The sequence below is a fragment of the Calidris pugnax genome, unplaced genomic scaffold (assembly GCF_001431845.1).
Source record: "Calidris pugnax isolate Ruff unplaced genomic scaffold, ASM143184v1 scaffold179, whole genome shotgun sequence".
In the NCBI taxonomy this organism is placed as follows: domain Eukaryota; kingdom Metazoa; phylum Chordata; class Aves; order Charadriiformes; family Scolopacidae; genus Calidris; species Calidris pugnax.
Window position 1 is genome coordinate 696680 of NW_015090948.1, and position 66180 is coordinate 762859.

General features: G+C 41.6%; 1 protein-coding gene across 2 annotated transcripts; it reads left to right on the plus strand.

Moving 5' to 3' along the window:
- The first annotated feature begins 9759 nt into the window (after nucleotides 1–9759).
- LOC106893757 (BRCA1-associated RING domain protein 1-like) lies at nucleotides 9760–60280 on the plus strand. 2 transcript variants are annotated; one of them, XM_014951957.1, is made up of 12 exons: nucleotides 9760–9915; nucleotides 10047–10103; nucleotides 14322–14467; nucleotides 21923–22920; nucleotides 31958–32038; nucleotides 32751–32923; nucleotides 41228–41336; nucleotides 42886–43021; nucleotides 44041–44133; nucleotides 57976–58073; nucleotides 58788–58990; nucleotides 59100–60280. In XM_014951957.1, exons 1-12 carry the CDS (start codon nucleotides 9761–9763, stop codon nucleotides 59110–59112), a joined length of 2262 nt encoding a protein of 753 aa, XP_014807443.1. In that variant the 5' UTR covers nucleotide 9760; the 3' UTR covers nucleotides 59113–60280. The 2 variants fall into 2 exon arrangements, with proteins under 2 accessions (XP_014807443.1, XP_014807442.1); XM_014951956.1 differs by having other exon boundaries at nucleotides 58788–60280.
- Nucleotides 60281–66180: the final 5900 nt, after the last annotated feature.

A 66180-nucleotide genomic window follows, 5' to 3' on the forward strand; every position in this document is an offset into this window, starting at 1 on the left:
GATCTAATGAAAAAGGTAAGGTTCGTGCCACTGGGCTTTCCCCGTCCCCAAGGGGCAGGTTGTGGGGTGGAGCAGGAGAAAGGAGCCTTTTGGGCTCGGATGGCAGTGGGGTGGGTGCAGGGCTGGGAATGGCGCAGGCTCTGGGAGGGGAAGTTCTCTGAGGTGGAGCTCACAAACCACCCCACTTGCCTCAGAAGCGGTGGGAGGAGGGACTGTCAGACAAAGTGCAAAAATAAGGGTTGGTGCTCAGTAGGTTCAACCTTCAGACCGCGGTAACTCGGAGGGGAGGGTGTGATGGGGTTGGCTGCCACCAGGAGTTTGGCACTCTTCCCTGCAGAGGAGCCAGCTGTGCCCCCCCAGGCCGAAGGGAAGCAGCCCCTGCGATGCTGGGGTCAGGTTGGTGTGTCTTCTGGCAGTTCATAGCGATCCTATTTGGGGATTAAAACGCAGCCGTCAAAGCTGCCCGTATAGGATTTATGACACGGCCTCAGAATACAGCAGGAAAGGAAAGCTGGACTCTCCTTTGATGTTTGCAAGTGTAAACTGCAGACCTGAGCTGAACATGCTGTAAATAAGGATCATTAATCACCAGCTAAGCGGCATGCGGTTGCTGTTATTTATTATAACAACATAAATCATCAGGAGCTGCTATTGCGTTAATTTGGATTTAGTATAGATTAGTATGGAAAAAAAAAAGACTATCCTTACCTATGTAAAAAAAAACAAACAACAAAACATTCCCTTACTTGTGAACAGGTACGGATGTGCTGGGTGTTGGGTGCAAGGAGTCCAGCCAAGCTGCAGCTGAGCACGGTCTGTTCTGCCATCACGCGCTGACTCGGCCCTGAGGGAAAAAGCAAGACCAGGAGGTCTCCGATATGTTCTGAGGGACAGGTCTCTGTGCCCCCCATTTCCCCCCCAAGCCTCTCCTCCAACCTCTGTGCAGGGCACGGGGCTGGAGTTTCCCTGGTACTGCACTGCATCCACCTACAGCTGTTGTAACTGCTTGGTTGTCCTGTTTTTTAGGTTTGTTTTTTTTTTTCATTTGCAGCTCAGCTCTAGCTTTTAAATTTAAAAAGCAGGAGGCAGAGGTTTTGTGGAATGCTGAAGTCCTCTGCTGCTGCCTTCGGAAGCAAGGCTTAGCAGGGAAGAGCACTTTAATTTAAATTAAGGGAGCAGTACCCACGCATTTCATATTCTCCAGAAATGCCAGCCGTACTCCTTGCTGCTCTATTATATTTTTTCCCCCCAATTTGATTTTATTCAAGCTAAAAGGTGCAGCAGAGATGCTCATCCCCCAAGGCAAGGCCAGCAGAGACACCACTACCCCTTTTTTTGGGTGTGGAGCTCAAGCCAAGGGCCAGAGAGGTGGCCCCATCCTTCCCCACAGGGCATTTCTGAATTCAGCAGGGATGGAGCTTCGCCCCTCAGGGATCCTCACCTTGGTGCTCAGGCACAGCATCCTGTAGCCAGGGGGACTACTCAACGCCCCCAAAAAGACTTGAATTCTGCAAAGTGAGGCCGGTTTGGGGTTAAAATGTCATGGCAAATTTCAACACAGAAGAAGGCCAGCACCCACAGTCCTGGTAATCTGTTTTATCCTGATGAAACTGGAGGTGCTGAGCCCTGACCAACGTGTGGAGAGCCCTCACCGACCTCGTGGAGCCCACGGCAACCAAAAGGTAAATTTAAAAGCAAGGACTTCAAAAGGGCACTTGACTGTATGTCTTCAAAAGGTGACGTAGAAGGGGAAAGGGGAACTAAATTTAACTAAAAGGGGAAACAAAAAGGGTTTTATGTTTTGGGGTGGCCCAAAGATTTCTCACAGGCTTGATACCGCGACGATCCATTTAACAACAGGCTAGTAAATCACAGGTAAAGAGAATGAATGCGACGGCTGTACCTACACCTTGACTCCTCTGTGTCCAAACACACAAACAATCGCCTTTAATTGCCTCCGTTGCTTTTAACCTGTGTTTCGTGCGTGCCAGATGAACAGTCATCGAACCAGGGAGAATTTTTCTGAGCCCTGAGCCAGAGCTGAGGCTTGCATTAATTAAAATTGAGTTAATTATAATAAGTCTAGTACAATAGGGATAATACAATAAGACTAATTAGAGCGGGGCTAATATTAAGAGGGTTCAAGCCACAGCAGTGCAAAACTGGGACCTGAGTTCTTCAAAGGTTTCCCTGGACTTGCATCCCACTCAACTCAAGGGCAATCCAACATCTAAAACCTGCTGCAAAGCATTGACTGTGTTTTCCCAAGCATCCAGGCTCGCGTCGCGCGGACCATATGTCTGCCTCTGCCTGCTAGCAGATTGCACCAAATATTTTCCTTTTTTTATCCCGGCTGAGCAAACAAACACCATCTGCAGGGCTCGTCGAGGGAAATCCTGGCCCCCTCCGCACTGACGGGAAGGCAGCCACGCGTGTCCGTGGGGCCTGACATTTCTACCATCCCTACCCGCAGACGAGAGCCTTCCTCTGCTCCTCATCGCTGCCCACACGCCTGAGTTGGGATCTGGCATTTTCCAAACAGATTTAAAATTCAGCCACGCTGGCTCCCGTCAAAGGGGGCTGCCTCCCCATGACCAGGCTTGTGGCGGTAGGTGGAAAAGGGTGAGGTGGCTTTGTTGTTGTTGTTGTTGCTGGCTCTATCCACACAGGTATTTCTTGGCTGTATCCTCACTGCCGGGGGCTTCGGGCTTTTTCCCACCAGGCTCAAATCCCTGGCCCGGCTCTGATGGCAATTTTTGGTCCTGCTTGACCTGCTTAGGGCCAGAGGGCTTGGTGGGTGGCTGATGGAGGACACAAATTATTCCCTGTTCAAGCCTTTATTCCTTTGGAAGGTAAAAATCCTGGGGGGGAGAAGACATGCTGTTTGATATGGAGGGTCTGTGCCATTCATTCATGCACCCCAGAACTGGCGGGGAGCTCCAGGAGCAGGGAAGCATCAGCAGCTGTCGAAGCAAAGGTGTGCGCGTGGTCCACAGCTGCATCGCTGGGCGTGGGCCTTCCTCCCGCTTCCCTTTTCTCTGTCACCTGCCCCTCTTCTCCCTCCTCTGGGTTAAGCAGAACACTAATCTCAATTTTGTAAAATCCCCCGCAGTTTTGACCCAGCCGGGAATTCACAGGAAGCCCTCGCCGAGCGAAGAGCCCAGCTGTAAATTACCTGTCACCTGGGCTGCTTTCCCGCTCCCGCCTTGGCAGCGCCTGGTCCAGAGCACGGGCTCCGACCAAATCTTTTGTACAAGTGCCCTTTGGGTTTAGCAATTCGCAGGGCGAGAGCGGAACCGATGAACCACAGGCTTCTCCGCTGCTGCCTTTTAATTAAAAATGCCACGTCTAACACCAGCAGATGTTCCTGCCATCGAGACTCGACGAATAATTTAATGCCAAGTAACGCCATGCTGGCTGTGCTGCTTACTCTGAAAGCATAATAGAATTTTTTATATTATTATTATTTCTTATTTCCTTTCGGAGATCAAATCCCTCAATAGTTGAGATCTTAAAACTTGCTAGTTTTAATGGTTTTAACCAATTACTGCCACGAATGATCTCAGCAGCCCCCTGTCTTGCAAGTCAGCGCCGCAGCCCACGATGCCTCTGAGACCATGGTGGGCTCACAGGGCTTTGGGCGTGCGGCAAAATTGGCCCCAAAGGGGCTGCCCAAGGAGCAAATTAAGCCTGTTAAAGGCTTTGATTCAGGAATTTGGGGAAAGAGGGAATTTGAAGCGTGAGGCACCTCCTCCTGCTGTTTTTTTCTGGTTTTCCGCTTAAGTAGATCCATCCTGTGACTTGCTGTGGGTGCTTGGCACCACCTCGGAGCTGAGCACCCTTTTCCTGGCAGGGTGCCGTGGTTTCGGGATGTGCCAGGAACCTCCTCCTCCTCCTCGGTGCTTTGGCTCTTTTAACCCCTGGGAAAACAACTGACTTGAGAGACACGAGGGAGCCGCCTCCCTCTGCGCGCTCCTTGCTGTTACATGATGGATCGTGTAATAATGGTGTATTTTTTGAAAAGCAGCTGGAGAGCTTCGCTAACGAATATACTATCAGGTGCCGGTGTATTTACATAAAAGGGTCTTTACCAGATGGGCAACGCTTTGAAATGAAGCAGGAGGTAGATGAGGATTTTTTCACCTTCCGTCCTTCGGCGCAGGTTTTCCTCTGAAAACCTGCATTTTTTGAAAATTACATTATCAGTTGAGGATGGTGAAGATGATCGTTGCCTCGGTGGGGTACGGAGCAGCTGATTCATGCTCATGCCAAACGCCACAGTTGCACTCTATCACGCCACTGCCCAAACCGTTTTACTGGGTTTCTGTCAAGCAACAAATTTATTTTAGAGTGTGTGGGCCTTATACGGCCTGGAATGGCTTTGCTTGCACTTTAAATACTGCATAAACCAAATTTAGGGATATTTTTTCACGTCCCCCTGTTCTCTGCATCGTTTTTTTTCCGCTTCTGACTGTCCAATTGGTTGCAGTAATTCACTGTAGGGGAAGACGTTTCTTAGATTTCCGAGAGCACCAACTCCTTAACCTTTATAAAATTAGGGAGAATGAATCACTTGTGACTTTACATCTTTCTCAAACCTAAGTATTTGTTAGATGCTGGCTGCCCAGAGCTGTGCTTTGCCTCAGTTTAACTTAGTTGTAAATGTTTGTAAATTCGCACATAATGGCTCCGCACAATGGAGGCTCCACGTGGATTTATTGAGAGGGACACTAAACATATTTCAGCCAGAGGAAAGGAAGATCAGGTACTTATCTGTTTTATTGTCCTATACAGTATATATTGGCATCTCATATTTTGTGAACATAAATGCCAGGTTGACTCAAGAGATCTATGGATCAAGTGTTGTTTGTAACCGGCGCTGAATGCCTCAAATTGCGTTAAAGTTTCATCTTGGCAGCAAAGCCTTTTGCCGTCTTCCAATAACCCTGACGCACTGGGAGACACCAGGCACTGGGTTTTTGGAGCAACTCTAATCATAGAATGGTTAGAGTTGGAAGGGAACATAAAGATCATCCAGTTCCAACCCCCCTGCCCTGGGCAGGGACACCTCCCACCAGACCAGGTTGCTCCAAGCCCCATCCAGCCTGGCCTTGAACCCCTCCAGGGATGGGGTAGCCACAGCTTCTCTGGGCAACCTGTTCCAATGCCTCACCACCCTCACAGGAAAGAATTTCTTTCTGGTATCTGATCTAAATCTCCCCTCTTCCAATTTAAACCCATTACCCCTTGTCCTGTCACTACCCTTCCTGACAAAGAGTCCCTCCCCAGCTCTCCTGGAGCTCCCTTCAGATATTGGAAGGCTGGTCTAAGGTCTCCCTGGAGTCTTCTCTTCTCCAGGCTGAACAACCCCAACTCTCTCAGCCTGTCTCCATAGGAGAGGTGCTCCAGCCCTCTCATCACCCAGTAAGAAACAGTCAAATGTTAAGGTTGCCTCTGGCAACTGTTCACGTTTGAGGGACAAATTACTGCTTTAGCTTATTTTGAGAGTTTATCCTGGCTTTCACTGAATTTCACTGAATTTTTAGAGTTGGAAGGGACCATAGAGATCATCTAGTCCAACTCCCCTGCTAAAGCAGGACCACCCAGAGCTTGTGAGAGCATGTTACTCAGGAGCATCCAGGTGGGTCTTGAAAATCTCCAAAGAAGGGGACTCCACAACCTCCCTGGGCAGCCTGTTCCAGGGCTCCGTCACCCTCACCGTGAAAAAGTTCTTCCTCATATTCAAGTGGAACCCTTTATGTCCCAACTTGTGCCCATTGCCCCTTGTCCTCTCACTGGCAACTACTGAAAAGAGTCTGGTTCCCTCCTCCCTCAGCCTGCCCTTGAGATACTTGTAGGCATTAATAAGGTCCCTGTCCCAGCTCTGTCCCCTGCAGCCCGAGGAAAGGAGCAAGGGTTCCCTGTCCAGCTGTGTCCTTTGCTGTCATCCCTCTCCTGCATCCAGATGTTTTGGCATCTGCGCCCAGGACGGGAAGAGACACCATGGGACGGGCCAGTCCTCAACCTCACGGGGCCTGGCGACAAGCTCCCTTTTGGGCAGGAAGGGGCTCATCTCCCTGCCCCCTTCCTTCCCAAAGTTAGGCAAGGAAGGAGCTGGAAGCTCACCACAGTCAGCTCCTGCCAGAAACAGGCCTGAGCCTGCCTGCCACCCAGGAGCACCTGCCAGCTACGCACGTCTCTTAACGAGGTGTGGTTTGCTTTGGGTTTTATTTCCAGGCTCACCTCTGGGGCTGTTGTTTCTTTCCCCAGAGCTGCTTCCTGCCGTGGCACAGGGCCTGCCGCTCTCCACCACTGGGGACGACAGGTTGTTAGCAAAGGGGACACCGCTCCGTGTTATTAATGCAGCGGGAGGCTTCCTGAGCACCAGAAAACAACAGGCTGTTACAGAGATACAACTGCACTTTTCCCAGCTGGATCCAAGTGCACAGATGCAGCTGCTGTGCTGTCAGTGACAACAAACAGCTCTCCTCCCTGTGCTGGTAAATCTCAGACATGTGTGGATGGGGTGTGTGGATGGGGTATGTCCATCCCGCCCCCATTCTGCAAGGACAGTCACCTGCAAAGGACAGGCTGTTGTTTAACCCTTCAGACCCTCCACAGCTTCCTTCCTCATGGATAAAGATCAAGATTTATCTATCTCAGGAGGACAGAGAAAGCCAAGATGACGTTTGCTGGAGTCGAGCAGGTTAGGAGATACGATGACGTTGGTTTGTTATCTCAGGAGGACAGAGAAAGCCAAGACGACGTTTGCTGGAGTCAAGCAGGTTAGGAGATACGATGACGTTGGTTTAATAAAGGCTGAACATGCCACTATTCAAATCACCGTGATGGTGCTTCACCCTGTGACACATCAGCTTGCCCCAGATGACAGGCAGCAAATATTTGGACCAACAGAGCTGAGAGATTTCACAATTCACCATCCGGTGTGGTGCTGACCTCTTTGTACCTCTGGTACAAATTACAAAAAACATTAGTAGCAAAGATAAAGATTTAACCCTCCATAAATAAAGCAGAAAAAAAAAATAGAAAAAAATCCCAATTTAAAACATCCTGTGTGTCCAGGAGCTACAGAGGGAATGAACCACCGAAGCAGAGATGTGTGAAACCTGAAAACTGAAGAAACTCCTTGGGAGACAGGGATAACTTTCTTAGAAGTGTTTTCAGCCCAAATGTAAAACTTACCTGAGCAGAAGTTCTTCTCTCTAGATGAGGTAAGAGGTGTGGAAAATGCCCCTGTTGCCACCAGCACTCAAATTAGTCCCTCTTGTCCGGCCACCATCGCTCAGCTGAACGGCACAGACATCTCGGTGCTTTTACTTCACCCGGTGAGCGGGGACGAGGGGAAACCACCCACCTGCAGGAAGCAAAGAGAGGGAGACATGAGATGAGAAACGCCACCAAAATTTCAGATGGGCTGCTGGGACGCCGCTCTTGATGGCTGTTTTCTACGACTGTCGCCAACCAGATTTTTGCGTCTCCGTGCCACCATGTCCTTTTATGATGAAGTTCCCTCAAAGAATAACTCGCTCGCTTTAATCATGTTTGCTCTGAGATTTATGGCTTGATGCTTATTCACCAGCGGAGCTTCTCGATGCGAAATGTCAGTAAGCCTGTTATAAATCGCTCCTGGCATCCCTGCTCTATCTTTTATTTGGCCAGGAGTATTTCTACCTGAAAGTGATAAATTCCTGCTATAACTGCTTTATGTGCTTCAGTAATTACACTGTAAGGGGAAGGTGGGGGCTATGTCTATGAAGGTACCACCTCAAAACCAGCAACCTGTAAAAAGCTGGAGATTGGGCTGAACCCTGAGGTGCTACTGGATGCACAGGCTGAGGAACAATCCACCCTTGAAACTCAAAGTAACAGCGACTGGTGAAGTATCTCCATCAGGCTGAAGCTCATGAATGGGTGAAAGAGAGAGAAAAAAAATTAAATTTTTAAAGTTGAGGGTGGAAAGGCATTGGCTGGGGGGGCTCTCTGCCTGAGCTAAGTGCTGGGCCTGAGGGGAAGAGGCCCTCAGCACCTTGCCACAGCGCCCACCTGACTGCTTCTGGCCTCCTTTTGGTAGATGTTTGTGCTGCCTTAGATGTATTTATTATATATAGATATTGGAAAGATGTATGTAGATGCATCAAGTTTGAGTATTTGATCGATTTCATAGAATAGATTGGGTTGCAAGGGATCTTTAAAGGTCACCTAAAAGGTCATTGCCCTGCAATCTTCAAATAGATCAGGTTGCTCAGAACTGCATCCAACCTGAAAATTTCCAGGGATGGGGCATCTACCACCTCTCTGAGAAACCTGTCCAGTGTTTCACCAGCCTCAGCGTAAAAAATGTCTTCCTTAAATCTAAAATAAAACTACCATCTTTTAAAGCCACAACAGGCCCTGCTAAAAAGTTCATCCCCAGCTCTCCCGTAGGCCCCCTTTAGGTACTGAAGGCCGCTATAAGGTCTCCCCAGAGCCTTCTCCTTCCAGGCCAAACAACCCCAACTCTCTCAGCCTGTCCTCATAGGAGAGGTGTTCCAGCCCCCTCATCTTCATGGCCCTCCTCTGGACTCAACCCGTTCATCCCTCACCCTGTATTAATACCAGGGGTTGCCCCAACCCACATGCAGGACCTTGCACTTGGCCTTGCTGGACCTCATAAGGTTCATACGGGCCCACTTCTCCAGCCTGCCCAGGTCCCTCTGGATGAAATCCCATCCCTCAGGCATGTCAACTGCACCACTCAGCTTGGTGGTGTTGGCAAACTTGCTGAGGGTGCACTCAATCCCACTGTCTATGTCATTGAGGAAGACATTGAACTGTACAGTCCCAATATCATAGAACGGTTAGAGTTGGAAAGGGACCTTAGAGATCGTCGAGTTCCAACCCCCCTGCCATGGGCAGGGACACTTCGCACTAGAGCAGGTTGCTCAAAAATATGGACCCCTGAGGGACATGACTTGTCGCCAATCTTTATCTGGACACTGAGCTGTTGACCACCACCATCTGGATGCGACCGTCCAGCCAGTTCCTCATCCACCAAGCAGCCCACCCATCAAATCCACATCTCTCCCAATTTAGAGAGAATCGCATTGTGGGGGACTGTGCCAGAGGCCTCACAGAAGTCCAAACAGACATCAGTAGCTCTTTCCTGTCCACTGATGTAGTCAGTCCACCATAGAAGGCCACAAGATTGGTCAGGTAGGACTTGCCCTTGGTGAAGCTGCGCTGGCTGTCTCGAATCACCTCCATGTGCCTTAGCATAGCTGAAGGAAGATCTGTTCCACGATCTTCTCAGGCACAGAGATGAGACTGACAGGCTGGGAGTTCCTAGGGTCCTCCTTTTTAAAAATGGCTGCAACATTTCCCTTTTTCCAGTCACCAGGGGCTTCACCTGAGCACCACAGGGGCTTTCAACCTACTCGTGGCTATTCTTCAGAGACAGCTCTTCACAGTCTGCCCATTTATGGATGTAGACGGCAAGGCCATCACCCCTTCTTCCTCGCCTGTCCCCTGTAGCCACGGGTAGCCGATTTGGGTGCCGTTGAAGGCGTCTCAACCCTGTGCCTCAGCCTGGCCGGCAGCCAGCCCGCCATTTTCCTCAGCCCTCCCCTCACGGCTGGCCCCGCCCCTCTCCCGGACGGGGGCGCATGCGTAATGGCGGCGGCGAAGGGAAGGCGCGCAGCCCTCGGCGCTTGCGCAGCGGAGGCGGGCGGGGGATTCGGATCCTTACCGGCGGCCGGGAGCCATGCGGGAAGCGCTGCGCGGCCGCTCGGGCAACCGGCCGGCTCCGGGCGGCGAGTCCCTCACCACCGTATCCTCCATGGAGTCGCCCGGCCCACCCTGGGTCCATACCCGCGCCGCGCTGGCGCGGCTGGAGAGGGCGCTGAGCTGCTCCCGCTGGTAACTGCCCCCCCCCTCCCCTTCCCTCCCTTTCACCTTTCCTCCCCCAGCGGAGCCGCCGCGGGCGCTCTTCTGCCCGAAAAGCCGCCTGTGTTTAAAAACTGTCGCCTTTCTCCTTGCTCTGCCCACAGCGCCGGCGTTTTGCGGGAGCCCGTGTCCCTGGGGCAGTGCGAGCACGTCTTTTGCCTGTAAGTAGCCCGGTGTGCCGGGGCTCGACGCCCCCCCCCCGCGAGCCACCGCCGCCATTTTGTGGCCCGCCCGGCGCTCGTAGGGGCCGTCTCGAGGCCCCCGCCCTCCTTTGTTGGCTGCCGGGCTGTGGGGAAATGGCCGGCGCCTCAGGGGGAGGTGGGCACGCTTTGGAAAGCGGGAGCTCCCCTCCCGTCCCCCCACACCTCCCCAGGTCCATCCAAACATCTTGGGGTAGCATGAGGACCTCCGTTTACAGTTTGTCAAATAATCTGAGGTAAGTTAGAAACGTCCTGCTAGTGAGGCAGCTCTGAGGAGGTGGTCGTTACTCGGCCTGTCTTAGGACAACTCGCTGCGTCGTTGGTGCAGGTAGAATCCGAAAGGTTGTTGTCCCAGAACCTCGTTTAGGGAAGGTGGTGGAACCTTCTGGTTGTCCTGTGTGTCACTGCTGTTCATGGAATGCAAATGCAGACACAGAATCCCATGGGGTTGGAAGGGACCTCTGGAGATCATCTACTCCAACCCCCCTGCCAAAGCAGGGCCACCCAGAGCAGGTCCCACGGGAACGTGTCCAGGTGGGTTTGGAATGTCTCCAGAGAAGGAGGCTTCCCCCATCTCTCTGGGCAGCCTCTTCCAGGGCTCTGCCACCCTCACAGGAAAGAGGTTCCTCCTCATGTTGAGGTGGAACTTCTTCTATTCAAGTTTGTGCCCATTTCCTCTTGTCCTGTCCCTGGGCACCACTGAAAAAAGACCATCCCCATCCTCTTGACACCCTCCCTGACCTGTTGGTCACACTCTTCCTGATGGCACCCCAGGATGCCATTGACCTTATTGGCCACAAGACTACATTATTGGCTCGTGGTCATCCTGTTGTCTACCAGGACTCCTAGATCTTTCTCCTCAGGGAGACACGGGGAGTTAAAAAGTCACTCATTTATCTTAAAGGGTTTATCTGCACATGTGGTATCTAGTAAAATCTTATGCTTGTTACAGTGGAGAGGATAGACACTTTCTAACCTTTGCTTGTTAGCCAGGCTAGATACTCAGCTTCACCTCTTAATACTGCAGTCACTATGTCAATAAAAGCAGAGGAAAATTCACCCTCCCACCCTCCTTCATGGCTGTGTATTTACTCCCTGTCTTCCACTGCAGCTTTCTAATGGGAGCTTAAAATGTTGAAGGCCTGGAGTGTAAAATACTAGCAAAAGATTTTCTTTGTTTTTAAGAAGTAACTGTTTATGGGACAGATCCCCTCAGCATCTATGTTACCAGTATGGATGTATTAGAAGATGTACATGTGACTTACTTCTATCCAGGTGTGTGGGTTCTTTCCCAGCTTTGACTATGAATTGCTGTATTCTGAATTGCTGAATTCTGCCATCTGAAGCAAATTTTTTATTACTTGTTCCATTTTTATTTCCTGTCCACTGAGTACTTGGGAAAATAACCCTCAGAAGCTTGTACAACTTATTTATAAATCTCATAGAATCATAGAATGGTTTGAGTTGGAAGGGACCAAGTGGTGGAGTTCAAACATGCAGTTTGTTGAAGCACTTTTTTTTTTTATGAAAAATGTTCAAGACATCAGAAGGTGATGCAGTTTGCATTGATGAGACTTAAAAAAATAGCAAATAGGGGTCTTAAGCATTCATTAGCAGCTATTTCTTATTCCAGAAAAAGAGTTTATTTGCTATTTCTCAAGTTATTGTTGTACCTGATCTTTTCTCCTTTGTGTGCCCAGACTTTTAGTCATTAATTTAACGTGTCCTTTGATAACTGAGTCTTGGATAGTGGCTGTTTTTTAAAATAAAATTCAGAAATGTTAGATTAATTTGTTTACAGGCAAATTTGGAAGGGCATGGATTGAATCTGCAGTATTCTGATATGAAGTGGTTTTGACCCATTGCTAAGAGAGACCTTTAATAGATGGATAGGCTGGAGAGGTGTGCCCAGGTGAACCTCATGAGGTTTAACAAGATCAACTGCAAGGTTCTGCACCTGGGCCGGAACAATCCTTGCCACCAATACAAACTAGGGGGTGAGGTATTGGAAAGCAGCCCTGAGGAAAGGGACTTGGGGGTGCTGGTGGATGAGAAGCTGGACATGAGCAGGCAGTGTGCAGCTGCAGCCCAGAAGGCCAATCCCATCCTGGGCTGCATCAAAAGATGCATTGCCAGCAGGTCCAGAGAGGGGATTCTGCCACTTTACTCTGCTCTGGTGAGACCTCACCTGGAGTATTGTGTGCAGGTCTGGAGCCCTCAATATAAGAAGGACATGGACCTGATGGAGAGGGTCCAGAGGAGGGCCACAAGGATGATCAGGGGGATGGAGCACCTCTGCTCCGAGGACAGGCTGAGGGAGCTGGGGTTGTTCAGCCTGGAGAAGAGGAGGCTCCGGGGAGACCTAATGGGAGCCTACAGGAGAACTGGGGAGAGCCTGTTTAGAAAGGCCTGCAGTGACAGGACGAGGGGCAATGGCTTCAAGCTGGAGGGGAACAGATTTAGACTGGAGATGAGGAGAGGGTTCTTCACTGTGAGGGTGGTGGAGCACTGGAACAGGTTGCCCAGGGAGGTGGTTGAGGCCCCTTCCCTGGAGATATTCAAGGAGAGGCTCGATGAGGCCCTGGGCAACCTGGTCTAGTTGGGGGTGTCCCTGCTGACTGCGGGGAGGTCGGACTAGATGGCCTTTGGAGGTCCCTTCTGGCCTGGGCAATTCTATGATTCTATGATTCTATTAATATACCCGGGAAGAAGTGGGGTGAATGCTGGAGCTGGCTTCTGATATATGAAGTGAAATATGTGAAACTAATGAACTGCAGTAATCAGGTCACACATAATGTAACTGGTTCTCTCTCAGCATGGTTTTTATTATGGGCAAGAATATTTATTAAGATCAGTTTCTGCAGTTTTGTCTGAGGAACTACTAAGTTAGTTATAGTTAATGGATAATGACTGTAAAAACCCAACAGCTAGAAGTAATTAGGAAATGTCATGGTATAAACGTCATTCTGCATTTCCTTTGCACTACCTTTTACAGATGCGGGAGACCTGAGGCCAGCTCTCCTAGAGAACGAGACCTGGTGGTTCTTATCTTTGCTCCAAGTGATTTGTCAATGTCATGTAGAATATGTCAGAGCCAAGAATTGTACTTCAGTCTCCCAAACGTAGCGGTGTCTCAACCGCGAGGTCCTTTACCTGCTCAGAGCAGGCTCTTTAAAGCACAAAACACACGTAGCAGTCATTTTTATGTACCAAATTTCCTGTTTTGGAATTAACCCAAGACATGATACTTGTGTGGTGTTTGAGGGAGAGATGCCAGTGCAGAGAACCAATCTGAAAATAATTCTCCTCTTCAGGAAAGCGGTGGTAGTTATTCTTCTGGTATTGTTAGCTGATATGCTATTAGTTTTGGGGTGTATGACTCTCAGCTTCCAAGCTGACTATATTTTTAGAGTCTAGATGTATAGACTTCCATCTTTCTCTCCAGGCAGCAGTGCCTTGGTATTACTCTCGCTGGACTAATCACATGAATAAAAGATTTTAGGCTCATATGGGAAAAGCAGAAGTACTAAGAAGCTACAAGTGTTAAATCACCTTTCCTAAGTAAATCTGTTCCCCCGCCTACCTCACCTTGATCATCACCTGACATAAATGCCCTGAAAGAGAGAAGTGATGGAATACTCTGAATACCTGCAGATCCTCAGGGGAATTCTGACAGCAGAGCGTTCAGACAGGTGAAACTTCACAATATCAAGAAAATTTTAAGTAGGAAAAAGTGAAAATGATAGTTTACTATAGGCTGGCTTTCTGTCACGTTTAAAAATGAAAGCTGCAGAAGAATAGCCCTGTCTCTAGCTGAGGTATAACAGAATGTGGAGTTTTAACTGTTTGAACCTAATTGTTATCTGGAGGCAAACAGGAGTGGAGCTTTAGCATACCTTGAAAATTTGGATCAGCTTGTGAGAGTCACACGATACCACGTCTTTCATGTCAGTGTCCTGACAAGGCTCTGGACTTGGCTTGCTTAATTACAGCTTGTCACTTGCCACGTTAAATACCTCCTCTCCTGTGTTTCTGACTTAACTCGTGTGGGCTTTACAATAGCGGTCTGTCAAGGCTAAAATAAGAGTTTCTTGTTGAGCATTTACCTGTGAAAAGGTTGATGGTGAGGACAGCAGGTAACCTGTGCTGGATGATGGATTTTTACGTTTTTCCTTTCAGATCCTGCGTGGGTGACTGCGTTGGCACAGAGTGCCCGGTGTGCCACATGCCAGCCTGGGTGCAAGACACGCAGATAAACCGGCAGCTGGAGAACATGATTCAGCTTTGCAGCAAACTGCGGCACCTGCTGGGTGGGGACACCTCAGGTAAGAGCAAACCTGGGTGAACCTCTCAACTGGGGAATCCAGAAACGCCCCGTTTCGTTTCGGAGGCCTCACAGACAATGAGCGTTGCAGCCCTGTTTAAGATTCTGAAAGGCTATCCTGAATCATGTTTGGAAAATTTGATTTGAAGAGAACTGTCTGTATGGATCGCTCGTTCTTTGAATCTGTTTTACTAAGAAATCTGCATGAGTGGGTTAGTCCATAATTCATTAGAATCTGTCTTCCAAAATTAGATGAAAGTGTGATATATTCCCAAGTCACGTAGCTTGAACCAGGGGCACCAAGTTGTTATATTTTGTGCTTTTAGGGGAGCACAAATGTGTAATGTTACGCAGTGTACACTTTAGAGGACCCCTGTTAAAGGATGAATACATATATTCTCTTGCATCTTGTGTATTTGTGCATGGAGGTATGCGTGCTGTCCCAGTAATCATCAGTTTAGGGGTTTTGAACACCAAAAAAACTACCTGTATTCCTTGCCTAAAAGGGGAAGGGGGTAAGTCTTAACTAATTTATTTTCTGGTCTCTAACAATCAGAACAAGTTAGCTACAGCGGAATTTTGTCATTGCTGACTGTGGTAGCAGATTGCAAGATAGTACTCAGGGAATTAATCTCTTTAACAAATTTTAGGCTGATTGTCAAAGTAGGCAAAAATGCAGTGAAATGAGCGTAGGTGAGTGTGTGTCTTTTCTGCAAGCCCACAGAGGAGCATTTTATGTAATAACCAAGTTTTAGAAAACATTAATTTAGCTGTCAGATATAGAAAAGGTAATTCTTCCTTCATTGTTGCTTCCTAATATGTTTGTCTAAATTAAAAATTCTTTTTTTAAGTCTAATCCCATCGGCACCTTCATGTTCATTTATGGGGTAGCCCTTTATTGACATCAAAAGACATTGAAGTGAGGAGGCTGGAAACTCATGTCCAACTGTAAACATTTTATATAGATAAATCCTACAATGATTGAATCTTCTGTAGCACAGAAAGTGTAGCTGGTGGCTTAAACATGATTTCAGGGAAACATTTTAAGCGGTGAAGGCTTTTATAAACACGGTTAGAGGAGAATCTCCGAGAGGAGCTATTTGTAACGCATAAATAAAGCCTTTAAAATACAACATGGTAGTGTTATTGATAGTGTTTAGGCATTTTGGAGGACTCTTAGAGATGGATTAATGTTTCATACTGAGGTTAAGGGAAAAACCTCCTGAGTTGGTGATAGTTCACTTTCAGGAATGGTTTGGATATATAAATGAATGAGCACATCTCTAACAACAGGCGTTACGTGTTGTATTATGGCAAATCACAGGATGGTGTAGCTTTAGAAATTTTGAGGCAAAGCCTTTAGGATGTTTTGTCCGGCCAGTCTGTCACCTTCCATAGATGTATATCTTTAACTTAATGTATGCAAACTGAAATATGCTTGATTTTAGAGAATCGGGACCTCTCTCATTAAGGAGTTGCTTTCATGGCACTGTACTTCTGCCACTTTCCCATCAACAGTATTTTCTTTTCTTTTCTTTTTTGTTAGAAGGTGAAGGAACGTATTTTATATTCTAGTAAAGGAAACAGACTGAAAAATCAATCTTTCTGTGGAGAAAAGGAAAAGAAGCAGTTGAAAAAGGAATCTTTCTGTATATTTGTTTTATGTCTTTTGCATATTTGTTTTATATGCCTTGTTTTGAGACAGTCGTGGCTTGTCTCAAGGCTTCTGTTTGAGATCTTTGTTAACACTGAAGTTTCTAATGCAAAATCATCATAGTACCCATTTTTTTAATCTAGGACAGACTTAGTGAACACAGTAAATTGTGTGTGTTGTCTTTAAAAGCACAGAACTACTATGATTGAAGAGGGTAGGGTTAAGCTCACATGTTGAATAATTAAAGTATAAAAAAAAATCCCTGTACCCCCAGGTTTCGCTGGTGGATATGAGGAGAATACCACTTTGTACTGTAACTTTGCCAAAGTATGTCTGTGTTCTTAGAGGCAACAGCAAGTAATTCAGGAAAGAATGCACAAAACAGCTAATGTTTTCCTTTAAAACCTGAAACTGGCCAGAAAACACGAGCTGTAGGTAGCAAATGCTGAGTCTGGAAACTGAATCACTTGTTAGAGATGTTGTGTCTGCAGTCTGTGGCAAGGTGAGGGGAGCTGCCTGACCTTTTTCACTGCCTAGTGTTGTACCTTTATGAGGGTAATGAGAAGCTATCTTGGATGGCAGGCTTCAAAGACGGGATGTCTGCACCTCAAAGTCTTTAGCTCTAATGTTGCAGAGTCTGAGACATCTTGAGAATTGGAATTGGTGGAGTGATAGGGCCTCATAGGTGGGTAATAAGCAAGAACTTGTTGAATCATGGACATAGTCTATATAGTATACTAAAGTTGAAGAAGGTTTATTTACAATAATGACTTTGAAAGTGAATTTCTAAATACTTCAGCAGATTTTTCTGTGTTACGTTCTTTAAAAAGAAGAGATGGTTGTGAATTTTCCCAACAACCATTTAGAGATGATTTTACCTCATTCTTTGGAGCATAATCTGCTTCATTCTAACAGAGTGAAACAGAAAGTCGCCTCCCCCTCTTCTCATACAGAGCTTGCAGGTGTTGGTCAAAGCTTCCTAAGCTCCTGTTGGTGCTGGTGGACAGTAGGAGACATTAACTTTTGATTAGCCTTTATAGTATCATAATTTAGTTTCGCATTTACTGATGTGGAGGGAAGGACGTTGAACTCCTGTTGTAATAGATTACATTGCATTTCATGTATGCTGTAACATTTTTCATAATAGCTAAAGATGAGTTTTTGAATAGCTGGAATTTCTCCCTTTTTCCCCCTGTGTTGAATACTTAACTTGCAAAATAATCATTCTTCAGCGAAGGCACTAATGTTGCACAGATGGTACCAAAGCACTTCCCTTTGATTTTTAATAAGGGACTAGTTTGTCAAAGAGATTTCTCAACTTCTGTTCTGAAACCCATAATAGAGAATAATTTGAAAGGCACACAATGTGCATCATTATATTCCTTTGATGCAGATTAATGATAGCTAAACCACATTTTCTAATTGCTCCTTTTTTTTTTTCCTCCTGCTCTAGCCTGTTATTGCACTACAGCAGAACTTGGAGACGTAGCTCTCTAGTTGCAATGCACTGTGTGTCTCCTAATATTTTTGTCTACTCTCAACCCTTTTAATGCTTAAGAAATTCAACTCTATTAAATATCAGCATTAAGAAACTTGTGCTTATTATGTGCAAGTAAGTCTAATTTAGAAGGAATTCAGTTAATATATAGTGTATGTGAATGTTACATTTAATAGGTAATGGAGAGTAAGTTTGCTGCATTTATTATGAGTTAATTCTAATACTGTTATTGTGAATAGTCTTTTCAGTATTGCAAATGCTTAAAATCTAGAATTAGTAAGGCATGCTTTATTAATTTTTGGAAGGATACTTCTTGCGTATTAAAAAGACAATTAAATCTTAATGATATCTAGTAATTTTTTCATTCCAACTTCCAACTTGGAGACAGCAAAGAATTCATTTGGATCGATTTTTCCATGACCAGTTTTCTCTGAAGGTAGTTTAACTGAATGCTCTTAGCTACCAGGTATTACTCTTGTTATATAAATTAAGACTTACATATTAAACCACAAGATCTTCCTTTGAGTTTCTTAGTGTTGTGTCTACTCTCTCCTTCTCACAGCCCTGGGTCCATCAAAGGGTTAGAATTTTGGGGAGGACAGATTGGCCGCTTGTCCTTATTACTTGTACTCCCTACCTTGTGTTCTTTGGAAATGGAGAAAAGTAGTAGCAGATTCTTAAGAATGTTTTTTTGCAGATGCTATGCAGAAGTGTTCAGGTGAAGTTGATGTTAGCTACAGAGTGTTGCGGAGAAGGGCTGAGATATGACACAAACCCTGGCAGAAATGGTAGTTTCTTCCCAAGTAGGCTCTGGAGGTGCCCTGGGTGCACATGGGTGGCCTCTCCATGTGACAGATCTCTTCCACAGGATGTGTGGCCTGTTAATCATGATTATTATTAATTATGTTAATCATGTTCGGCGAGAGCCTTCATGTTCTAAAACATGCAGTGTACCCTTTTACACTTGAAGTAGTTGCATGTGAGTAAAAACAATCCTTGGAAAGTATTTACTTGGGGTATTCTCAGCAGGTTTTTAATAACCTGACTAGGAAGTCCCTGCTGAGCAAGTGGTAACGGACAGATCAGTTTAGGAACCCTTGTTGGTTCCTTTTGGAACCCTTTTCACAAGCTTTCTTGCTGCTAGAAGTGGTATATACATAGCTTCCAGTGAAAATACTTAATTGTGTTATGCAGCTTTAGATCCTGCTTCTGAAGGACAGCGCCTTTGATTGAATTTGTCACTTGGAATTCAGAGTCTTATTGTGCCATACACATCAAAAAGAATTCTGGACATCACAAAATTGTTGCACAAATTACTTTTGCGAGCTGATTTTAGTCTTGCTTTTTACTTGGAGATGACTGGTAGTTCTAGCAAGGTAAATATTTTAGAAGGAAATCTGCTAGTTGTATAAACAGTGAAGGCAAGACAAGTAAATAGTAACTGTGTTTTATATTTTGCATCTGTTTGCAATCAAGCTCTTTTTTTTTTTTTAGAAGTTATTGTCAGAATGAAATTGGATGTGGTATCTTTCTGAAGGCTGGCTAGTTATGAGATTTCAGTCTCCATTTCAGTCCTTTTTTTCCTCAGCCCAACAGGAAAACCAAATAGCTGCAGCTCTGTACTTGATGATTATCTTTAGATACCTAAATGATTGATTAGCTAGCCTCAAGGTGTATTTCTTAAAGACACTTTTGGTATGATGATTTGCATATCACTCTAGCTAAATCTCCTAATATCTAGCAGATTTTAATTCAAAGGTAATTTAAATCAGCATTTAACCTTGAAGTTGATGTTAGCTACAGAGTGTTGCGGAGAAGGGCTGAGATATGACACAAACCCTGGCAGAAATGGTAGTTTCTTCCCAAGTAGGCTCTGGAGGTGCCCTGGGTGCACATGGGTGGCCTCTCGATGTGACAGATCTCTTCCACAGGATGTGTGGCCTGTTAATCATGATTATTATTAATTATGTTAATCATGTTCGGCGAGAGCCTTCATGTTCTAAAACATGCAGTGTACCCTTTTACACTTGAAGTAGTTGCATGTGAGTAAAAACAATCCTTGGAAAGTATTTACTTGGGGTATTCTCAGCAGGTTTTTAATAACCTGACTAGGAAGTCCCTGCTGAGCAAGTGGTAACGGACAGATCAGTTTAGGAACCCTTGTTGGTTCCTTTTGGAACCCTTTTCACAAGCTTTCTTGCTGCTAGAAGTGGTATATACATAGCTTCCAGTGAAAATACTTAATTGTGTTATGCAGCTTTAGATCCTGCTTCTGAAGGACAGCGCCTTTGATTGAATTTGTCACTTGGAATTCAGAGTCTTATTGTGCCATACACATCAAAAAGAATTCTGGACATCACAAAATTGTTGCACAAATTACTTTTGCGAGCTGATTTTAGTCTTGCTTTTTACTTGGAGATGACTGGTAGTTCTAGCAAGGTAAATATTTTAGAAGGAAATCTGCTAGTTGTATAAACAGTGAAGGCAAGACAAGTAAATAGTAACTGTGTTTTATATTTTGCATCTGTTTGCAATCAAGCTCTTTTTTTTTTTTTAGAAGTTATTGTCAGAATGAAATTGGATGTGGTATCTTTCTGAAGGCTGGCTAGTTATGAGATTTCAGTCTCCATTTCAGTCCTTTTTTTCCTCAGCCCAACAGGAAAACCAAATAGCTGCAGCTCTGTACTTGATGATTATCTTTAGATACCTAAATGATTGATTAGCTAGCCTCAAGGTGTATTTCTTAAAGACACTTTTGGTATGATGATTTGCATATCACTCTAGCTAAATCTCCTAATATCTAGCAGATTTTAATTCAAAGGTAATTTAAATCAGCATTTAACCTTGAAATATTGCTTTAAAAGAAACTACAAATGTCTATTTTGATGTTGAATTACTAGCTATACAGTTCTAAGTGATATTTCAAACTTATTTTTTTGTGGCTAAGGGATTGGGGCCAGTCTATCTGCTATCTGGGAGTTTATCACAGCTTGCTGTGGAAAACAGGCTATAGTTAGTAACACCAAAAAAATAGCAGAGAAGGTATGGAGAAGACAGATTATCTGTAGAAAGTTAATGCAGTGAAGTGAAAGTAATATATTGTTGCAGTGAGGTCTGTCTTTCACTTTTAATAATCAAGATTTGTGTAGTTTATTTCAAGACTGTTTAAAAAAACCCCACTAATTCTGGTCTTGATTGTGTTTAAAAGCAATAGGAACAATACCCTACTTGCCTCCCTAGGCAAAATTAATCCTGATTTTGTGATTGATTGCTATAAATCACCAAGACTTTTGTGAATGTCCCTGAGGTTGGAGGTAACAGGAAAAAAAGAGTTGTGCATTTTCTTTGGAGGACTGGTCCAAGTAACCTAAAATAACTTAGGTTTCCAAGAAGGAATCTGTAAAAAATCTGTTATAGATCTTTTGCACTGGAAGAGTTGTTGTCAAATAAAATTAGTGTCTAACTTAGAAGTCACTTTATGCTCCTTAATTTATTCTTAAACCATTGAGGACAGCATTTATAGTCCTTGTTCTCAACTGTTATTTCATGCATTAGGAATACAAGATATTCCTCCGTCATCTTGGTTATTGATTTGTAATATGCTGTATGATGTGACTTACAAAATTGCTCCACTGCATATTTTTAAAGAAATGTTTGAGGTCATCAAAATGTGTAGCTTCCTTGGAGTTATTTACTACCAAGGGGTAAAGGATCAAATGACAGGACACAATTACTTACAGATTTTCTATATATTCCTCTGATTCATCTGCTGTATCTGTGGAATCAATCAAAATTTGTCAGGAATGTTCAGCAATTTTATAAGGGTGTTCTTTTTGCTTGCTTACAGTTATTCTTGTTCATCTTCAGATGAACTGTAATATCCTTTTAGAAAATTGTTTCTGTGGGGTTTTTTTGTGTGTGTGTGTACGCACGGACTACTTTGAACCTATTTCCAAGGAGAACTCGGTGAGAGAAGCAGCTTCTCTCTTCTCTGTAACCTGGTCAGAAGTCTTCTGCGCTGTGTTGTGAACCCAGAAGCACAAGGAGATTTCTCTACCAGGGTTCTGACTTGCCTAGTGGATGAGTTTAGCTGCACTGGAATCCCTGAACTCCAGAGTGGTGTGTCACCATGTCAGTTGTTTTAAAGCCATTGCGTGTGTCACTTCAGAAGAAATGGAGGCACTCATAGGTTGTGTTTAGTAACACTTCATCAGTTATTACAGTTGTTATTCTGGTCTTTTCTTTTTGCAATATTCTGTTAAAGAGTACTCTAAATTATTTTTCCTCTTCCCTGCTGCACTTAGATTCAACAGAAGATACGTCCACACCAACAGACTCAGACTTTGGAAAAAAGAATAAGAAGGAACAGATAAAAATGTGGTTCAGCCCAAGAAGTAGGAAGATTCGATGCGTCCTGAACAAGAATCAGCCTGTGACTAAAAGTGAGGACCTTTGTGAAGATACATCTTCAATTTATGATTTCTTTCCTTCCCCTCCTCATAAAAAGCCCTCCAAGCCGCCAGAAAAGCCAGCACAGAGACAGAGTAAGAAGATGAAGAAGAAACGTCTAGCAGACATCAACAAAGTGTGGAGCTCGGAGAAGCCTGAGGAGAAAGGAGAAGTTGAGGAGAAGACTCCTAAGGAAAAGTGTGTGACCATCTGCAGTCAACCAGTAATCCTGTGCACTTCAGAACCAAATAGCCCTGAAGAGACACTTCAGGAGTCTATAAAGGAAGCGGTCTCCAGCAAAAATACAGAAAATGTGGAAATGTCACCACAGGTAAAATCCTCAGAGAAGAAAGGTAACAGTGAGGTTGTGTGTCCTGTGCAAGTCAGCAAGGCAAAACACTGTGCTACAGAGACATCACCATCAATAGAAAATGAAACTACACCTTTAAAACGTGGAAGGGAGCCATCCCAACTTCCAGATACTTCACAGTCTAAAAGACCAAGAAGAACTGAGGGAAGCATTATTGGGAAGTCAGGCAAGCAAGGAGATTGCTTAGAGGAGCTACCTCAGGGTTGCTCCGTCTCCCCAGCAACTGAAAACAAGACACCAGTTCAAACTTCTTCCTCTGTATCGAAACTCACTGACACCGTAATGAAGACAAGAAGCTCTGCAGTCTTTCAAGCAACAGATAGTCCTTCACTTGCAAAGTCTCCCTCTACCCCATCTACTTCTAAGACTTGTAATCGAGTAGGAATGCCACACAGTCCTTCTGTGTTGAAGTCCCCTGGTGGTAACACTATTGCCAGAAGAAATTACAAAGGAGAGACTTTGCTCCATGTTGCTTCCATCAAGGTAAGACCGTCATCTTCTAGTTCAACTTTAAACAGAGGTTTAAAAGGACAACGTTGTATTAAGAATATCCTGGTAACCAGTTACTTCAATACATCCTATTTCTTTGGGGGGAAATCTCATCTCATGGTCTTTTTCTTCTAGTTTTATTGTGGAGTTTCCAACCTGATTCTCTGGTTTCATAAAGAGATGACTATTGGAGTGGTCAAAGATGGTTATATTTCAGAAACTCAATGTATTACAGTGTCACTTACACCTATGAGTTCTAGGAAGTGATGAGCATTCAGATATTTCACCCTTATGTGCCAGAAAGCTATCTCTGTGATTTTTTTTCATAGTGAGTTTAGCTAAGTATTTTGGATCACATTGAGTGATCTTGATCAGTTTAACCTGGCTGGTAACTCAGCCAGGACAAGATCTGAATTATCTACATTAAGATAACTCTATGCAATCTTAATTAAGGTTAACTATTTCACCATCTTTGAGATTCTCCATCTGGTGCAAGTGTTAGGTCAAGGGAAACAAAAATGTTGCCCCTGGGGTTCCTATGCTGAGCCCTGTGCTCTGAGTACGCTGTCCTCACAGTGGTGGAGAAGGGAGAATCAGGACTGAGTTGGGATGTTCTCAGTAGACTTCACTTTCATGAAAGATCAATGTTCTTGGAATGATAGTTGTCACTCATTTTGCTGTTACTATCTTGGCCAGTTCCTGCTGTGGTAGAACTTGATGGCTGTGCTCTTTGCAAGGGCTGTCCTTCCCTATTACTGTGTAAAAGCTGTGTGCAGGTAGGGTAATTTGAATGTTTTCAGTCAAACTCGTCAGATGCACTAGTATTGCAACTCTCTTCTTCAGAGGTCATTACGAAAAGTTTGTAGACTGGCAATTTAAGTGTACTTTGTGGTAAATCATGGTGCAGAAATACTGTGTGGTTAATAAACTGCCTATGCCGGTAGAATTAATTCACCTGTAAGAATCCTGACATTTATTCAGCACTCCTATTTGTTGAGACGAAGGCTGTTATTGATAAATAACTGTGTCCTTTTTCAAAGGCATTCTAATAAGCCACTCCTTCTGCATGAGATCTTTTTAAATGGAAGTGGCAGCTGAGCTGAGTTCAAATACCTTCCTTGATGCCATTGGTATGGAATTAGGGACGAGAAAATGAAACACTGTCCTCACAGGGCTCAAGAACTTTAAAGGATAGATCTCTTGTTACTTCTTGTCATAAGTCCTCTATACTCCTCTTTATTAAAACACTGTTTACAAATTATCCTTCCATGATTTTCTGGGAATTTGGAAGGAATGCTGTCATGACCAACTGGTTCTAAAATCTACCTTGACAAGTTTTCACACAGTTATGGTTTCCAGCAATGTGTCTGATACTTCTTTTGAACACAACTATTTCATCTAAGAAAACAGAGCATCTCTGCTGCTCATCGTGAGACTTGGAGTGAACAGTGATATGCCAGTAAGGTGGTGGTGTGTTTTTTTTTTTTTCCATTGCAAAGCATTTTGAAAATAAATGAGTTAAAATCAAACAGCTCATGTTATAATCAAAACTTGTTTATTCTTTCTGTCTATCCAAGTTCAGTGGTGTGGCTGGCACTGCTTGGTGGTGTTGATACAACCCTCTGAGAAAGGGATAGGGCTGTTTCAGTGGGCTGAAAAGCTGACCTCCGGCTGTAGCATAGGTGGTGGAGTAGGCATACCCATGAATGCTTTTTTCAGTCTTGTGTGTGAATTCATTTTGATGTTGTCTTTTAATGTTTATAATTATTGAGCTAAAATGGGAAATGGCTTCTGTTCCTCATTAGTTCTGCTGTGGGTTTAATCCGTCAATTCTATTTGCATTGAGGTGCTCATTAGTAAAGGCTTGTTTAACTAGGTAGGGCTTCAGGGTGATTCCATAGTTACCACTGGCTTTTAAATGTAATTTAAATAAGGCAGTTTTTTGGTTATGGTCATAGCTTGCTTGCATGTATCTTTGTTTCCAGCAACTAAACATGCAATGCAACTCTGAGAAAGCTGTTTTACTGTCTCTGAACCTCAGTTCCTCAGCTGTAGGAGGAGGTTATATAGATTATCTCCTTTCATGGGTAGTGTTCTTTGTTCTTGTTAAATCTTGCTTAATCATGAGTATATTATGGCATTCCTAAGAAGTTGCTGCATCCCCTGAGAGCCAGTAAATGTAGGCACACTTCCTAATCCCTGTCAAAGTGGATTATAGAATCATAGAATGGTTAAAGTTGGAAGGAACCTTAAAGATCATTGAGTTCCACCCCCCCTGCCCTGGGCAGGGACACCTCCCACCAGAGCAGGTTGCTCCAAGCCCCATCCAGCCTGGCCTTGAACCCCTCCAGGGATGGGGCATCCACAGCTTCTCTGGGCAACCTGGGCCAGGCTCTCACCACCCTCACAGGAAAGAGTTTCTTCCTAATATCTAATCTAAATCTCCCCTCTTTCAGTTTAAAACTGTTACCCCTTGTCCTGCTGCTCCACTCTCCGATAAGAGTCCCTCCCCATCTTTCCTATGGGCCCCTTTAGGTATTAAATTCTCCCTGGAAACCATGTCATGGCATATGACACCCTTGTCTCTAGATTGGAGAGACACGGATTTGATGTATGGATAAGGAATTGGCTGGATGGCCACAGTCAAAAAGGTGTAGTCAATGGCACTCTTCCAGTTTTCTTTTATAGGTGATTTTTTTTTCTTGTTCTTTCCACAGCTAGTTATGTTTTTCCATGTGTGTAATGGGATACAGACTTGTAGCTGCCACCTTCCCCCCAAAGTGAAATAAAGTCTAATTCTCTGGGACTTCATTAATTATAAAAATACATCTGTATTATTTGCATTAGCTGTTAGGGTCTAATACCCTGAATTTAATTAAAGCTAATTGAGTTATCCCTTTTTTTCTTACTTAAAAGAGATAATAAATAACATTATCGGGCATTAAAATTAAGTTCATTGTGCTGTTTCAAATGATTCTGAGGGATTGTCTCTATTTGCTACTACTAGTTATTAACTTAGTGAAACCAAAATGGTTCTCAAGAAAGGTTCTAGTGCGGATGAACGTAATGTTGAGTTAAACTAATAATTGAAAATAAATTTGACTCTTCTCGTAGCGAACGCCAGTCATGTTTGTCTTCCTCCATAGTCGTTAAAGGTAAAACTTGTGATTAGTTAAAATACAAAATGTGACCTATTGCACTCCTAATATTCTAAACTGGTGGGAAATTGCCCAATCAATGGGACTTCCACATAGGAGGGTTTTTTGTTTTTTTTTTACAGTAAAACAACCGTACAACAAGTTGTTCACAAGGGCTAGCTCTTATATGGCAATTAAAAATGCAGCACAATACTACTTAACTGGTCAGTACATAGTCTTAAATCTATTGGGGAGAGAAAAAAAATAATCATAGTTTCTTGGTACAGTATTTCAGGTCTTGGTTGTGCCTCTGTGTCTTCTGCACTGAGAAAGGAGATGATGGGGCTGTTCACAGTGTGGCATCGCTGCCCTTGTGGGTTCAGGGAAGAGGCACAGCAAACTGCAACGCAACGGTGATGATGGCTGTGCTGTTACAGAGGTGTGGATGGGAGGTGGCTGGGAGAAGGTTTTTATTTTTATGCTTCAATTTAGAAGCAATTAGAGAACAACAGGGTGACAGGGGACCGTGATGATGGCCGTGCTGTTACAGAGGTGTGGATAGGAGGTGGCTGGGAGAAGGTTTTTATTTTTATGCTTCAATTTAGAAGCAATTAGAGAGCTGTCCCTGTTCCGAGGAGAGAATAAATTGCCTTTATGCAGAGCATCTACTGAAGGAGAGAAGGAGCATTGGGACCAGTTTTGGTTACCAAGGCAAGAAGGAGCATTGGGACCAGTTTTGGTTACCTCCTGTTGCAGGGTGACCCTTTAGTTTTGACCCTTGACCAGGAGGGACTTCATAAAGGCTTCCCATGGCTAGCCTGCTGGGCTGGACTCCTCATATTCATTATACTTAACACTGTAATAACTACTAAATAATTCCTTCTGAGCCTGTGAGACTGTTCTTCCTTTTTATTGCTTTGTTAACAGTTAATGACACATTAGAAAGGAGAACGAAAGGAGATTTTTGTGGACATGTGATAGCCAACATAAGAATTTCAGATCTTTTAGATCTTTTTCCAGGTGTCTGACCTAGTCAGCTGTGTGGTTCCTCGTGTTTGGTACCAGATGGGTATGTATCGTGGTTGAGTGTTGGGTGACACACGTACGTGGAAGGACCACCTTTAGGTGCAAGAGGAGGGTAGTGCTCCTGCACAATCGGACACTCGCAGCCTCCCTTGAGCAAAAAGGCAGTGGATGGACAGCATCGTTTCTGCCAGCTGCTTCACACTGAATGTATGCATCTGTTGGTCCAAGGTCTTTTTGTCCAGACCTCACGATTTTGTGTGGCGGTGACTTAGCTGTGTGTATAATATCTGTTTCACTGGAGAAATGAGATTCTGCTGGCAGAACTGGGCAGGATGACTCACCTGTAGGTGTAGCACCTGGGACTCTTTTGAGATTGTAGTTTGGCATTGACTCTAATGATACAGGAATGGTAAGGAGCCTTCTGATGATGAGTAGTATGCAGCAGGTAGCTTAAGACATATATAAAGCAGCGTAATGGTTCCAAATGCAGAACTTAAAAGTATGAAAATTGGCCCTGAGTCAAAGCAATCCGTCTTCCCAAGTGCTGATTTGAAAGCTTGGAAACAAATTGCCATTTCTTTTACAATAATGGTTGGTTGTTACTCCCCCTTGTTTCTGAGGTGGGTAAATCTTGAAGGTTTTCTTTTTGTTAAAGGTTAAACAGAGCTACTGGTATGCTTGTTAGTGAATAAATGGTCTGCTGGGTAGGGAATTAATTTAGAGAAATTTGAGGTGAGGAACCCGCTGGTTCCTGGAAAGAATTGGTTGGAGCATTTACAATTACTATAAGCAATCTGTAATTCATATTTGCCCTGACATAACTTTAACAAGCAAATGTGTTTGGGTTTGAAAATGGTATTTCTGTTCATTTATTTGACCTAAAATTGAAGTCACTTAGTTACCTTTGCAAATAAAGGGAAAAACGTTTGGTTGAAGTGGTACAGGTTTTCAGCTTCATCTTCATGTACTGCCTAATTCTTTGGATTTCTTTCTTTTGAACCGATAGAATATGTTTTCATTAACTTAATAATTTCAATATGTCATTTGAGTGGAAAATATCTGTAGTTAATGGAAATAGGTAGTAAAGGGAGTAAAATGGAGTTCCCCTCCCTATAAAATAGGGCTGGAAGGAGACTTAAAGTTCTCCTTAACCATCTGCCTGTGTTAAAATTGTGATACAATTGACCTGAAAAGAACAAAACAAAACAAAAAAACACCAAAAAAAGCAAAATCTTGTCTAAGCCAAGCAAGGATGGTTTTTTGGGCTTATGCCATCTGTGTCTGCAGGAACTAAATTCTCATTGGGAGGGAAGTGTGTGTTAGCTGTGTAAATACCCTTCCCTCTGTAAGCTAATGCTGTCTTTTAGATCTGCCAACAGATGGCCCCAATGCCTTTCTTGCTTCCATGGTTTTCAGAGCTCCCTTAAGCTGTAGCAGGAGGAAGAGCAAACCCATTGCATTATTGCAATGTCACTGTACATAAGCTTTGTTATGAGTTTAAAATGTCCTTTGGTTTGTTTTTGCCAAACAGATAATTTTGAATTCTGCAATAGTTTCTGCCTCTTCAGAAGCTGGTTGTAATCCTTCATTGGTAATGAGATTTAAAAATAAACACTTCCCCATGAATTGTTAATGTTAGCTTGTGTTTGTCCTGTTCCCTGCTTCTGAACAAGCAGTATCTCCAAATACGTTTCCACTCTGCTGGTGCTACAGACTGCTGAGACAAGCTGTGAGGGCCCTTCATCTTATCACCTGGTAGGGTTATAACTCCATATTTCAGCCTGGTAATTTTATGCTAGCATTGCTAGATTAAGTAAACTCAAGGGGCTGTTTCAGTACTAGTCAAAGCACAACTTGATGGAAAATGTTTGAATTAGTAACGTCAAAGCAATAGTTGGGTATAGATGTAGTCTCCTCTGCTTTCTTTCTTGTGAAGGAAATACACATGGTGTGTAGATATTTGTGGCTGAGATTTGCCCCTACCAGGTGCTTAGCCTTTCTTATTTAGAGTCAGCTTTATCAGCTTTTCAATGTGTGAGTAATTCCATCAACTCCGATAGAACTGGTCAATGTGTTAACTGCACTTTTTAAACTTTTGGATCACTATCAGATAATGGTGATCTTCTTGCAAGAGGGACCTTAACACGTGTCTGCTAAGGCTCTGCTTCTTGAAATTTAGTCTTCCTCTTTTTTTTTTTAACTAAATATTTACAGTATAGAGTACCTGACTGTAGAGCCTCTGAGAGGACAAAAGGCATGTTCTTCTAGCTGTGAACAATTTTGTTAACGTATCTCATCACCCCGATTTACAATATAGAGTACCTGACTATAGAGCCTCTTAGAGGACAAAAGGCATGTTCTTCTAGCTGTGAACAATTTTGTTAACGTATCTCATCACCCCGATTGACAGCACCCATCCAGTCATTGAGCAGTACAACTGGCACGACAGCTTCCCCTCCCTTTCTGTCACTCTCATTGCTAGGTGTTGCTTGCAGGGAGCAGGTTCCATTTACAGCTGAGGTGATGACAATGTTTTTCTTCCACAAAGAGCAAAATACCAATTTTCAAATTTTGACTTAAACCTGGATTTCATTCTGTGAATGTTGTCGATGTTGGTGTCCACACTGGCAACATTTCCTTTGATAAAACTGCAATAATCTTTTACAAATCAACGTTCACGTAACTGTTCTGAAAAGCTCTGTTACTCCCTAATGCCCACACAAATTATTAACTGTGCTTACTGCTTTAAGGGAATGCTTTTGAAATGTCAAACCCTCACTGTACATGTTTGCAAACTTAACTTTTAATGATAAGCTCAGATCTCACTCTATAGATAATTGTGTCTTCTCTCTGTAGAAAAAGATCTAGTGCTGAGCACTGTCTTGGCTGCCTCTGAGTAACTCTTCACATTTGATGCCTGTCTATTACTTTGCAACCATAAAGTATTCTAACAGCAGCATATTCATGAGTTGCTTTGGAAGGTAATGCTTTGCTGGGACATCTAGGATGTTAATATAATGCGTGGAGTTTCTCTGATATGTTAATTTGCTTGACTGTTGTAAAGCCATTTTTTGAGGGTGAATTTTGAGTTTACAGTTGTTGCTTGCTGGAGCAGTTTGTTTCCGCTGAGCAGTCTGTCTTAATTTTTACTAAAGTGTAAGGATTAAAGTTATTTTGTTTTTACAAAGTGTTCCTTCATAGTAAAAAAAAAAAAAGGGGGGGAGGGATTGAGGTTATTTTTGTTGTATTTAAAGCTTAATTTAATGTTCTCTCACTTTTTCCAAAGCGTGCTCTGGAGTAACCAGTTAGGAATTCCTTGATGTGTCACTACTTGAGGGACCAGAACTTTCTGTATACCAGGGATTAAACTTCTTTCCCTTTCCCCCCACAGATCCTCGTATTTATATATTGCAAGTTTGGGCAAGGGTTAGAGCTAGATTTGTATGTTTGTTTGTATATTAGTCCCTGTTGGGGATCACAACTGGGGAAAGTGCCAGCGGCTGTTTTGACATGTTTGGTTGCGTGGGGGATATCCTAAGGAAAAAAACAAACAAAAAAAAAAAAACAAAACAAAAAAAACCCAAACCAAAACAAAAAAACCACCCAACCCACCCCGACAAATAACATTGGGACATTGGTGGTAAGCCATGCAGAAACTCGAGGCCTATTATGCTAGCTTAGCCTTTGAAAAGCATGCATTATTTAGGTAGTTTTGGTCATTAGATGACATTTGGCAGCCTCCTTCCCTGTTACCCTGTCAGTTGAGAAATGGTGCGTAACTGCTCCTCGTCTGTAATAGTGTGGGGAAATCATTGCTGTGGCCTGATGCTGAGAGCAGTGGGACAGCTCTGCAGTACAAATGCCAGAAGCAGGAACTGGCTGAAATAGTCGCTTTCATAAAACAAAGTGAGTTTTATGTGCTGGGGGTCTGGTTGGTGCTGTCGAAAAGAGAAAGGAGTCAAGAGTAGGTTTGGTTTTAGTCTCTTTGGGTTACTTTTTCCACCTGCTTTAGGATGACCTGCACTGCAGAGGTTTCCTTGCCTCAGCTTCTGCAGGAGTCCTCTCCTTGCCTATTTATAGCTGTATCTGTATATGTTCCAAACTTATTACCAGCTTGCTCTCCTATATTTGCCTTTGAAGAGTGTCAAAATCTCTGATTCACAAGTTCTGTCCAGTTGCTTTCTTTACCCTATCTTTACTCAGCCTCTTCCCATAATCTCTGCATCAGTCTTCACCCTTTTCCACACACATTGCCTTGTTTATAATAAAAACTGAATAGAGTGTTCTTCCAAAAAGCAAATGAAGACTATTTTGGTAGAACAACTGTCAGAGAAAGTGTCAGTGAGATTCAGCACGAGTAGTAATTGCAGTGTTAAATAAAGCTCTTTCCCTTTTCCTTTTGACTTGTGGGAAAACAATTTATAGAAGCCTGTCAGGCTTATTAATCTATTTCACCTGTACACGTTCCTAGCCAGTTATTTAGATTAGTTTGAAAAAAATCCAGTCTGAAGGACAAGGAATTTCTGAATAAATGTTCCTGATTTTAATCCCTGCAGTTGACTCTAGCAGACAGATTTCAATCAGCAAATACTTGCCAGTTTATTCTGAGTTACGTCTTACGTGCATCGTTTTTATGTAAAAATATGTATTTGTGTAAAATGTGTAGGTGCTTCTAAATGAACAGTAATGATAAACTGTGGTCTCCAAACCAGTTGAGTTTTTGTTATCTTGACAATATCTAAATGGAAGACTTGTATCATTACATTTTTTATTGCTGCTAAATTTATAATTCTGCATCTCTTAAATTTTTGTTGTCTTTGTGTATCTTCTTCATGATTTATTAATAACTATGTTGTTTTCCTGTGTAGGGTGACTTAGCAGCTGTTGAAGAGCTGCTGAAAAATGGGGCAGATCCGAATGTCAAAGATAATGCTGGCTGGACACCACTGGTGAGTGTTGAAGACCTTTTTTTCTGTCATACATCTTCTGATCAGATTTCATTTCATCCCTTCTTCCCTCTCGTATATTTTAGTTCCCTTTACATGCATATAGGTGAATGCAATTGAAGAAGTGATGATAAATAAATTCAAAAGAATTTATTAGCAACTACTGACCTGCCCAAATCCAACTCTCCTTTGCTGAAGTAGGGCATGATAAGAAATCTGTCAGCCTGTGATTCTGCAATTGCAGAAAATGTAACTGTGATAATTAGAAAATGATCAATTGCAGACAATATGCATATTTTATGGGTTCTTAATGTCCTCAGTGATTTTTTTTTTTACCATTTTGGAAATATATCAAGTAGCTGAATCAAAAAATTGCTCATTTGAATTCTAGAAAATAAACAAAAGGTTCATTGCAACCATGAGTTCTTCCTCTCCTGAAGAATACTCTTGACAGAGTCGGTAATCTGGGAGGCTTTGTTCACTGTAGTCTAGTTTGCACACAGTTAGCCTTTGTTCAGTTTTTTGTGCTTTTTATTAGTTCCAAGGTTAATTCGTGTCAGGAACGTAATGCAGTTCCCCTTGCATAGTCTTCCCCAGCTGCTAACTGAGATGTGTTCAAAAATGAACTTACAAACTGGTGTGAGAGAGGTCCTTCCCCTGAATTCTGTTTCACTTGAGTTTTCTCTCTTTGCTACTTATGGATTTACCCAACTAGCATGAGGCATGTAACCACGGGCACAAAGAAGTGGTGGAGCTGTTGCTACAATACAAGGCCTTAGTGAATACTACGGGGTATCAGAACGACTCGCCGCTTCACGACGCTGCCAAGAATGGGCATGTGAGCATTGTTGAGCTGCTGCTTTTGCATGGTGCCTCCCGTGATGCAGTGTAAGTAGATGTGGGGTGCTCTTTTAACTGTGGCATTAGCTACAGCTCCAACTTCCAGGGTGTATGTTAAGTAAATATGAAGCAAAGCTAGTAATAAATGTGATTTATTTGAAGTGAGGAGGTGGGTATTAAATATATGCTCTGCTGTACTTGCATTCCCATTTTCCAGGTAGGTCTTTCCTTTCTGTTTTGCTTTCTCCTAAGCTTTTCTGAGGGTATCTGAGTCATAGCTGGAGTACTGGAGATTGTACTAGGAAAACAACAAAATATGCTTACCCTATTCTTACGCTTTTCTGCTGGCATCTTGTTACAGCTACTGTCAGATCTAAGATGCTGAGCTAGATGAGTTTTGAACTGCTACAGCTGGTTTTTGTCTCTTTAATTTTCTTACACTGCTTGCTAGCATAAGGTGTTTCTGTCCAGTCTCTTCCACCTTCATGAATGTCATAGACACAGGCTGAGATTTGGGAAGTGGTTTTTTTATTTTTTCTGTTTGGGATCAAAGCACTTGATACACTTTTTATTTAAAGAAAAAAAAAAGCTTAGAAATGTTTTCAGTTGAATCTTCTGTATAGTTATGCCTCCTGAAGATTTTGGCATTTGTGTAGAGGAGGTGCTAAAATACTTGTTAGTCTATGAATAACCCTGCAAGCTATTATTTCAGACACTAAATGTGCCTTTAGGTGTTGTGGTATTGTGCTGCTGCCTGTGTGTCCAAAGCAAGTTGTCAGTTGGGGGGTGTGTGTGTATATAGTAACACAATAGGATGAAGTCTTGCATGATGCATAAAGAAGCATAAACAAGTTCAGCTTAATCACTTCAGCTCTCAGTATTCACTCTTGAGGCTTACAGAATTAAGTTACTCTGTGGAAAAGCAATCAAAGCAAAACTCAAAAACAATCCTAATCTTGAATATGTTGGATCTAAAAATCAGCAAAGCGTCCCTCAAAACTTCAGCGTGAAAAAGTAAAACAAGGATCATTTCTTTGTGTTCACTTTGTTCTTGAACAACAAAGACCAGCGCGTTACACCTTGAAAGGCTGACAGCTTCAGAAACTAATTTTCAAGCCACTTGAATATTGGGAACTCACTGTGTGACACTTACCACTTGTCTGCCTGGTATTTGAAAGCATAGCACAGGCAACAGCTTTGATGGAAGGTTTTGACAGGAATGAGGTACTGGAAGATTTGCACAGCAGAGACTCCAAATGCCAAGAGTGGACTCTTCAGGTCTCTTAATAGCCTTAGTCGCTGCTGTATATGTGAGCAAACATGACTTCCTATTGAAAGAGAAACTTTTTAATCGTGGAATAAAAGGTGTATGTAACCCTTAAGCTCTGGCATAGCTTTTCACTGAATATAGGTAATGTTCAGTTGTATATTAAAACCATGTGACATAAATGTCACCAATCTGCAACTAGCTACCTCTTGCAGTACCTCCAAGTATGAAAAATGGGTTCTAACCCACTTCTAAGTATGCACTATTCTTGACTTAATCTCCAGGGTACTTAGAATCTCTAGTGTGTGATGCTAATAAATATATAGATTTTATTCTTTTAACTTAAAATCTCTTTGGGAATAAATTTAGCTGCCTTGAGTCTTTGTTTCATTTGGCAAAAGGAACTACAGGTGCTTTGGCAAAAATCCAGTCCTGTACCCACCTCCCTTTGGGGAAAAATGAGGCTTCCAAATCTTCTGTAGGCTCTCTATCTCTGGCTGAAATGCTACTGTGCACGTTACTATTGCATTGATGATGCAAAAAATTGGGATTTCCCCACACCCCTCCATTTTTACAGAGAGCATTAGAGACACAGAGAAAGGGATGTACAAGCAAAGTGTTTCGACTTGAATAGTAAGACTTCCCTGACCTTTTCCATACACTACCAAGAAACAACAGAAACAAGGAACTGTATGTCTGTTCCTCCCTCCCTTCCTGTGCCCTGCTGGCTTCCAGTAATGAATTGTGCTGTGATCTTTCCCTGGATCACGATTTTTGTAAATTTTACAGGGTTTTTTCTGTCACTGCTTCTGATAGTTGTAGTCCTAATTAAACAGTGGTTAGATTTGTCTAGGTAAGTGGACTTGAACCTTCTTTAATGGAGAAGGTTTAAATGTTTCTTTCTAGTGGATGCAGGTGCCCTTATAATGAAGTCACATCTGACAAGAAGCTTGCTTTTCTTCAGCCACATTTTTTCCTAGATCCCCGAGACCTGCAGACCACAGTTTTGAAAACGAGGTGAGAACAGGGTGATCACTTCAGATGGTGCAATTATAGTTCTTTTCAGTACGACTAGTTGTAATTGGCCTCTTTGTGCTTAATGCAGGATCTGCTCACCTTCATTTCATTATTGCTCTAGAATCTTTAAAGTAGAAATTGAGCAGTGATGAGCAGAGCTTGCATCTTTTCTCAGAGGTTTATTTTCTTTAGGAATATATCTAAGGAGTGCCTTAACTTTAGAGATATGCAGTGTTTGAGCTAAGACCTTACCAAACCAATTTTGCCAAACTGATAAATTTGTCTGATTTTAATTTGCATTTTTTTTCTGGGTATGAAACTCTTTCTAGTCCTTTTGTGGGCTCTTCAGGCTCTCAGTGAAGTAACTTTCAGCTCAGGAGAAGGCCTGCTTTATCCTAGCGTATTAAAGTGATTCTTCATTACCCCACAGGGATGGGGAGGAAAGTTTGATTAGTTCACTGTGGTTTCTTAAAGTCTTTTCCTTTAGCTAAGCTAAGTAAAATGTGAACATGATAAATGGATTCAAATGTGACTTGGGACACTATGAAATATACAGCATGACACCCCGCGAAAGTGACTGATGTCTTGCTGCTGTTTTGACCATAGAATTAACTCAGTTTTGTGTCTTAATGTCCCTTGTGTGTTGGAGAGTTAATCTACTGGAATAAAAACATCTCAGTGAAGTAACTTTCAGCTCAGGAGAAGGCCTGCTTTATCCTAGCGTATTAAAGTGATTCTTCATTACCCCACAGGGATGGGGAGGAAAGTTTGATTAGTTCACTGTGGTTTCTTAAAGTCTTTTCCTTTAGCTAAGCTAAGTAAAATGTGAACATGATAAATGGATTCAAATGTGACTTGGGACACTATGAAATATACAGCATGACACCCCGCGAAAGTGACTGATGTCTTGCTGCTGTTTTGACCATAGAATTAACTCAGTTTTGTGTCTTAATGTCCCTTGTGTGTTGGAGAGTTAATCTACTGGAATAAAAACAGAGCCTGTGTTGAATAGCCTGCTTAGAGCAGTAGTTTTGAAATTTAGTGTGGTACTCAGCTGTGCAAGATTGCACACCTTTAAAAAAGTATTTAATATTTACTGACTGTAGGCCCAAAGGTAGGTAAGATCTGCTGGTCTGTAGAGGGATGTAAGATATATCTGGGAAGAAACTGAGGTCTAAGATACCTCAATTCATGAGGCGCACAAATATTAGCATAACACTAGCCATCAGAGAGCTGAGAGTTTGCAATTTCAAATTTAGATTGTCAAGTTCACAGACCCATCAATTACATCTCATTCCAGGCTAGTTCTTTCTCCTTGCCTGTTACTACATAGTGCATTAAGGAGTAACTGTGTGTAAGATGAAGCAGCTACGTATCTTTTGGACCAAATGAACACAGATGAGAGCTACCTCTTTTGCCAGGAAGCACTCCCAAGATTTCAGTATTCCTTGGCAATTTTTTTTTTTTTTTTTGAAATCTGTAAGATTTAATACTTGTGGCACTTCATTTTGCCATTTGAAGTTTTCACTGGCTGGGAAAGATACAAACTACAAATGAAAAATATTATATGGACCAGTGGACCTATTAATTGTCCTGCTGGTCTAGTTAATTTTTTTTAGTTAATCTCCTACACATAGCTAATTTATATTTTTATAGCTCTTTTCATGCTCTCACTCTCTTGAATTCTGTCTTTTTTTCCTTGCTTCACAGCAAGTCAAGTGATTTGAAAAATTAGATCTGTGCATTTGCAATTTCACAGTGTTTCCTAAACGCTTTCACTCAAGTGGGCTATCTTGCCAGTTCTTCATGCGCAATACGTGCAGCATTAGTAAAAATTGTTGTGTTGCCCTATTTCTTTAGGTGTTAGTTGTCTTTGCTCAGTTGTGAGTCAGATTCTGCAAGAAAAACCTGTGTGAATGCTTAGGGATAGACAGCGGTCTTCAATTTGAATAGCGTAGGGGCAAAACCTGTTATAACCTGCAGTTAATTCCAGGAGGCATTAGACCCATGACACTGACATCATTTTGTCTGCTTTGTCTAAGTCAAGATAGTGCAGGGCTTTGCTGTGTAAGTGCAAGACAGCATGCTTAACTTCCTGCTGACAGCAGGTTAATTAAAACCCTGGCCCTGTTTGGGTATCTTAAGACAGTCTTTCTGGCTCCACAGATTAAATGTTTTTTCTCCTTCTGTCAGGTTCAAAAAAGGTTTCTGCTCACTGCAGCCTCGGAATACGAGCGCTGAGCGGAGAGCCTCAAACTGGTCACATTTCCCTATGGGAATGAGTGGATGCAGAACTGCAGTGGGACCTGGTGGTGGGGCTTCCCTTCAATACTGAGCTCTTTTTGTGGGGCTGGGGTAAAACTTGGTTTATACTCAGCTGTGGAAGGGAAAAAGGGAAAATAACTTGTGGTGTCAAAGTGGAGCAGCTTAAAACTCCTGATTACAAAGTATTATATAGAATCATAGAATGTTTTAGGTTGGAAGGGACCTTCAAGATCATCCAGATCCAACCCCCTGCCCTGGGCAGGGACACCTCCACCAGACCAGGTTGCTCAAAGCCCAGACCAGTCTGGCCTTGAACCCGTGCAGGGATGGGGCAGCCACAACTTCTGTTCCAGTGCCTCACTTCTCTCAGAGTACAGAATTTCTTCCTAATGTCTAATCTAAATCTAAATATAGTCATTGTTTGCTTGTATCAAAAGCTGTGAAAATTTGGGGCTTCTGAAGAATTGACAAGGGTGTGTCTCCCTCTGGTTGCTCATTTCCTGAAAGTTTACTGAAACATTTAGAAGGTAACTGTTAAGTTTCTTCTTGACTACAGCAGTAACCCCTGTTGTCTGCGTACCTAAGACTTCAGCAATGTTGCACCATAAGCTGAATCCAATTTCTAAATCTTTTCATAAGAAGTTCTTTGATCTGTCAGTCCTTAAGATACCGTCTTGTCATCTCGTGGAAAGTCATACTTGGCAGATTGCATCAAGTTTCTCTTCATTGGACTCACCTTTGTTCTCAGCTCAGGCGTCCTGCTCTTTGATTGGAATTTGTTCTAGCTGTAAGAGCCCTCTACTGACTATTCAGTACCTTGATGACTGACTAAGAGGAGACTGCTTGCATCAAAGGATACATCTGACTCTTGAAGGTTTAAAACAACTCGCAAAAAGCCCATTTGCATTCTGGTAGGAAGAAGTATGTCTGAGAGACCTTGTATTCTAGCTGAAGCACCAGAGACACACTTGTGTCTTCTTTCTGAGTGTGGAACTTGTCCCGTTAAGCCTTCACATGCGCTGGACCCGTTCTCAACAAACCCACACCTGTAGTAGGAGCACACAAACAGAGGTATTAATATTTCTAAAAATGCCATGTTTGTGTGTTAGGGTGGACCTAATGTGCATGTCTCACTTAATTTTGTTTTGCAGACTGGATCAAAAATCAGTTTTTAGTCTGAAATGAGGTGGATGATTTCACTTGTTCAGTGTGGCTGAGTAAAGACAGATTTGAGCATGCGTTTTTGCCAAAAGCTACTGTTTCCCAATCTTGTGCCTTACTGGTGTTCTTGTGGCTGCATAGCTCTGGTCCTTGATGCTGATCATAGGGTGAAAAATAATAGATATTCTTAATATATTAAAAACAGTTTCTTGAGTAACTGCACTGCTAACTGTATCAAACCAACAAAGACTGGGCAAGGTCTCTTTTTACTCTTCTTTACTTTTTGGATGGTTAGTGGGTGATTAAAAAGAACAAATTCAATTTTCATCCTTTCTCTTTGGAACGGATGTGTAAATTACAGCAATACCATAGTTGAAATCTGTTGTTAGGATGTGTTCCTTGTCTCAGTTTTTATTTTGTAAACCCTCTTCTGTTTTGGCTATTTTTTTTTTCCCTTAAGCTCAACAAGCTGCTTTGTTGCAAATATTGAAAAGTCTTAAGCCCATCCCTTGGGCTGGTGTTCCTTTTTTCAGGTCACATTTTACTTTAACTGTGCCAGCCTTAACATTCTATGAATAGCCATTAATTCTTCAATGCTGCATAATGACAGGACAGCATTTTGTAATACGCTGGTAAGAGGCAACTGAAATGATCTTAAAAATGCAGAAAAAAATTTTAAGTGACTACAGAGGGAGTAGCTGGAGCTCTTATTTGTATAGTTTAATTGGCAAAAAATGTTAAATATTTCACTGTGATGGCCTATGTATTTATCTATGGTAAACATTCATGAGGCTTTTTCCAACAGTCAAGGATCTTACTGTGACTCCCAGACCTCTGCTACTGGCAGACAGTGATTTCCTCCCCCTGCTTAGTTCACAGGAAAAGGTCAGCCAGCTAGTCTAAAGGTGATTTTAGTGTATCTGCTAATATTTCTCCCCCCTCCACCTCTGGATGTGTTGTTCAAAGGAGCTCTGTCCTGCAGCAGTTTGAGTGGAATATGGCCCTTATTTAAAGAAAGGGCAAGAGCTACCCTGATGATGCATGACAAAGCAGGAACAGCACGACAGTATTTAATGGGCTGCAACTCCCAGGACTGGGGCTGAGATTTAACCAATTATCTTTTAGTTTGCAGAATTTGTATTATGCGAGCTCTTCGCTCATTAGGAACTCAGAAGAGCTTGGGGTTGGTAATATTGTAGAATTAGCAATTGTAAAAAATACCATCCCAGAATCTTCTGTGTGGGATTTCTGTGGATTGTTGTTTTCCCAAGAGGCTCTGTTAGTGAGCAGGGCTCAGTCAGGAGCACAGAAAGGTGCTAAGGTCAGATGCATCTTTGAGCTCTACGCTAGCTGAAGCCCCCCAGTTAAGTTGAAGTGAAGACTTAGTGATGGGAGCTTCTCTTTGGGCTGCATTGGGTTATGGCCTCATGTGGAATTCCCTATAAAGCTTCCTAGATTCCTACTCTGTGTGGCGAAGTAAGAGACAGTACTTGGAAGATGCAGTGGTTTTTTGACCTCTTTAAATGTTTCATTGCTTGATGACTAAGCTTGCTGGATTTCAGATACAGACTCAGGGCTTTGTTCTCGGTGACAAGCTTCCCCTTCTTAACGAGCTCTTCTTATGCCTTTTGAGAGCCCCAGCTCCATGAGGTGGGGAGAAGAGGATCAGCTGGAATAGCCATTATTTCCACAAAGGGCAAAGCAAGCAGAATATTTCCCCAGAGTGCTGGGAGAGGATCGTGTTCGTTAACAGCAATTACACCTGTTCTGCAGTTTCAAGCTTTCCTCCACTCGCTGCTGTCCTGCAGCTCCAAAGTTGTGTGGAGAAGAGATGGAAGCCAGGGCTGTGCTGGATGGTGTCTTTATAGCAGATCGTATCTGTCTGGGTAATGCTGAAAGAATGGGGGAGGAACAGAGATAGAAGGCAGGGCTGTGCTGGATGGTGTGTTTATAGCAGATCATATCTGTTCTGGGTAATGCTGAAAGAATGGGGGAGGAAATGGGTCTTGAAGCGTATCTAATAACTGAAGTGCCACATAGGATGAATAGTGTTCAACAAAATGGGCAAAACAACTAAAATTTGAATGAATTGGCTGTAACGGGTGCTGTAGAACAGCACGCTGAGGGAAAATGAGATGCATACTCAAATTTTGGAAGTGCGAGGGAGTCGCAGTTCCCAAGGAGGAAGGAGATAGCTTTTCCCATAAAAGCATAACCACATCAAGCTCCGATGTTGAACACAGGGTGTTGAATCTTCTGACATGGCTTTTATGGCAGATGGGTAAGCCAAAAATACGTTTATTTTTTTTTTTCTTGGTTATATGACTGCCATCAAAGATTAAAGCTGAAATTTCTAAAGGTCCTGTGAATGATAACAAAGTGAAACAGTTTAGCAAGGACTGTGGTTTATTTAACTGAACACACTGCTCTGAACATCCCTTACTCCTCGGTTGAATGCAGCAGCTTGTAATTCAGTAGCCATCTGTTTTAGACACAATTCTTACTTGAAGCTTTGTGGTTTTTAGCTGAAATTACATATTAATAAGAAAGCGGGAGGGAAAGCTACCCAGCTAATGTGCCCAGTTAGTTAAGAATAAAGTCACATTTTATTTACTTAAACCCATCTGTGCTTGTTTTGCCAGTAATATATTTGGTCTGAGGCCTGTGGACTATGCAGAAAGTGAAAAGATGAAGTCTGTGCTAATGTTACCAGTGAAGAATGAATCATTTTCATTTAACCAACCCTGTGAGGTAAGTGTGTGTGGCTTTTTGTTTTCTTTTGCTTGTTAAAAAAACATAATTTTATCTTGTAAATATTGAAAGCTTGGACCTAAGTACAGAACATCACCTGCCTTTACAGGGAAGTTTTTTGTTTTCATTTGCTTTTTAAAAAAACCATAATTTTATCTTGTAAATATTGAAGGCTTGGACCCAAGTACAGAACATCACCTGCCTTTACAGGGAGATTTTAAATAGGCTGGGATACTAACTTGGACAATATTTCTAGAATGTATGTGGGATGCTTATGAGCTATGATATTCTGTGTTATCATAGCTTTATCTGGGAAAATAAAGGATGTTTCTTGTAATGTGGCTTTATTATAGGAGAATGAACAATATAGTATTCCTGAAGTATTGGTGATTGAACACGCTGTTGTTGTTTTCTGCGTATTTAAATTTGTTCTATTTGCTGAACTGGCTGAAAGCCGCAGCAGTCTTTACTCCAGGTGCTTTTTGTGTGCTTTTAAAAGGCTGTTCCAATATTGTCCTTTGTCCAACAATGAAGATACCAGCTCAGCAGTTGAAAGCAGCTTTTTGAAGATTATTTTAGGGGTTTTGTTTTTCCCCCCTTTTTGCCAAATACTTCTCAGGATTTGTGACCAAAATCACATTATTCAGACTTCATGCTTCCTAAAGAATGATGGTTAAACTCAAGCAGTCCTATTCTACTCCAGGTTATACAACCTGTTGTGATCCAGTGGGTAATAAGATACCCACTGGCCAAAAGTAAGCTCTTGGAGCTAAATCAGCAAAGATATGACTGCTCCTCCCACCTGTAGCAGATGTAAGATGCAGCTTTTCTGTCCCAAACAAAACATTCACTATTTACAGTTGCTTTGGGATGAGTGTGTGCTGGTGGATGGTTACCAGCTCATATGGATGGCTTGATCCAAAGCTTTAGGGTAATGGTCTCAAAGGTGTGTCTCTACTAGGGAATCTGGAAGTACTTACAAAGACCCAGGAGCTGAAGTAGCACATCTTTGTCAGCATAAGACTTTAGCAAGCAGCTCCTCCTACTTTGCATTAGTAGTATCTGCATAAAAAAACCTTAAATACAGAGCAATGTATTAGAGGCATTTTTAGTAAAAGGACATGCAGGTGTTGAGTTATGTAGGTTACTCAACATATTGGTAGTGAATCTGTTGGTAATACTTCACTAAAAGTAGGAGGGAAAATTTTTTTCTCCTTCGAGTCAGCAAGGCTGTTTACACAATGTTTGACCAGCTGTGTGTGTGCACACCAGTGTCTTAATAAAAAAAAAGGCAAAGAAGAAAAAACCTGATGCACAAGCTGGTTTGATACCTTTCACAAGCTGAATGAAGTGCCTCTAATATCTAGTTTTTTTTCCTCTAGAGCTGTTTTGTTATATAGAGATTTATTTGTAGACCCTGTCCACTAAGCTTGCCGTGAATTGTTTTTCAAAATGCTTATTCTTTATTAGATACACCTGTCAAACAAGTTAGTTGCTTTCTTTATGTTCCCAACCATTCAGTTTACTGTAGAACTTTATGTTCATGCAGGCTCCGAGCCCAAGCCAGCAAAGAGATGGACCTCTTGTTATACTGGGGAGCAATCTTACTTCGGAGCAACAGAAACTGCTGATCAAACTGGCAACAGTTCTGAAGGCTCAAAGGTGTACTGAATTTAACAGCAAAGGTATGCAGTCTTGTTGAAATGTCTCTGTCCAGATATTAAGTAACTGCAGTTCTACACTTCTGCCTTTAAGATAGTAGCTGCAAGAGCTTTTTGTCGCATCTAATAAGTGCAATTACTGAAATCCTTGAATTATAGCAGTAGTGGAACGATGGTGTCTTGTGTTGCATGTAAACTCATAAAGCCTGCCTGGTTACTGAGGCAGGAGACTTCTGGAGAAGCCACTGTTTGACAGTATATTGTCTGTTATTTAAAATCTGTAAGTTCTCCTTAAAGACCTCTTCTCTTTATACTTCTTTTACCAAGGTCTCTGCTCGTATGAGACATCCTGTAAGGCTTTAATGTTGCAGAAGGGAATCTTAGGCAGATGGTGCCTTTAGAAAGAGCATGTCACTGACTAAAAGTTGACAATTTTTTCCTCATGTGCTACCTTCCTTCAAATTTCGCTCTTTATTAAGAGGATGGAGCCAAATTATGTGGCTTTTTTTTGTTGTTGTTGTTCCCTTTTGAGGGGGATCACATTGTCTTAATCCTTCCTATTCATTTTTCTTTGGAGTGCTTTTCCTGCTTGTGAAAGAAATGCTCAGGTAGTTTTACCCTCCCATCTTTCACACCCTGATTAATACTCCAGAATTCTGAGTTGAGTTCTGTTAGCTTTGTGTTAAAGTAGTGAGATTCCATAGTAAGATTCCTGTCAGAGTTAAATATAACTTTAAAAGGATTGGAAAAATGTACTATCCTATAAACCAGAACCTCTTTTGAAGTTTTAGGTGTTAGCTTAGAACTATAAAAGCATGGTTTCCCTTTTTCATAGCAAGTATATGTTGGAAACCACAAAACTTCTAATAGTGCTTCCACTTACTCGTATCTTAGTCTCAAAAATCAGATACTTGTGCTGGAAAGAGTGGTTCATAAATTATTATAGTCTGTTTATTTTTTAAATGGTGATTGGTTGCTTCTTAGCCAGGCATGGCTCTGCTTTTTATGTGCTTTTACTTCTACTGATGTAATCTTTCTCCTAGTAACTCATCTTGTTATCCCTGATGCTCCAATGCCAAGAACTGTCAAATGTATGATGGCTGTTCTGACTGGATGTTGGGTCCTCAAGTTTGAATGTAAGTAGAAAATATATGGGATTCTTCAAGCTTTGTAACCAGAAATTGGAGAAGGAATTCCAGAGAAAATTTTCAACAACTGCCCTAGTATCAGTACGATCAACATAAAGTTGTGAGGGTTTTGTTTTTTAATCTCCTGAATGACAAGAGATTTAATTAAATACAACTGCCCCTTCCTTGGCAAATGTGTGCATTTCATTATTAGAAGTATTGGGTAGGTCATACCCCAAGTGTCAGTAGGAAGTGAATTTGTACATGGCTACATTAAGAGGGATTTGGAAAATGATAGAAAATATCCTGGGAGAAGAGGAAGGAATTTGTTAAATTCTTGGATTTCTTAGAAGCAGCTTCCATCAAAATTGATAGGAAACTTTTGCTTGCTTGGGGTATGTGATCAAGGCCTGTAGGAAGGCAAGGTGTTGCTTATTTGCTTTTATTTTTATTGCTGAGATCTGTTGAAAGTTACAACTTCTAACCAAAGTTATACTGTCAGCTGCTCATAACCCCTGTTTGTACTTTCCACTGAAGTTCTCTGTTTGTTGAGAACATTGCCAGACTTCATGCAATCACAGGCTCAGGCAGATCAAATGTATAATACAACTTTCAATACTCATTTCTGTACACACGAACCCTGCAGACTGGAGTGCTCTTCAACTAAAATAGTAATTTCCAGGGAAAGATGATTGCATAGCATGCAAGTCCTCTTGGCATGCAAGTAGGTTTGATGTCATCTTTCATGCAATCTGTAATTAGTTTTTTCTACACTCTGTGCTTTTTCTATACAGAGCTGTTCTTTGGACTTACACCCCAAATTCTGTTTTTTATTTATTCATTCTAATGTATTTCTTAGTATCTGCTTTCATTGTAGTTGTAAAACCCATCTTCTTCCCCTTGATCTTTACAGCTAAGTCCTTTTAGCTAATAAGTACACTACAAATGAGTTAATTATCTGTGGAAAACCGACAGACAAATTTCATTTCAGTTTTCTACTGTGTGACTAAACATCAGAATATAAGGATTCTTTAAATTTTCCAGTAACTAATGTTTTTGAAGGCACTGCTTAAAGCTTCAAAAGATGTGTAGTAATTTTTCAAATACGGCACATCATCGGACGCTTTAAACATGGGACTTTTTTTCACCAGTGTTCATTTGGTTCCCAGGTAGTCAATGGACTTGTTCTGTGCTTTTTTTTTTAAAGGGTCTGTTGATTTGGTGCCCCCTCAGAAATGTTTTCTGTAACACCTACGGTGGCTTCTGTTTCTGGCCTTATGAGCGTTTCCGAAGGAAAAACATTGTCCCCTCTCTGTGCTGTGATTCCTCCAAATAGGAGTAGCTTCTTGTTGAATATGTGACATGGAGAAATACTGTTTCTGCTTAAGCAAGCAGATGGATTTAATAACCTCCAGACACTTTGTTGATAAGCACAAGGGAGATGGTTTCCTCTTTGGAGGTAGGGTTGCAGCAGGAAACTCAGAAGGCCCAGAGGCGATGTTTGGGTTGTGTAATTGGAAGGGGTGTGTGCAGGTGCTCTGAAACAGGATCCTGAAGACTGAATAATATTTTTTTCTGCAGAGAACTGCTTCAAAGGTTCTTGGCTTCATTCAGTTCAGGAGGTCTGCTTACCTTCCATCATACGTGCTAGGGTGGTTTTCCTCTACTTCATTTTATCTTCTTGCTAATCAGATGCTTAGAAGGCTAATGTTGCCAGTAAAGGTATGTAGCTTTCTGTAGCTGAGATTTAATTAGTGAGACGTGAGTTTAAATCTTTGTGGAAGAATTTTAATATTTATAAGTGATTGGAAAAGATAAAATAAATAGAATAGTGTGGGGGTTATTCAGGGAGTATTTTCGTTGGGTTTTTTTTTTTTTGTTTGCAGCTAAGTTTTATTTTATGTTGTTAGTACTGATTAGTACAATCCTCGACTGCTAATGCTCCCAGCTTAGTAAGCAACATACTACTTAAAAGCGAGTGATTCTCCTCCCTAGTGGGAAATGTTAGTAATAACTCATGGGGTCTGATGCAGCTAAGTGCCTATAATTAACAACACCACTCCATCTGTTCCCACCAGTCTGTTATTAGTCTTCTTCAGAGTCATTACAAGTTAAAGATTGTTATAACAAATAATGGGACTCCTGCTGATGGAACATTTGTCTAGGAAAAAAAGAGGTCTTTGCTTTTCCATAATTTCTCTCTTTATTTATTGTGGCTTTTTTGACTAGTATTTGGATAAGTTTCCTTAAATGTTATGCAAGTAAACTTCCAAATGTATGTGCATATTCTGACTTAGTTCTGTCAAAGCCACCGGAAATAAATTGAAGGAATTGCTTATAGTTCAGTGTTCTAAAGTGTTCACTTGCAGTAAATTCATGTTCAAAAACTTTACTGAAAAATTTGAAAAAACAAAGCTTGATGTAGCACTTAATAAAATGCTGACTATGCATAAGTGAGCATTTGAATTTTTTTTTACTACCAGGTAAGCCGCATTTGACTGTTATTTCTAAAGTTGTATTTATAGCCTACACTTAATTACACCACTTTTTTCAAAAAACATTGCATGCTTGCAAAAAACAGTATTTCATTTGAGAGTATTCAATGAGTATTTCATTTCTTATGTTAACTCTTCAATTACAGCAGGCTTTCAAGCTGTGATTTTCTAATAAAGAGCAATTTTAATCTCTTGTATCTACACATGTGTCTATACATACAGATACAGCGTCCATTAGTATCAGTAGAGAGAGAATGTGGAATTTTCCAGCAGAGTTTGAGCTAAATGTAGGGCCTCTAAGCATTAGAGAGGCAAGATTTAAATATGTGTCTTCAGTTTTCGGGTTTCCTTTCGTCTTCAGGTAGAAGATTAGGATGAAAGGATGTTATCACTGCAAGATGGTATTATTAGATCTTCACAGAAGAAAAATTTCACCTTAACCAGTTGCAGTTCTTTATTTTCCATATATAACACACTGTCAGCAATATATCCACTTTCAAAGCAGCACAGAATTCAATTGAGACACTGTTGTCACTGTGCTCCTTGCCCTTGGCCATATCTTTCATTGGTTTCATTATTTTATTGCCCTCATTATTTCTGGGACAGTAATAGGGCACAAAGCATATCGTTATCCTTCTGCAAGCAGGCTGAGACAAAGATTCAAGCCTCACTGTGTTTTCTCTGTGCTTTTCGTAGAGCATAGAATAGTGTGATTAAACCCAAAAATCTTTAATAAGCTCTTCAGCTTGTTTTTTTCTTAAACTGATTGTCGTCTGTTAAAGGAGGGAATGAAAAATGATCTTGGAAACGTTAAGCATTGAAACAAGCTTGTGTCAGTCTTTGCAGCAAAGCGTCTGGCAGAATTCTAAGCATCTGATTGCTTATTCCTTCCTCTCTTTTGCTTACGTGGAGCAGCAGCAGCAATGATTCAGCTCTGATCATTTAAAGGAATGCAAAAAAACCCCCTGTTTTTCCTGTAAGGAAACTGGGAGTTGACTGGAACGGCTAGAGGATTGCACGACTGACGTTTCAAGGAGAAAAATGCTTTCTGAATTTCTTGGAACAATATGCCCATCCTCGTTTAGGCTATTAGACAAGGGACGTGCAAAGCTGTTTGAGCTGCTTGTTTCTCAAGTTTGGACTGTCTCTCTTCCATGCATAAACATCTTTTAGATAACAGGCTGATACTCAGCAAAGCCCTCCCTCCTTAAAACAGCTCAAAACTTTTGATCACTGGAGTTTCATGCTTGTTTTCCAGCTGGAGACTTGCTTCAACTGCCCCCCTCTACAAAAGGCAGCTCTGTGGGAGGTGGTAGAACTATCTAGAGGTAGTAGGACTACCTAAAGTGCATGCACATGTTCTTGTTGTATTGGGTGTACAGTGGAGGTGGTTCCCATCAACAGGGTCTGAACCTCTGAGCTCCCACAGTGTCTGCCCCTTCTGGAAGTGAGGAGTGAAACAGTTTTGCATCAAACTTGGCGCAAGTTTAGACTGAAGCTGCTGGGATTTGCAGAGGAGAAAATGATGGTGAAGATGTCTTCAATCTGGTGTTTGCCTTCGCAGAATGGGGAAGTGGGCTGGTTTGAAAAAAGGTCTAGAGGAAAAGGAAACCATGCTTGCACTGCTCTTTCTGTTCTGTGTTACCCAAATGTTCAGTTTATCATATTTAGAGATTCCTTTTGTTCCAATTCAGTTTTGGTTTGAAGGAAACCTTACACTAAGGAAGCCCATTCTGAGGCAAAGGATGGGGAATATCACTACTTCCATTTAAAAGCATGTAAGAGGATCTGGAGCAAGGATGAGCATTCCAGTGGAATTTATCCTGTGCTCTGCACCTTAGGAGTTGCTGCCTCCAGTCTAGAAAACATCTGTGGCAAATGCTGGTTTCCTAAAGGAGATAGGACACTTGGAGGTTTAAGTGAAGTAATGATTTTCATATTACATGCTGCATAAATAGAATAGTGTGGGGGTTATTCAGGGAGTATTTTCGTTGGGTTTTTTTTTTTTTGTTTGCAGCTAAGTTTTATTTTATGTTGTTAGTACTGATTAGTACAATCCTCGACTGCTAATGCTCCCAGCTTAGTAAGCAACATACTACTTAAAAGCGAGTGATTCTCCTCCCTAGTGGGAAATGTTAGTAATAACTCATGGGGTCTGATGCAGCTAAGTGCCTATAATTAACAACACCACTCCATCTGTTCCCACCAGTCTGTTATTAGTCTTCTTCAGAGTCATTACAAGTTAAAGATTGTTATAACAAATAATGGGACTCCTGCTGATGGAACATTTGTCTAGGAAAAAAAGAGGTCTTTGCTTTTCCATAATTTCTCTCTTTATTTATTGTGGCTTTTTTGACTAGTATTTGGATAAGTTTCCTTAAATGTTATGCAAGTAAACTTCCAAATGTATGTGCATATTCTGACTTAGTTCTGTCAAAGCCACCGGAAATAAATTGAAGGAATTGCTTATAGTTCAGTGTTCTAAAGTGTTCACTTGCAGTAAATTCATGTTCAAAAACTTTACTGAAAAATTTGAAAAAACAAAGCTTGATGTAGCACTTAATAAAATGCTGACTATGCATAAGTGAGCATTTGAATTTTTTTTTACTACCAGGTAAGCCGCATTTGACTGTTATTTCTAAAGTTGTATTTATAGCCTACACTTAATTACACCACTTTTTTCAAAAAACATTGCATGCTTGCAAAAAACAGTATTTCATTTGAGAGTATTCAATGAGTATTTCATTTCTTATGTTAACTCTTCAATTACAGCAGGCTTTCAAGCTGTGATTTTCTAATAAAGAGCAATTTTAATCTCTTGTATCTACACATGTGTCTATACATACAGATACAGCGTCCATTAGTATCAGTAGAGAGAGAATGTGGAATTTTCCAGCAGAGTTTGAGCTAAATGTAGGGCCTCTAAGCATTAGAGAGGCAAGATTTAAATATGTGTCTTCAGTTTTCGGGTTTCCTTTCGTCTTCAGGTAGAAGATTAGGATGAAAGGATGTTATCACTGCAAGATGGTATTATTAGATCTTCACAGAAGAAAAATTTCACCTTAACCAGTTGCAGTTCTTTATTTTCCATATATAACACACTGTCAGCAATATATCCACTTTCAAAGCAGCACAGAATTCAATTGAGACACTGTTGTCACTGTGCTCCTTGCCCTTGGCCATATCTTTCATTGGTTTCATTATTTTATTGCCCTCATTATTTCTGGGACAGTAATAGGGCACAAAGCATATCGTTATCCTTCTGCAAGCAGGCTGAGACAAAGATTCAAGCCTCACTGTGTTTTCTCTGTGCTTTTCGTAGAGCATAGAATAGTGTGATTAAACCCAAAAATCTTTAATAAGCTCTTCAGCTTGTTTTTTTCTTAAACTGATTGTCGTCTGTTAAAGGAGGGAATGAAAAATGATCTTGGAAACGTTAAGCATTGAAACAAGCTTGTGTCAGTCTTTGCAGCAAAGCGTCTGGCAGAATTCTAAGCATCTGATTGCTTATTCCTTCCTCTCTTTTGCTTACGTGGAGCAGCAGCAGCAATGATTCAGCTCTGATCATTTAAAGGAATGCAAAAAAACCCCCTGTTTTTCCTGTAAGGAAACTGGGAGTTGACTGGAACGGCTAGAGGATTGCACGACTGACGTTTCAAGGAGAAAAATGCTTTCTGAATTTCTTGGAACAATATGCCCATCCTCGTTTAGGCTATTAGACAAGGGACGTGCAAAGCTGTTTGAGCTGCTTGTTTCTCAAGTTTGGACTGTCTCTCTTCCATGCATAAACATCTTTTAGATAACAGGCTGATACTCAGCAAAGCCCTCCCTCCTTAAAACAGCTCAAAACTTTTGATCACTGGAGTTTCATGCTTGTTTTCCAGCTGGAGACTTGCTTCAACTGCCCCCCTCTACAAAAGGCAGCTCTGTGGGAGGTGGTAGAACTATCTAGAGGTAGTAGGACTACCTAAAGTGCATGCACATGTTCTTGTTGTATTGGGTGTACAGTGGAGGTGGTTCCCATCAACAGGGTCTGAACCTCTGAGCTCCCACAGTGTCTGCCCCTTCTGGAAGTGAGGAGTGAAACAGTTTTGCATCAAACTTGGCGCAAGTTTAGACTGAAGCTGCTGGGATTTGCAGAGGAGAAAATGATGGTGAAGATGTCTTCAATCTGGTGTTTGCCTTCGCAGAATGGGGAAGTGGGCTGGTTTGAAAAAAGGTCTAGAGGAAAAGGAAACCATGCTTGCACTGCTCTTTCTGTTCTGTGTTACCCAAATGTTCAGTTTATCATATTTAGAGATTCCTTTTGTTCCAATTCAGTTTTGGTTTGAAGGAAACCTTACACTAAGGAAGCCCATTCTGAGGCAAAGGATGGGGAATATCACTACTTCCATTTAAAAGCATGTAAGAGGATCTGGAGCAAGGATGAGCATTCCAGTGGAATTTATCCTGTGCTCTGCACCTTAGGAGTTGCTGCCTCCAGTCTAGAAAACATCTGTGGCAAATGCTGGTTTCCTAAAGGAGATAGGACACTTGGAGGTTTAAGTGAAGTAATGATTTTCATATTACATGCTGCTAACTTCTGGCAATTGATGCTTAAAGACTTTCTAAGCATCTGCTCCATCATACTTAATAAATATCACCTGGATTAACTTGTTAATTACCATTCTTAAGCAGATTCATTTTAGTCTCTGCAGCATCTTGTGTCATTTCCATGTGTTGGAGAAATAGACTGGTCTTGTTTCACGAAGTGAGATCTCTACTTTGCTCCATGAAAGTCTGTGATTCTAAAGTTACATTATAAGCATATAAGAGACAGTATAAAAATTCTTCTCTGTGCTGTAGCAAAGACCAGTGATGCTGTTGATGAAAGCAAATTGAAGCTAGCCATGCCAAATCCCCCTAAGGCTTTCTCTCAGCCCAGATTTCCTCCTTTTCTAGGAAAAATAATCTCATCAAGCTTTACTCAATCTGCATGTAAGTCTTTAAACCTAGTGCAGAGTAAGCTGAGGAAGTTTCAGTTGCAATCTCTACTAGATCTTGAACGTGTAGTATCTTATCTTCTTTGTTGCTGTCGTGTATTTCTAAATTACTTTTAGCTGTTCTAAGAGATTTGTGGGACTAACCCCTGCTCTTTGCTTTATTAATGCAAATCCAGCAAAACTCCAGTCAGGCTAATTGAGTTACTGAGAGCTACCCCTGGGTATCTGTGGTGATTACAACTTGTTCTTGGCAACCAGTTCTTTTTGTACTTCATCCTGTTTAAATTGGTTTTGCTGATGCAGTTAGTTTCATTATAAACCAATAAGACTTACATGAATAAGGATTATAGGGCTCTGATCTTAAATTTTGCAAATAATGATTTCTTTATTTCCAGTACTAATAGCTATGGTTGTATCAAAGGTCAATTAACGATGCCATTAGAGTGGGAACCCTTTTAACCTGCTTGCTCCTTATACACTGGAAGGAGAGAAGGCAGGGGCAGCTGTTCAGTGAAGTAATCAGGATCAGTATAAGTAGTGATGCTTTACTGATCTTGATAATGAGGGGAAAAAAATGAGCAGTATTCTCTTTGCCAAATGAGGTGGCATCAAGCTAAAATGCGGTTGTATTAAGCGAAAAATCTTTTTCTGCAGTATTTTCTAGGGACCTTAATGCAGGCTGGGTTTTTGCTAGAATTTGGTGCAAATGACCTTGTTTATATTTACAAATTGCAGGTGTGAAATCACCCATTTAAGAGGCTTTTAAACTTCTAATGTTCTGTGTTTCTAGGGAGGAACCTTGCATGACCCCCTCTGCTCATGTCATCTTGCCCCAGTGTGATCTTCTGCCAGGCAAGCTTTGAGCGTGTGCCCGCTTGAACTGGGCTTTGCAGAACAGCTCTGGTCCATGTGACATGGAAATATGCCAGTTGCCTTGGTACAAGTCTTACCCTTGTGGGGGTAACTGATCCAAGGACTGCTGTGATGGAACTAGAGGGCCAGTAAAGCGTAGTTGCAATAATCACCCTCTTCTCTTTAGGGAAGAGAACGTGTTGTGTGGCGATGAAGCCACAACATATAGTCCAGGAGGGATCAAAGGGGACTTCGGGGCTTTGGAACAGTTGGTAAGGGCATCTGGAGCACAGATTATTTTTTCCTCTCCTCTCAGTTGTGGGCAGTGACGCTGGAAGAAACAGACAAGTCTGTTTCTTTTTATACATTTCTAGAGATGTACATATACACCTCTATTAATACATGGCTCCGTGGTTGGTCTCACTGCCATAATTTTGGGTTTTTTGATAATGGCCTACATGGCACCACGCTTGCTGGTGTCAGATGCCATCCACCTTTCTCAAAGGGGGAAGAGGGTCTTGGTTCATGAGCTGGCAGGACTTGTTGACAGAACTTTAAACTAGGATTAAGGGGGAAAGGGACAATATCAGGCTTGGCTGTGACAAGCTGTGGGACAACAGGCAACAGTTAGAGGGATGGGGTGCTAGTGAGGACCTGCAGCCTGTTGCTCTGAAATGTGCTGGCTGCACTGCAGCACGCTTGAAGTCTTATGGAGATGAACCAGGGGCTCCTGAGATAATAGGAGCCAAGTGAAATACCCCAAAGGGATTAAAGGGTGTTCCTCTAAGAAGGTGGCACAGCTGACAGCCCAGCTGAAGTGCATCTACACCAATGCAGGCAGCGTGGGTGATGAACAGGAGGAGTTGGAAGCCATTGTGCTGCTAGTTGCCACTACTGAAACCTGCTGAGACAAATCCCATGACTGGAGTGCAGCTATCCATGGCTACAGGCAGTTCAGAAGGGACAGGGGAGACCTTATAGCAGCCTTCAGTACCTAAAGGGGGCCTACAGGAGAGCTGGGGACAAACCTCTTAGCTGGGCTTGTTGCGACAGGGCAAGGGGTAATGGCTTTAAACTGAAAGATAGTTTTAGTCTAGATTTAAACTAGGTGGTGAAACACTGGAGAGGTTTCCCAGAGAGGTGGTAGATACCCCATCCCTGGAAACTTTCAGATTGGGTGGGGTTTGAGCAACATGATCTACTTGAAAATATCCCTGCTCATTGTGGGGGAGGTTGGACTCGATGGCCTTCTAAGGTCCCTTCCAACTCAAACTATTCTATGTTAAATGACTAAACTTGATCAACCTCAAGCCTGGAAGGTCCACAGCTCTTAATGGCAATAGTATCATGGAATAAATTAAGATTGGCTGAGATCCTGAGTAAGTTAAGTGGTCTTTTGTTTTTTTTACAACAAAACAGAGCAGATTTTTAGTCAGGCTTGCCTGTAAAGAATGTACAAGCTGTAAATGTGGGAAGGAAAACAATGTAACCCTGATCTCTACCCCCTCTGATAATTACATGTGTCTTCTCAGAAACAAGTTTACTTTCGCCTCCATTTCCAGAAAGCTTTAAGGATGTCCTTGTCCTTTTGAGATTGTCAGTCCTGTTCTGATACTTCTTTTGCATAAATGATTAAGGTGACCATCTTGATTTCAGAAGGGAGATGGCATAGTATTGATGGTTGCCTGATCACTTTTTAATTAGGATAATAGGAGTTCTTTTTTTCAGCCCATTCATTTGGCCAGCGTTCTTCACATCAAGTGCTTGCTGGTGGGTTTTCAATACAATGCCCAAAAAATGAGAGTCTGGAATCTCAGGAGTTCTGGGAAGCAATTTAATATGGTTCCTGTTGGAAGTCAAAGGGCACTGTGCCTCTGACTTAAATGGGAGTGCTGTAAGGTCTGCAGAGCTACTGGAATTTTCCTTATAAAAATAATGGAGTGATATACGTTTGAATACAGTGTGGGATTTTATTTCCTTTTATATGTCCTCTTAATCAGGATGATGCTCAGTCTGATGTAGAGCTTATTAAAAGAGGGCTGTCGTGTTATCCAGCCACTTACACATTAGCGGCTTTAAAATTAATAATATTAAAGAAAAAGACCTGGGCTTTACTAAGTGGACTCAGCACTCATTTTTCACAGAAAATAAAATCCTTAGCTGTAAAAAAAAAATAATTAAAAAAAACTTGAAGTGTCTACAGTATGCTCTGATCTTCTGTTTGCATCCCTGCTCTTAAGTGTGACATGGAGGTTTTTAAGCACAAGGTGATGCTGTGGTGGTTGTACCATCTCTTTAGAAAAATGATAAAGCTTGAATGTGCCTGGTGCTTTCAGATGACACTGTAACACAAACAAAGCTGTTTTATACTGTCTTTGAGAACCTCACTCGGACTATTAGGACATACTGGTCTCTATTGCCTAAATTATTTTAGCTTCCTTCTTCTAGTTAGGAAAACTTGCCCTGTGGAAAGTTATTCTTTGACTTACAACCTTAGGGTTGTAAGCACCTTCCTCAAACGTTGGTTGCTACCTGCATCAGTTTTCTGAAAATATAGCTAAACCATGATTCTGATGACACATCACAGGTTCAGACTAGACATCAGGAAACATTTTTACGCTGAAAGGGTTATTAAGCATTGGAATGGGCTGCCCAGGGAAGTGGTTGAGGCACTATCCCTGGAAGTTTATAAAAGACGGGTTGACATAGTGCTCAGTAACATGGTTTAGTGATGGGTTGTTGTTTTTTTTTATCAGAGTTAGGTTGATGGCTGGACTAGATGGTCTTAAAGGTCCCTTCCAACCTAGACGATGCTATGATTATGTGATGTGCTGTTTGCCTCATTTCCTTGTGCCTAAGACTCTCCTTTCGCTGTTACCCTCTCTGTGTCCTCTTGTCTCTTTCCAAGCGATGCTCTTCCTATGGATTAGTTGTGCTGTTGATAGTGAGATTGCCATGAAGTGTGTCAAAGCCTGAAGCACCACCTTTTCTGAGCTTGAGGGTTCCAATGACTTCTTTCCTCTTTTGCTACTTGCACATAGACGAAGGGTTAGACGAGGCTGCTTGAAACGTCCCTGAGCACCATGGTTCCAAAAAACGCTTGTTCTTATCTATCAAATATGACAAGTCCTGCTTGATAAATATGACAAGTTCTGTTTCTGCATGAAAAATATGTTCAGGAGTTGAAAATTCATTACTTCTCAGTCATCAAAAAACATACAGAGTCTGTTGCTCCATGAGGTTTTGTGTATATAGGCTGAAAGGTGTTGCCTCAACGTATTTATTTTAAAGTGAAACACCTGGGAACCAAGAACTTACATTCATGCCTTTTTACTCTATCTGGAATACACAGCTTTTGTGCCACAAATCTGTTATGACACAGATCTGTTCTGATTCTAGCTGGTTGAGAAAAGTTAAAATTAATGAGAATGCTAATAATGCAGACACTGGCTAGGCTAATGGTCTATTTGCATATTTCCAGTTTTTCAAGGAAACGTGTTTATCTTGTGGTTCTTATAGTGAAAACAGGACACATGTAGGTGAGTGTCTCTTCTTGCTCTCGTAGAGGATCATCATTACAAGTTCCTCAGAGGACTTGGCAGTGTAAAATGGACATACCTATGCATGCAAAACAGACATAGTCTATTTTGTGTTTTCTGCTAAAACAAACATTCCACTAACATTAGTCATTTTCTTTTCCTTTTTTTTTTTTTCCTTTTTTCCCCCCAGAGAAGTAAGAGTGCAAAAGGACGTCATAGTCTTTTGTATTCATTCAGTCTTTTATTACTTTCATGTCACATTTCCTACATTTACTGATGTTGGCACTGGATGCTCAATTTGTGATGTACTTATTGTATAAAAACCTCAGTTTTGTGGTGGAAGTCCTTGAAATTGAGCGTTTGATGGTAGATTGAAATAAAGCACAGTTCTGTTCTTGAGACTAGATTTTAAGGAAAACTAGGGTTTTCCTTTATTGTAAGTGGCCCCCATTAACATCTGTGTTTTCTTGGAAGGAAAGAATAGCCATGTGAGTTAGGCAAATTGACACAGGAAGTCTTACTGCATTGTGATGATAAAAATGAAGCAACTTTTAGATTCACTTTTCAGTCATGAGCGCTTTGAAAATAAGTTATCGGTATATCCATTGCTGTTATTGATAATCAATATAAAGGTTTCTTTTTCAGAAGATGCACAGCTAGGTTGCCATTCTAGTTTTGTACAAGTTCACGTTAATTTTCATTGAAGGAATGAACAAATGCAAATCATCAACCTGGTACTTGCACGTGGAGGGAGATACGTGTTGACATAGTATTCAGCCAGTCCTAGTTTTCTGTATAGGTTGATCTTTTTTGATGTAAGTATATTGGAAGACTTCTAGTAACTAAAATAAGAATTCCCCTTGCATTTTGTGATGGCAAACAGCTGGCTTTCAAGATCTGCTGAAATTAGACATTCCTGTCTGTTGACTGCCCCGATACCCTAGTTCCTTTGTCAGTGATACTTCACAAGATTATGTTCTTGTGCTTTCTTCTTTTTTAGGATCACACCCTCCCTGTCATTTTACTTCTGGTTTTGGTTAGCATGATGTTTGGGTTTCGGTTTGTTTTTTGTTTTCGGGGTTTTTTTTGATACTATTGGTTTCATAGATTGTAGAAGTAAGAGTCAGAAAGACACTGCAAGGAGTCAGGTACTACTTTAAAAGTTACAACCTTGACAGCATTCTAAACTCTCGGAACAGTTTTCAAAATCACCTTTGCAAAATTTCTTTCTTGGGTAATTTTTATTAATGAGTACAACGTATGTGCGGGCAAAATGTTCCATCCTTGAATGGGTGACCACAGCAATTTCTCTTTCCAAGTGAGGCCAGGTAGTATGTTTAAGTGATGTTAGCCATACATTAGCATCAGCGCATTCTGTATTGGGGAAAAAAATAACTAGCCTTAAAACAAGATAAAACCACCTTGACTCTAAAGGACGGTCTCATTATGTAGCAGTGGTAACAAAAATGAATGCCACTGTTAAACCCTAGCATAAATCTCCAGTTTGTGCTGATCTTGGAGACCTTGAAATCCTATCCCATTTGTTATTTGAGGCCATAGCTGTTCAGAATCAGCTTTGTGCTTGCTTTGTAATTGCTCTTTATCAGGCAATTGCTTCCATTTCGTAACTGCAGAGTTGGTTCTACACGCTGGGTTTAAGCTTCCAAATGATCAGCAATTTGACATTTGACATTAAGTGGTTCACCTTTAGTGGGTAAGAGGAAAACCTACTAATTCCTGGTGTTTACAGCACTGATAGTGTGATACTGCTTCCCTCTGTCTAACTTGCATCTTCAACCACTGCTGTAAATTTTTTTCAAGTTTAAAAGCAACCTTCTAAAGCACACGAGCTTTGATGCTATGTTTTGCACTGTGGGTAATCCTTTTATTTTAGTGCAACTCTTTGGTCCCTAAAATGACATGCAAGCCTCTGTTAAAACATGGGATCTCTAATCTTTGCCTTCCTTATTGTGATTTTTGTAGGGGTACAAGCCTGTCTGCAAAGTACAGTACGAGAACAAGAAGAGAAGTATGAAATCCAAGGTGGCCCACAAAGAGGCCGGCTCAACAGAGAACAGCTGGTGGGTTTTATTGCTTGAGACAGATTATCTTAATGACCTTTTGGTTCATACATTTTTGCCCTTTGCCACATGTGCAGGTGCAGTGGATGTAAAATTTTAATGCGGTCTTGTACAGAAATTGGATTATGCGCAAGGTGATCGAAAGAACTGGGAACACCCATAAAGCTGTCATCTTTCTCTATTAGTGGATAAGTTGCTTTAACCTTGTCAGAAGGCGTGCTGAACTAAATTCATGGAAGAAGTTGTATGGGACAGCAGGTGATGCTGGTTTGGTCTTCTCTGCTCAGCTTTAGAACCTTGTTGAAATTGCACGAAAGTTGAAAGAAAAATGATTTTATTACTGCTTGTTTCCATATAGAGGCACTTTTATATTTAACTGGGTTAATTTCTGGTTGCTTTCTGGGCTACGCTGGAGAAGTTCATTAAATGTATTGTAGCAGTAGCTGTAAATATTCCTAGCTCGTAGTTAAACCGTGTTGTGTTGGAAAATATTTAAATATAAGCAAGAATTTACCGCGTAAGCAACTTTTCTTGGTTGCACGCTTATACTGAGGACCTTAAATGTTAAATTACTGTTCTAGCTTCCAGTGTTGGTTACTTCAAATTGTATTTTTTTGTAGGCACAAATTCTTCCTTTCCACTTTTTTTTTCCCCTGTGTGTTCAGTTGCAAAGTCCTGTATTTATACTTTTTTTTTTTTCCCCCTTCTACTTAGCTGCCAAAGTTGTTTGACGGATGCTACTTCTATTTTTTGGGATCTTTCAATCACCACCAGAAGAGTGATCTTGTAGAGTTGGTGAAAGCAGCAGGAGGACAAATTCTGGTTAGGCAGCCCAAACCAGACAGTGATGTGACGCAGACGGTCAACACGGTGGCTTACCACGCGGAATCCGCTTCTGACCAAAGGTTTTGCACTCAGTATGTAATCTATGATGGGTCTTCTAAATTCAAGCCAGAGAAAATTCGGCAGGGCAAAGTCTGGATGGCCCCCTCCAGCTGGCTTGTAGACTGTGCCATGTCTTTTCAGCTCCTGCCTGTAAAATGAACATCGGCGTCTCAAGAGCAAGGTTTTAAAACGTGGTGAATCTTGAGCAGTTGGAACACTCTGGTCTGAAGATATGATTTATGTTTTGCACTTAGGAATGCAGGAGAGCTTTGACCATTTAAATGAGGTACTAAGATCACTGATAGGCTGGACTAAATGAACTTATAATGGAGGAGAGAGATAAATATACTGCATTGAAAAATGTGCCTTAGGTTATTTAGTGTGCTTTATTTTTTGCGTTTAACTTAACTGTAATAATCACTGACATTTTGTAACTAAAATTTTGCAAAACAAAACCTTTTGCATTCTTGATGTAAACCAGCCCTTTCTGGGGGATAGAGCGTGACCCCATTTCTTTTGTGTTTAATATCCATTGACAAGGATCTATTATATGTGTCAAGATTTCCCAGCCAAGCCAGAATTTGTATTTTTTTAAAAAAAGGACTCTCTGGATTTGAACAGAGTCATTTGCCTCTATAGACATCTCTTCTGTCAGATAACGTGGTGTTTCTTATAACTTTTTACAACTGAATTTTGCAGGAAATTCTTGGCATGGGATAAGCCTTGTAGAAATCAGAATAGAACTGATGGCAGCCTGAATTCATTTGAGAGTAGTCAATTTTGAAAACGCTATCTTTAAAAATCTCGGTCTAAAATGAATTATTTGTAGCAAGAGTAATGCTTTATTCACTTCTGTCTTTTCATGCTTGTAAACATGTAACTCGAATTTGATTCTATTTTCTGAAGGTTTTTAAGCATCAGGATCCGTATTAAATTATAATAATATTTCTGTAAGTATGGGTGATTGCTATCATGGTTACTTCAACAAAAAAAATAATTTAATGATCTCAAAAGAATTATGCCTCACTTTGCACAAATGTACTTAAACTTAGCTGGCTACATTGGAGCTATATCTGATTCTTTCAAATTTGTTACAATATTTCTTATAACTAATCATAAGTTATTGTCAGAATCTTACTTCCTCACTCTGTGTTCTCACGTAATGTGTTGCATCTTTTCTGTTGCCTTAGTTTGTGAATTCCTAATTTTAAAATGGTGTCTCATAATAATATACAATGAGAATGAAGGTTGTGGGATAAAACAAAGTGTCCTTGTGTTTGCTTTTATATTGGTTGTAATAATTAAACTTTTGGTGCCGGTAAGTTTGGAGTATCTTATTGCATGAGCTTAGCTACAGAATGTGTGTGTAGATATGTATATGTATTTTTCTTTCCATACGTATCTCAACAGTAAATGGAAATGTTAAGTACTTTTTTGTGAACTTGATAGAGCTGTGAAGACAGCATAACCATCTGTGAGAGCAGCTCTGCACTGCAAGAGAGTCATTTTCTGTAACCATTGCCACTGGAGATCTTACGCCAATTTTCAGCACGCTCTATGGAACTCTACAGCTAGAACTATACACTTCAGGTATGTAACAGGTATAGTTTCCAATGGCATCTACTAGACTTCAGTAGCTGGAGTATCTTGATCTATCACTTCAGCTAGACTGAATCATTGCTCTTCACTAAATGCACTTCCCAAGTAGTTGCACGTCTGTGTGAGCGAGCAAAAATGCAAGGCTCATTAATAAATGGAACAATCCATGGGATGAATGTCTTTGGGGTTTTTGTGCAGATAAACGCTAGCAGCAAATAAGGTACTGAGTCAATACTGTGTGGACTTGGTCATTTATTTTAACAATTGTAGCACATTTTCACTTGGCATTTCATAGCACATCAATATACCTAATGCGGTATTCTTTGCAGAAGTAGCAGTGAATCTCTGCAAAATTCTTAAGAATGGAGCTTTTTTTGCTGTGTACCAGGAAGAAATTTGGCCCATCAGTAATCAGTTCTCTGTCCCAGAGGCAGCAGATACACAGATTTTTTTTATATTTTTTTTTTCAAGCTTAGCAGCTTGAAAGAAACTCTGTTAGAAAATTGTCACCAATTTCTTAATTATTTTTTTTTAAGCTACGCCCTGAACTCTTCCTAAGGTCTTGTTCCTTTGATTCAAAGTCATGTTTTTAAAGCAGAGTTACTATCAAATTGCATTAAGAATCCCTCCATATCACACTGAAGTGTACTCAAGACTAAATCTGTCCCATCTCCTTCAGGTCTCCAGGATTTCAGAGTCTGGGTGTGATCAGCTTCTGCAGACTTGGGCACTTCAAGAGCCTCGCGACGCTGCAGTAAGAAGGCTTTGATGCCAGAATGGCAGTGGGTGTCCAACACTAACTGAAGCAGTAGGTAAGTACCCAAAAGCTAGAGGTCAGTGACACACAGACCCTGCTTAATTCACTCTTGCTAATCGTTAAAAGCAGGGGGATAGCACTTGATAAAAAGCAGCTTAAAACCAGCCTTGTAGTAAGGATAAATCAAGTCTCTTAATCCATTGGATGGATTTTGGCTCATGAAAGCAAGGTTATAGTGTCATGAGGCCTGTGGGAAAGGGTGTGTAGGGATCGTTTCTCACTGTCTCCTCTAGTCCAGAAACGGGTGCGTTAGAGGAGGCTGGAAATAGAAGAGGTATTTCATGCAGTGTGAGCAGACCTGTGGCACTGACAGCCACGGCCAGTTTTGGGGGCTGTATATTTTGGCATAGTGTGAAGCAGGGAGTAGTTGAGTTCATCAAAGAAAATCTTTTAAAGATTAGTAAAGAACCTTAGCTATAACATTAATTTATATTAGTTTTCTTTTGCTAAAACGCATATACTTCCAGGTAAGAGTCCAAGACATACCATCTGTATTATAGATGTTTTTATTATTCTTGTATTTAAACCTCAGAAATGCTGTGAATCTCAGAAAGGCTAATGATTGTCATGAAACTTCCCTTAAAATCTCTGTTTATCTCGTTATGAATTGGTTAATGTGGGACACCTGGTAACACTTTCAGTAGCAATGTCTGGAGTTCAGGCTGAGGTCTAAGGGAGAATATATGAAGCCTGGCCAGTTTTTTGCTTAGTTTGTTTTATGTGGGGTTTAGGGTTTGGTTTTTTTGTGAGTGTGTTTTATTGAAGTGAAAGATACTCAAGAGTATGGAGGTTGCTTCCTTGCATCACTGTCCTGCGTGGGTCCTGGGGAATACAGTCATAGAATAGGTCATATTTTTGGCTGTTTCTACCTCTATTTGGTTACTTGTTTTTAAACATCTCAGGCTTTTCTTATCCCTAAAATACCAGGAGTTCTTTTTGGACTTTTTTCCTCTGGCTATAAACTAAAACCTGTCCTCTGTTGCTGAACATTGAGGATTCATTTGTTATTTTGAGATACTCAGAATTCACTTTTGGAGGTGGAAGAAGTGGCCCAAAAAGAGAGCTTATCAGAGCGACTCAGGAGAGCTAGACATTACATTATTTCTGCAAGTGTTTTAAGGAAACAACAGGCAAATGAGTTATACCAAACAGTGGGGAGTACTTGTGGTCTCGAAGTAGAATTGACCTGTCTGGGAGGTGCTCAGGGTTTCAGAGTCCTCTTAGAATCATAGAATGGTTAGGGTTGGAAGGGACCTCAAAGATCATCTAGTTCCAAAAAGATCCTCAAAGATCATCTAGTTCTCTTCCTAATGAATAACCAGTGTGGGAGGGTCCCAAAGCCTTGCATCTCTAGTAACAAAGATGTCAGCAAGTCCTTGACCCAGCTGGCTTCTACGCAGCCTTTGTTAGGTTTGAAATAAAGCCCCTGTCTTCTGCTCTTATCATAAGTGTCTGAGCTGGGCTTGGACCTGACTAACTGTGAGTTATCTGTGATCAGCCTGGGCAAGGCTCACAGAAGGAGCAAGAGGGATTGAAGAGAAATAATTCAAGGAAAGGGAATCATAGAATGGTTCAGGTTGGAAGAAACCTTAAAGATCATCTGGTTCCATCCCCCCTGCCCTGGGCAGGGACACCTCCCACCAGACCAGGTTGCTCCAAGCCCCATCCAGCCTGGCCTTGAACCCCTCCAGGGATGGGACATCCACAGTTTCTCTGGGCAACCTGTTCCAGTGTCTCACCACCCTCACAGCAAAGAATTTCTTCCTGATATCTAATCTCAATCTCCCCTCTTCCAATTTAAAACCGTTCCCCCTTGTCCTGTCAGTGCACTCCCTATAATAGGAGCCAAGTGAAATACCCCAAAGGGATTAAAGGGTGTTCCTCTAAGAAGGTGGCACAGCTGACAGCCCAGCTGAAGTGCATCTACACCAATGCAGGCAGCGTGGGTGATGAACAGGAGGAGTTGGAAGCCATTGTGCTGCTAGTTGCCACTACTGAAACCTGCTGAGACAAATCCCATGACTGGAGTGCAGCTATCCATGGCTACAGGCAGTTCAGAAGGGACAGGGGAGACCTTATAGCAGCCTTCAGTACCTAAAGGGGGCCTACAGGAGAGCTGGGGACAAACCTCTTAGCTGGGCTTGTTGCGACAGGGCAAGGGGTAATGGCTTTAAACTGAAAGATAGTTTTAGTCTAGATTTAAACTAGGTGGTGAAACACTGGAGAGGTTTCCCAGAGAGGTGGTAGATACCCCATCCCTGGAAACTTTCAGATTGGGTGGGGTTTGAGCAACATGATCTACTTGAAAATATCCCTGCTCATTGTGGGGGAGGTTGGACTCGATGGCCTTCTAAGGTCCCTTCCAACTCAAACTATTCTATGTTAAATGACTAAACTTGATCAACCTCAAGCCTGGAAGGTCCACAGCTCTTAATGGCAATAGTATCATGGAATAAATTAAGATTGGCTGAGATCCTGAGTAAGTTAAGTGGTCTTTTGTTTTTTTTACAACAAAACAGAGCAGATTTTTAGTCAGGCTTGCCTGTAAAGAATGTACAAGCTGTAAATGTGGGAAGGAAAACAATGTAACCCTGATCTCTACCCCCTCTGATAATTACATGTGTCTTCTCAGAAACAAGTTTACTTTCGCCTCCATTTCCAGAAAGCTTTAAGGATGTCCTTGTCCTTTTGAGATTGTCAGTCCTGTTCTGATACTTCTTTTGCATAAATGATTAAGGTGACCATCTTGATTTCAGAAGGGAGATGGCATAGTATTGATGGTTGCCTGATCACTTTTTAATTAGGATAATAGGAGTTCTTTTTTTCAGCCCATTCATTTGGCCAGCGTTCTTCACATCAAGTGCTTGCTGGTGGGTTTTCAATACAATGCCCAAAAAATGAGAGTCTGGAATCTCAGGAGTTCTGGGAAGCAATTTAATATGGTTCCTGTTGGAAGTCAAAGGGCACTGTGCCTCTGACTTAAATGGGAGTGCTGTAAGGTCTGCAGAGCTACTGGAATTTTCCTTATAAAAATAATGGAGTGATATACGTTTGAATACAGTGTGGGATTTTATTTCCTTTTATATGTCCTCTTAATCAGGATGATGCTCAGTCTGATGTAGAGCTTATTAAAAGAGGGCTGTCGTGTTATCCAGCCACTTATACATTAGCGGCTTTAAAATTAATAATATTAAAGAAAAAGACCTGGGCTTTACTAAGTGGACTCAGCACTCATTTTTCACAGAAAATAAAATCCTTAGCTGTAAAAAAAAAATAATTAAAAAAAACTTGAAGTGTCTACAGTATGCTCTGATCTTCTGTTTGCATCCCTGCTCTTAAGTGTGACATGGAGGTTTTTAAGCACAAGGTGATGCTGTGGTGGTTGTACCATCTCTTTAGAAAAATGATAAAGCTTGAATGTGCCTGGTGCTTTCAGATGACACTGTAACACAAACAAAGCTGTTTTATACTGTCTTTGAGAACCTCACTCGGACTATTAGGACATACTGGTCTCTATTGCCTAAATTATTTTAGCTTCCTTCTTCTAGTTAGGAAAACTTGCCCTGTGGAAAGTTATTCTTTGACTTACAACCTTAGGGTTGTAAGCACCTTCCTCAAACGTTGGTTGCTACCTGCATCAGTTTTCTGAAAATATAGCTAAACCATGATTCTGATGACACATCACAGGTTCAGACTAGACATCAGGAAACATTTTTACGCTGAAAGGGTTATTAAGCATTGGAATGGGCTGCCCAGGGAAGTGGTTGAGGCACTATCCCTGGAAGTTTATAAAAGACGGGTTGACATAGTGCTCAGTAACATGGTTTAGTGATGGGTTGTTGTTTTTTTTTATCAGAGTTAGGTTGATGGCTGGACTAGATGGTCTTAAAGGTCCCTTCCAACCTAGACGATGCTATGATTGTGAGATGTGCTGTTTGCCTCATTTCCTTGTGCCTAAGACTCTCCTTTCGCTGTTACCCTCTCTGTGTCCTCTTGTCTCTTTCCAAGCGATGCTCTTCCTATGGATTAGTTGTGCTGTTGATAGTGAGATTGCCATGAAGTGTGTCAAAGCCTGAAGCACCACCTTTTCTGAGCTTGAGGGTTCCAATGACTTCTTTCCTCTTTTGCTACTTGCACATAGACGAAGGGTTAGACGAGGCTGCTTGAAACGTCCCTGAGCACCATGGTTCCAAAAAACGCTTGTTCTTATCTATCAAATATGACAAGTCCTGCTTGATAAATATGACAAGTTCTGTTTCTGCATGAAAAATATGTTCAGGAGTTGAAAATTCATTACTTCTCAGTCATCAAAAAACATACAGAGTCTGTTGCTCCATGAGGTTTTGTGTATATAGGCTGAAAGGTGTTGCCTCAACGTATTTATTTTAAAGTGAAACACCTGGGAACCAAGAACTTACATTCATGCCTTTTTACTCTATCTGGAATACACAGCTTTTGTGCCACAAATCTGTTATGACACAGATCTGTTCTGATTCTAGCTGGTTGAGAAAAGTTAAAATTAATGAGAATGCTAATAATGCAGACACTGGCTAGGCTAATGGTCTATTTGCATATTTCCAGTTTTTCAAGGAAACGTGTTTATCTTGTGGTTCTTATAGTGAAAACAGGACACATGTAGGTGAGTGTCTCTTCTTGCTCTCGTAGAGGATCATCATTACAAGTTCCTCAGAGGACTTGGCAGTGTAAAATGGACATACCTATGCATGCAAAACAGACATAGTCTATTTTGTGTTTTCTGCTAAAACAAACATTCCACTAACATTAGTCATTTTCTTTTCCTTTTTT

Excerpts from the sequence above, each read along its gene's own strand:
- LOC106893757 (XM_014951956.1), top strand. The coding sequence starts at position 9,761 with ATGCGGGAAGCGCTGCGCGGCCGCTCGGGCAACCGGCCGGCTCCGGGC. Across the intron at positions 22,921-31,957 it reads TCCATGTTGCTTCCATCAAG|GGTGACTTAGCAGCTGTTGA; the intron begins GTAAGACCGTCA and ends TTTCCTGTGTAG. Across the intron at positions 32,924-41,227 it reads GGTGCCTCCCGTGATGCAGT|TAATATATTTGGTCTGAGGC; the intron begins GTAAGTAGATGT and ends TTGTTTTGCCAG.